At 44.1% G+C, this 72,089-nt stretch overlaps 1 protein-coding gene, 1 long non-coding RNA gene and 1 pseudogene across 2 annotated transcripts; 1 reads left to right on the top strand and 2 right to left on the bottom strand.

Annotated features, from left to right (window-relative positions):
- Positions 1–7,380: 7,380 nt before the first annotated feature.
- Positions 7,381–19,148, bottom strand: MTNR1B (melatonin receptor 1B). Its single transcript, XM_007107131.3, is given in 4 exon segments — positions 7,381–7,871; positions 7,874–8,087; positions 8,089–8,279; positions 18,885–19,148. Coding segments are annotated over 4 exon segments (1,119 nt in total). The 5' UTR covers positions 19,108–19,148.
- Positions 19,149–31,110: 11,962 nt separating this feature from the next.
- On the bottom strand, positions 31,111–37,837 carry LOC114487959 (uncharacterized). Its single transcript, XR_003683520.1, has 4 exons — positions 37,738–37,837; positions 32,963–33,129; positions 32,046–32,136; positions 31,111–31,298 (listed from the first exon to the last, which is right to left on the bottom strand). It is a non-coding gene; the product is annotated as an uncharacterized lncRNA (long non-coding RNA).
- Positions 37,838–58,754: 20,917 nt separating this feature from the next.
- LOC102974391 (elongation factor 1-alpha, oocyte form-like) lies at positions 58,755–61,519 on the top strand (annotated as a pseudogene).
- The last annotated feature ends 10,570 nt before the right edge of the window (positions 61,520–72,089 follow it).

The following is a 72,089-nucleotide window of genomic DNA, read 5'->3' on the forward strand; positions in this document are numbered from 1 at the left end:
ACATGTGTAGTTTCCTTTATCCACTATCACAGTTAAGAAGCAGAACAGCTTCATCATCACAAGGATCCCTTGTGTTGGTCTCTCATAACCATATCCACCTCCCTCCAACCGTTCTCACCCTGTCCCTAAACTCTGCAAGCACTAATCTGTTCTCCATTTATAAATTTTTGCCATTTAAAAAGTGCTATAGAAATGGAATCATACAGTATGTAACCTTCGAGGATTTTTTTTCACTTAGCAAAAATCTCTGGAGATATGTCCAAGTTCTTTGTATCAATAGTTTGTTCCTGTTTACTGTTAGTAAGTAGTATTACATGGTCTAGATGTACCACAGTGTGCTTAAGCATTTACTCACTGAGAGACGTTTGGTTTGTTTTCAGACTTTTCACTATTATGAATAAAGCTACTATGATCATTTGTGTACAGGCTTTTGTGTGACATTAGTTTGCATTTCTCTGGGATAAATGCCCAGGAGTGCAATTATTGGGTCATATGATAACAGCATGGTTAGTTTATAAGGATCTGCAAACTGTTTTCCAGAATGGTGGTACCATTTTACATTCCCACCAGCAATGTATACATGATCCAGTTTCTCTGCACACTCACCAACATTTGGTGTTAACTATTTTTTATTTTAACCATTCTAATAGGTATGTGGTGATATATCATTGTGGTTTTAATTTCATTTCTCTAACGGCTAATGATGTTGAACATCTTTTCATGTGCTTATTTGCCATCTATATATCCTCTTTGGTGAGATTTCTGGGGTTTTTTTCCATGTCCTAATTAAAATGTTTAGTGTTTTGCTGTTGAGTTTTGAAAATTCTTTATATATGCTCTAAATGCTAGTCCTTTGTCAGATATGTGGTTTGCAAATATTTTCTCCCAGTCTATAGCTTGTCCTTTTATCCTCTTAACAGGGTCTTTCATGGAGCAAAATTTTCATTTTGATGAGGTCTAATTTACCTATTTTTTTCTTTTATGTATTGTGCTTTTAGTGCCAAGTCTAAGAACTCTTAGCCTAGCCCCAAATCTCAAAGATTTTCTCCTATTTTTTCCTAAAAGTTTTATAGTTTTATATTTTACATTTAAATCTGTGATCAATTTTGACTTGATTTTTCTATAAAGAGTGAGATTTATGTTGATTCATTATTTTCTTTTGTCCATTTTTAATTTGGCTGTTTGTCTTTTTATGTTGAATAGTAGGTGTTCTTTATATATTATGTATACAATCTCTCTGTCAGGTATATGTATTTTAAATATTTTTCCCAATCTATTTATTTTCTTAATAGTATCTTTTGATAAGCAGACATTTTTAATTTTGATAAAGTCTGATGTATCATAATGAAGACTATATAGTTAGTTCTTTTATGTCTTGGCTAAGAAAATTTTGCCTACCCCAAAGGCATAAAGATACTCTCCTGTGTAGTGTTCTAGAATCTTTATCATTATATCTTTTACAGTTCAGGCTATAATCTATCTTGAATTATTTTTGTGTACTGAGTAAGGGAGGGATTGAAGTTTTGTTTGCTCTTTCCTTACTAATATCCAGTTGTTCCATCACCATTTGTTAAAAAGAGTCTACTTTCCTATTGAACAGACTTGGTGGTTTGGTTGAAAATCAATTGACCATGTATGGATGAGTTTATTTCTTGATTCTATTCTGTTCTGTTGATCTATTTGCTTATCCGTATGCCAAAACCACACTGAATTTATTAATGTTGCTTTATAACACAACTTGAAATCGGATAATGTTAGTTGATTGTTTTGGTTATTCTACATCATCTGCATTTAAATATAAATTTTAGAATCAGATTGCTAATATTTTCAAAAAATCTTGCTAGGATTTAGACTGGGATTTCATTGAATCGGTAGAAGAATTTTTTAAATAGGTATTTTAACAATATTTTTCTAATCCAAGAACATAGTATATCTCTCCATTGATTTAGGTCTTCCTTACTTTTGCTCTGCAGTATTCTGTAGTGCTCAGTATAGAGGCTTTGTACATACTTTGTTTGATTAATTCTGTGTTTATTTTTGTGTTATTGCAAATAGTATTGTTTTAAAATTTTATTTTAAATTTATCATTGGTAGTCTACAGAAAAACTATAGATTCAAAAAATATTTACCCTGTATCATGTGACCTTACTAAATTCACTTACTAATTTTGGTAGCTTTTTTTTTTTAAGTTTCCATAGGGTTTTTGACATATATAATTATGTAATCTGAGAATAAAGACAGTTTTACTTCTTTTTACAATATGTGTGACTTTTGTTTCTTTTTCTTGACTTATTGTAATGTTAGGACTTCCAGCAAAACAATGAAAGAGTAGATATTCTTGTTTTGTCTTAGGGGAAAAACATTCATGGTTTCACCACAAAGTATGCTATTAGTTGTAGGCTTTTCAAAGATACCCTTTACCAGATTGAGGAAATTCCCTTCTACTCCTAGTTTTCCAAAAGTTGTTATCATGAATAAAGGTTGAATGGTGTAAAATGAATTTTTGCATCTTTTGAGATAATTTTCTCTTTTGTTCTATTAATATTATAAATTATCAATACTTTGATTTTCAAATGTAAAAATCAACTTTATATTCCTGGAGAACCCCCCACCACCACCTTGATCATGATGTATTATCTTTTTTGTATATTTTTGGAATCAATTTGTTAATATATTATTATGGATTTTTGCATCTTTGTTTATGCAGGATATTATTTTTCTTTTCTGCACGTAATTTTTTCTCTTTTTCTAATGACATTGTGTGCTATAAGGGTTATGATGGTTTCACAAAATACATTGGGAAATGTTTTCTCTTCCACTATTTTATATGTGTGTAAGGTTAGTATTATTTCTTTCTTAAATGTTCGATAGAATTCACAAGTTAAATTATGCGGGCCAGTAGTTTTCTATGTGGGAAGATTTTTTTAATTGCAAATTCAATTTCTTTAATAGATGCAGAGATTTTCAAATTTTCTGTTTCACCATTTATCAGTTTTGATAATCTGTGGCTTTCATTGACTTTATCCGTTATTTCTAAGTTGTTAAATCTATTGGCATAATGTTATTCATAATTGTCTTATTATCTTTTAATGTCTTTAGAATCTATAGTAATTCTCCCTCTTTTGTTCCTGATATTTGTAACTTGTTTATTTATCTGTCCTCTTTCACTCTCTTTTTCTTAATAGGTCTCACTAAGGGTGAAAACTTAGATTATTGATTTCATATCTTTTTTTCTTTTATGATATAGGCCTTTAAAGTCACAATCACTCTAAGTGTTGCTTTAGCTTCATTCCACAAATTCTGATACATTACTTTCTACATTATCATTCAGTTCAAAATACTTTATTTCCCTTGTGATTTTTCTTTGGTCTATGGTTTTTTAGACGTATGTACTTAATTTGCAATTAGGGAATGTGCAGAAAAGAGTTAACATAGCAAGTCTGAGACTGCCATCCTTAGAAAGGTCTGTTTGTGAGGTTGGCCCTTGACTCCCATCTGGGAATTTGGATTTCAAGAGGGTTCTCACCATTTGATAATTGAAAGAGTGGCTCATTGTACTGAAATTGTTTATACAAATAATGCTTCTAGTGATGACCACCAGCTTCCTTTTGGGGAATCTGGAGTTTTGGTTCATGCTAAGCACAGGGTGTCTATGTGCCTGAGCTCCAATAAAAACCCTGAACACCTTAGCTCAGGCAAGGTTCCCTGGGAGACAGCGCTTCATGTGTATTATAATAAGGTGGTTTTTTTTGGCCATGTCATGTGGCATGCAGGATTTAGTTCCCCCACCAGGGATTGAACCTGTGCTCCCTGCAGTGGAAGCACAGAGTCTTAACCACTGGACCACCAGGGAAGTCCTGTGTTATAATAATTTGTTGCTGGAATAATTGTTTCCTGTGTGGTTCTACTAGGAGATGACTCTTGGAAGATGGCACCTGTTTTCCTCCAGATTTCCCCCAGGTCCCCTTTTTCTTTGCCAGTTTTGCTTTATTTCCTTTACTCTGCTCTGTCCAGTTTTCTGTTAAGCCCTTCAAGTAAACTTTTCGTACCTGTTATCACAGTATTTATTTCAACATTTCCATTTTTAAACATAATTTTCATTTCTGTGCTAAAATTCCCCTTCACACATGTTGTCCACCTTTTCTACTACATCCTTTAACATACTTTTTACAGTTATTTTCAAGTCTTTATCTTCCAATTCCAACATTTGCACCATCTCTGGGTCTCCTTCTATGGATGATTCTTCTCTTGTCCAGGGGTTGAATTTCCTTCCCTCTTTGCGTGTCTCATATTTTTTTGGTTTTTGGTATGCCAGCCATTTTGCGAAAAGAGCAGTTAAAACTGAAATAAAAACAACTTATCCCCAGAAAAGGGCACATCTGTTCTGTCAAGCTTCTGGTGTGTGTGTGCATGTGGCGGGGGCAGTGGCGGTGGGGGCGGTTCCTGCCTCAGTCTAACCCGTAGTTACCCAGGTCTATTCTTGCAGCTTTAGTTAGATTCTGTTCCACACTAGCCTCAAACATTCTGAAGGTAGGAACAGGGTTTTCTTGGGATTAAGCCACCTGCTCTGTGGTACTTTCTCACACTGGCCCCAGCAAACTAACACAGATGGGAAGGAAGGTTGCAAGGTGGTATCTTTGACCAGATTCTCCAGCATCAAAGAGGTAGAGGGTGAACAGAGTTCTCACACTATTGCAGCAAAATTGTCTTTATTTAAAATCAGAGTCCACAGTGTGAAGCCATTCCCCGTGAGCATGTACGTGCCTGATGCCATGGGTTTTCCATATGCCCCTTCATTCTCTCGGCTCCTGGACCACCGCCACTGAAACCTATGGAAACAAGAAAAGGTCCCAGTTAGTGGACTGTCAGTGCTGAGCCCTGGCAAACCAGGTGACAGCTGTGGGTCCGGCAAACTGAAGCGAGCTTTTGTTCCTTCAACTGTATTCATTGATCCTGTACCATACACTTAACCTGGAGCTAAAAGATAGGGCTAAGGGGAGCAGCTGGGGGTCACCCCATTGCCTCCATGTCAGGAGTGATGGGCCAACACCTATAGTTGGTGCCAGGGGGTAGGAGACTTGGAGAACAGAGAGCAAACCCATGCCAGACCCGGTCAGCACAGGCTCCACCCAGAGACAAGAATAGTGGCTGCAGCCCAGGGAGAAGACTTAGGCTCCTGGTTTTTCTCTCAGCCTGAGTTCTGGACTGGGAGGCCTCCTTGGACGGGACTCTCCACACCAGGTAGATGGATCCCAACCTGCAGGTAACCAGGGCTGGAACACCTACATTCCTAACAGTCTGGTTGAAGACCACCAGGGTCAGAATCAGATTCCCAGACCCTTCCCAAGATCTCCGCAGTCGACACATTTTGGGTGGAGCCCGGAGCGTATTCCTGTTTAACAAGCTCCTAGGTGGTGACCCAGTGACTAGGCACAGCCCCCATCCTAATTCCTCACATTATAAGGGGAGTGAGAACATCTAGCCTGACACTGAAGTCAGCATTCTGGGCTCTTCGTTCTGCAAAGCAGCGGCTGCCTGAGGCAACTTTTCTGTCTCCCTGGATACCCCAGTTACCTCCTGAATTTGGGTACTTTGCCCACTCTGCTTTGCTCCTGCCACACATTCCGAGGTGTGTGTCTTGGGGGCAGGCAGAAGGGGGTGCTACTGCCAGACAGACCGGGGCTCCACACCTACCTTTGAACTCAACAGCTCTGAACTCGGGAAGTCACGTCACTTCTTTAAGTTTCAGTTTCTTAGTATAAACGTGGATAATATCTTTTCAAAGAGTTTTGTAAGAACTAAATGAGATAATGCATATCCAGCACTTACTACCCCGCCTGATACAAGCAAACACCCCATGAATGTTCGCTGATCTGAAAACCTTAGCAGACACTGACCACCCAGAGGGCGGCCAACAGGCCTTTTGCTCCCCACTCTGGGCCCACCGGCAAAGGGCACTCAACTCATGTTTGTGGAATCGAAGAAGGAGGCTAAATCCATTGGTGCCAAATGAGGACCCGAGATGTCTACAGATAGAAAGCCTGATTGCTGAACACCTGAAACTAACACAACATTGTAAATCCACTATACTTCAATAAAAATAAGTAAGTAAATTAAAACAAAAAGAAGAATATGAAGAAAAGAAAGCGTTCGAAAAGATAAGCTATCACCCTCGCGATGTTTTGCTTCTCTACCAATCTCAGTTTTTCACTTGAAAAGTGAGCATCTACCTGGTATCCCAGATGTGTGTTTTACTGACTGCTAGAACAATCTAACAGCTACAATGAAGACTAACTGTCCCTCCTCTGAAATGTCAAGTGTTTAAATATGATTACCGAATGTTTAATAATAATATTCCAATGTTATTAAGTTTTGGAAAAAGAAAAAGAAAACCCGGGAATGTACACAGCCTGAGGAAGGAACTGAGATGCAGCTGTTCGCACCTCCACCCACACCTTCCCATCCTCTTCCCCCCCTCCCTGTCTTTGTGTGTCACTACTTCTCTCCTTCAAGGTTACCTTTCATTTTAAGTAGTTAGGATAATAATAAGAGGGAATGATAACTGACTGACAGCCACGGTCCTCAGCTCTTGAACAGTATCATCGCAGCAACTCCTCACACGACCCCGGGAGGCAGCCAGCAGCACGGTCTCCGTTTTAAGGGCTGTAAACTGAGGAAAACAGCGGTTAGGGGACCTATCCCAGTCACACAGCTTGAACAGGGTGGAACCAAGAAAGGGAGCCTGGCAGACTCCAGATGCCTGAGGAGTGTGTGTGTGTGTGTGTGTGTGTGTGTGTGTGTGTGTACAGTGTGATGTGGGTGGTGTGTACAGTGCATATAGGGTGGTATGTGCGCGTGTGTGTGTGTATACGCCTGCACACGCGCACACACGTATATGTACGGAAGGTCAGCGGCAGAGAGTGCAGGATGCTTACCCTCTGCACCACGCCAGCCCCCAGAGCCCTGCAGAGCTACCAGCACTGCAGAGCTTGATCTTCCGTCCTTGCTAACAGAGGAGATATCCACTCTCAGGGGAAAGAGCGAAAGCAGCAAGGAGGCCAAAGCAGGAGGACAAGAGGGCAGCCCGTGGGAAGGAACGGGCCTCTTCCACCCCAGGTCCCTCCACATTCTGTTCCTTTCTTGGCCCTTGTCTGCGCTAAGCCCCAGTGCACCCGGGAGAGCAGGTCTGTCAGGTCCATAGCTGTGCTTGCTGGGACGTGGCCCCCAGTGCCTGCAGGTGTCTCTGACCAACCTGAACCAAGGGTGTTGATGGGCTTCTTGCCCACAGGATGAAGTTCCGCAAGCCGTGTGCTGTCCCGTGAATGGCTGGCATGGTCCAGGAGGCCGCCTGATCTCACCGTTGGAGCAGATTCACTCCCATCATTTCATGAGTTTGTCGCCTGGCCGGGGATCAGGCAAGAGAGCATCTGCCTGGACAGGGGGCTGGATGTTAACCACTGGGGGAGCTTGGCTTTCTGGCCCTTCTGCCTGGCTGCCCTTGGAAGAGTCCTGCAGGTAGTGCCATGGGTTCCAGAGGGCAGAGACGATCCTCTTGTATCCCCTGCAGAAGTTCTGGTTCAGGATCCCATAGACGATGGCATTAAGGCAGCTGTTGAAGTAAACCAGGAAGTAGCTAGTGACAAAGAGGCCCTCTGGGACCTGGGGAGCCACTTCTGAGTCGATGGCCACAGCAAGGCCGATGCAGTTCAGCGGTGCCCAGCAGATGGTGAAGATCACAAACACCACGAACGTGGTCAGAAAACTCCGGATGTTACTGCACCACGGGCATGGATTGTCCTCCTACTTGACCTTCCTGCAGGCCTGGAGCACCAGCACCCAGATGCGCAGGTAACAGAAGCACACAACAGCCACGGAGGGAGGAAGTGGACGACCACCACTGCCACCGTGCACCGGGCACTGGCCGTCTGGATGAAGGTGCAGGAGTAGATGCGTGGGTCATACTCCAGGGACCCCATGAAGAAGCTGGGGACCAGGGCCAGCAAGGTGAGGAGCCAGACAAGGCAGATGTAGAGGGGGGTGTGCCAGTGGCAGTAGATGCGGTGTTAGGTCACGCTGTGGCAGACGTAAGCAGTAGCGGTTAATGGCGATGGCGGTGATGTCGAAGACGGAGCCGATGACGCTCAGGCCCATCACAAAGGCGTTGGCCTTGCAGCGCGCCTCCCCCAGGGCCCAGCTGTCTTGGAAGATGGCCAAGAGGATTAGCGGGTAGGGGTACAAGGCCAGGTCAGCCAATGCCAGACTCACCAAGAACAAATTACCTCGAGCAGGAAACAGGAAGCTAGAGTCAGGACGAAACCCCACGATCTCTATTCTGTAGAATATTCTAGACTTTGTCCTTCACAGGAGGGACTCTCCCAGGACATTGATGCGCCACCGCCACCATATGTCTGTGGGTACTCTGCGGAGGCTGCTGTGACTACCTCAGGGGTCCAAAGCATCAGGCAGAGGGAAAGGATCCAGAAGGCACAGCAACCAGAAAAGTCAGGCTGTGGTCTGGCTTCAAGGGGGTTTGGAAGAAGGGAGCTTCAGAGCCACTCAGCGGGGAGTTCCCCTGAGTCAGACCCTCAGGTGAAGCAGACTCTGTACTTGCAGCTACATGCAAACCCACAAGGTAGAGAAAGGGCGTTCCCAGCCCTCCCTGTCCTGACACACAGTCTCAACCCATCTCAGGGAAGACTCCATAGGATGTGCCCCTGGGAAGCTGCAAGACCCACAACAAGCAGCCTTCTTGAAGTGCCTATTTTGGCCTCAGATGCTTGGGGTAACTCCACTTAGAGCTGACCGAAAAGACATCTGTTAGCTCCCTGGGAGTAATATTCTGAGTAATATTCCAGTGTGTGTGTGTGTGTGTGTGTGTGTGTGTGTGTGTGTGTGTGTGTGTGTGTGTGTGTGTGTGTGTGTATACACCACATCTTTTTTATCCTTTCATCTGTTGATAGACACATAGGTTGCTTCCATACCTTGGTAACTGTAAATAATGCTGCTATGAACATTGGGGTGCATGTATCTTTTTAAAATAGTGTTTTCTTTCTGGGGGGATATATACCCAGCAGTGGAACTGCTGGATCTTACGGGCAGCCTACTGAATGGGAGAAAATTATTTGCAAATGATATGTCCGATAAGGGGTTAATACCCAAAATATAAATAGCTCATGCAACTCAATATCAAAAAAACAAACAACCTGATCAAAAAAATGGGCAGAAGACCTGAATAGACGTTTTTCCAAAGAAGACATCCAAATGGCCAACAGGCACATGAAAAGATGCTCAACATCACTAATCATCAGGGAAATGCAAATCAAAACCACAATGAGATATCACCTGACATTTGTCAGAATGGCTATGATTAAAAAGAACACAAATAACAAATGCTGGCAAGGGTGTGGAGAAAAGGGAACCCTCGTACACTGTTGGTGGGAATGTAAACTGATGCAGCCATTGTGGAAAACAGTATGGAGACTTCTCAAAAAAAAAAAAATAAATGTTGTTTTGACATTGGGAAGTGGCGCTGGAAGTTGGAGTGATCTGGGGTAATCTCAGTCCTGCCACTTTGAACTTGACCTAGTCACTGAACTTCTTTTCTCTGTGACTATTGTTTCTTCCGTTCCCTTCTTTTCTTTTGGAGCCCTCCTTCCCCCTCCTCCCACACATTCCACATGATTATTTCTGTGAAGAAAATCCCTTATTTCCCACATGGGAATACTGGTCTCTGCAGCGCCCACTGGCTTCCTGGCTGAGCGGCAAAGAAGCTTTTGGCCCTTGCAAGCACATGTGGAGAAAGTCAAGAGCGGCTGGGGGCGGGTGCCAGCTCAGCCAGCTGTTCCTGGGAAAGCAAGTCAAGCTCTTCCGTGTTAATGTGGCTCATCCCCTAATAATGCCTCAGAAGCTGGCAAACAGCTTGTAAATAGTGGGAAGAACACATTCAACTCCACGTGGAAAGTGTTTCAATTACTCTCCCCCATTACTCCTGGGGTTCCTATAAGGCTGAAATCAACCAGTTTCTGCTGTAGATCTATCTGCCCTCAGACGTCATACCGTCTCCTTTCTTGACACAATTCCAAGTTAGACGAATAAAATTCTTGCTTTGTTTCCCATCTGTAAGAAGCCAGACCCTGTCTAGATGACAGTTAAAGGGAGAGTGAGTTCTCTATTCATGTTTTCCCCAGGCAGGTGAGAAATCAACCAGGACACACAGCACTGCTCATCATCTGGTGCACAGCCTTCTAATGAATATTTATATCACGAGTCTTGGCGTGACTTACTTCCATCTGCCTCTATCGGACAGGGTGTATTAGTGGAGACAGACCTCAACAACAAGGTTTTGTACTAATATGGAACTCCCTTCCCTTTGCATTCATATACAAAGCACATCCCTCCACACATGCAGCCACCATAATCCCCTCCCCCCTGGCCTACTTTCTCCTTCTTTTTGGGAAATCTAGTCCTTAATGGGAATCTGGAAATCTGAGAAAGAGCCAGCAGATGTTCAGCTATCTAGTTTTCATCAGATAGGAGAATTCTGGAAGATAAAGCTACCTTTATCTTGCTCTTCCCTGTACCCAACCTATTTTCCTAGAGGAATTTCTTGGTTTTAAATTGTCTCTGGTCATTGAGCTCAAACTGGCAATGTAGAAATAGATAGTCATTGAGTCATTTGTTCAACAAATATTGCTGAGTATTTACTAGGTATTGGCTCTGGCCTATGCTGGGGCATGGTGAGCAAGAGAGACACATCCCCTCCTCTTACAAAGCTCGTGGTCTCATAGAGGAGACAATTCAATAAAATCAAGACATGATGAGTGTTACAATAGGGAAGTAAGCAGATAATCTATCATTTCTAACAGGGTTAAACTTTCCATGCCTTGAAGTCTTCTTCCATCCTCCACTTGCTCAAACGCGTAATATATTTATTGAGCACCTATCACACTTGGGTAGGGCGCAGTGATGGGTGAAAGACACGCCCCTGCCATTGAGATGCTAACAGTGCTGTTGGGGAAAGAGACACAGAAACAGTGGCTCTTCAGTGTGGTGAGAGCTGGGTTGGAGGCTAGCACGAGGTGGTGGGAGCAGTGGGGAAGAACTAAGTCGTCTTGGGGCTGAGGGCAGTACTGGAGGATGGGGCTGGTCAAGCAGGACAATTCAGCAAGGGGCAGGACAAAATCACAATGGCCCTTGTCACAGGCCTGCCTCCATCCCAGGATGGCTGTTCACCTCAAATAGGATCCTGCATGGGAAAAAATTTAAGACATAATAACAGTCTCCAAACGAATGTGAGATATACTTGTGAGTTATATTCTGGGATAAGCATTTGAAATACCTGAACAGATAATTTCTTAAACGTGTGACTTCCTCACAAATACTAAAACAATGCACTTTTATATTAACATAAGCTCCTAATTAGATTCCCAAATCCTTTGAGGGTGGAGATTGTTTTCTTCCCAAATCACATTGTTTGTGAAAACCCTGGAGCGTGTGGATGAATCATACAAGGGCTGAGTGGAAATCTAACATCACGTTAATTTAAAAAGAAAAGGATTACTAAGCAAGCTAATAATATAAAAAAAATATGATGGGGGTATTTTAACCACTTAAAAGAATAAAATATATTTAAGAGAATAAGCATCCATTTAAATAATTAACTGAGATGCTTATTACAAAATCATATTCCATAACCATCAAGGCATTGCTTGGAAACTCTTACGGAAGCATTTTATTACTTTAATTACACTTAGTTATAACAACAACAAAAAAAACAACCCACAATTGGTATAGTACCTTGATGTTTATAATGTGCATTCACGTAAAACTGACTCAATGGTTTCTCGCAAGAATCCTTTAAGGTTGATTGCATGATTTCCATTTTACAGATCAAGAAACCAACACTCAGAATATGTGAACAGAGAAAGAGGGAGAAAAGGCAAAAAGAGAAACAAGAGGAAACCAGGAAAAAGAAATGTCAAAGGGATTAAGGGTGTAGAGTTTTTGGTCATCCACAAGAATGAGAAAGGGCAGAAAAGTGCCCATGTCACCTGCCAGTTAGATCAGCAGTGATGTTAGTTAGCAAGGGCGAATTCTGTTGAGTGTTAGAGGAAAAACTTTTGCACTGGAGGCTGCCCTCCCAACCAGCTTTGCCTTCCAGAGAAATGGAGAGAAATGGACTGGTACTTGGAAAGGGCTATCCTTTGATGGAAAGATTGTGTAAGATATTTTTTTTTTCTTTTCTCTTTCTCTCTCTTTTAAATGAGAGAGGCTTGTATCTGACACATAATAAGCAAATAGCAATCTTTCCTTCATTGGAGTATAGTTGATTTACAATGTTGTGTTAATGTCTGCTCTACAGCAAAGCGATTCAGTTATACATAAGTATATACGTCCTTTTTTATATTCTTTTCTATTATGGTTTAATCACAGGATATTGAATATAGTTCCCTGTGCTATACAGTAGGCCCTTGTTGTTGATCCATTCTATATATAATAGTTTGCATCTGCTAACCTTACACATAACAATCTTAGCTATTATTATTGTAATTTTTATATTATCAGCTGCATTATTATTTATAGTATTATTAGTTTTTATATTATTATAATTATATACAATTATAACAGTTTTATATTATTATTACAAAGAACAAGAAAGAGGCTCATAAGGTTGGACTAAGCCCCCTGGGAGACAAGATGTGAGAAGTCCTATAGGGGGAGGGCGATGAAGAAATTAGGACATTGCATCTAGAGTGTAAACACCCTCAGAACTGCAACTTTACTTCCCAACTCCCTAACTTTCCCTCTTTCAGCCATAAGTATTTTAAACTGTAAGACCGAACAGCAGCATCAGGATCTTCTGAGTTTTGCTGCATATCATGCTGAATACAGACTCCGACTTTGTGCAGGGGAAGAAAAAGGCAGTCTAACGTGAAAGTGTTCACACGTGGGGCTGCTAAGGACTCTATGGGAGGAATTAACGAGGATTATGCGCTTTCCTGATTATTTGGCTAAAGACATAATTAAGAGATTTAAAATGCTTTCATTTTTGCCTGGTAAAGAGAAAGTAAGTATTTAGAGCCAAAATGTGAAGTTGGAAAGTTCAGGCAATATCAGGGAAGGAGTCCAATGTAGCCCAGTTTGGTTTTCAGCTGATAAGAAGCCCTCCGAAGCCCGAAAGCTCAAGCAGGTTAAAAGACGCCTGTCACCAAGGGGCATCTCCAGCAGTATTCAGTGGTAGGATAGAGCCTGGATGAAGTGGGCTCCACTTTACCTTGTAACACCTGAAGGGCAGGGGCTGTGGGTCTATTAAATATTTCCTCCAGGCCTTTCAAGAGCTTTTGCCTAGGGCCAGCCTGCTTATTCAATCATCATTTACCTCCTCGATCAACAAGTGGGAGGAAAAGGGGCCGCATGGCGGGCTCTGCTCTAATGTAACTGGGGATGCCAACATGTGCCAGGCTGAAAATCCCCATCAGGAAGCCTGCGATGCAGTCACCGGTTCTGGATAAGAGATGATGCAGACTCTAAGCATCGCTGGGCATCCAGAGGACAGAGTGGATTCCGGACAAGGACCTAGGTGTTCAGCAAGCAGATCCTCCATGTTTTCCTGTCAAATAGTCCACATCCTTCTTCCTTACAAATCACAGGGATGTCCTAGGTATGGATATGCATCCGCTCACTAAAAACACCTCTCCGACAGCCTCTTAATCCGTCTGCAGTACAAGAATCCATTGTCAGGCCATGGCTCCTGATCATCACCAGGGAAATTAGGGTCCCTGTGCTGATGGGCCAAGAACCATGAATGCTATTGTGCTTTCCCCTTGCTGATGGAGACTATCTCGATGTTACAGTAAGGACACGTTTCTCTCAGCTCTCTTCTGTATAGCTGACAGTCAGGATGGTGCAGGTAAGGGCAGGAGGCTCAATTTTACAGGCAGTTTAAAGCGGGCAGCCTCCAGCCAGACTGGCAAGAGGCATATACACACTACTATAAATAAAATAGATAACTAGTAAGAACCTGCTGTATAGCACAGGGAACTCTACTCAATACTCTGTAATGACCTATATGGGGAAAAAAATCTTAAAAAAAAAAGAGTGGATATATATATGCATAACTAATGCACTTTGCTCTATACCTGCAACTAACACAACATTGTCAATCAACTATACGGCAATAAAAATTTTTTAAAAAGACAAACTCCCTAAGGAGTCACTGGCGCACAATTTTAGGGAGCCCACTGGCCACACAGGAACAGCAGGGATCAAGATACACCCCTAGTGCAGGTGCCAGTCAGTGTCCGAGGACAAGATTGAGGTGAACTTTGGGCTTTCAGTGCTCAGAGCAATTCAGTTCCATGAGAATTGTACTGATGGCATGAGGGGTGCTGGGTAGACCTCACCTCATGAAGCAAAATTAATACCTTCTGTCTCACCGCTTTCCTGGTATCTTGTCCACTTCAGTTGGTTTCAGCAAATCTCTATTCAGTTTTAGAAATGGAATAAAAGTCTCTGCTCTCAAGGATCTCACAGTCCAGTGGGGAGAGGAAAAAAAAACTAAGAACAATACAGTGAGGGAGGTGTTGTATGGGGAGGGCATGCGGGAGCCTGGGCTGGGCCAGGGAGTGGGGGACGACAGCAACCACACCTTTTATGCTATGAATGATAAAAATCCACAACCCGCAGGGGAGCTGAGGAAGGGGTTTGAAAGAGATATTCGATAGCCGAAAAGAGGCAGGGAGCTTGCCAAGATGAGGATAGAGCATCAACCTAGATGGGTGGGATGGCAGGGGGCAGGGAGGTCCAAGAGGGAGGGGATATATGCGTAAATATAGCTGATTCACTTCATTGTACAGCAGAAACTGACAAGAACATTGTAAAACTATACCCCAATTTAAAAAGAAAAAAGAACACAGACCGTGTGGGAGCGACAGCAGACCGTGTCGCATTGAGTGGGAGAAGTGAGACAAGTCTGTGACATTGAGGGGGTTAGGCAGGTCCGGAGGCTTGTTCCAGCCGTGCTCTGGAGCTGGACACCGTTCTGTAGATGGAGGGTGGTCCCTGGAGGCAGGGGTGACCCTGGCCGTGGTAACAAGGAGGGTAGAGGAGTGGGGAAAGCTGTCTGGTGACCATGGACATGATTTGCTCAAGGGAGGTTGAGGGTGTAAATTGGGGTAGTAGGAGTAGGGGGGCAGGAAAAGGGGAAATGGAGAGACGCTATGAGACAAAAATCAGGAGGGCTTGGGGAATGAAGGAACCAAAGAAGACTCCCAGGGATCAGGTGTCTGAGAGAGGAAGAGAGGAAGGAGGTCCAAAAAGTAGCATCAGGTAAGCCGAGGGAATGGAAGGTCTCAAAGAGGGAGTGGCCCTCAGTGCCACACGCAGCACAGAGGGGCATTTCCCATGAGGGCAGACCCCAGGGGGCTGAGGGGGAAATGGGAAACAATGAGGTGATTAATGGATGTAAACTGTTATATTAAGATGTCTGGCTGAAAAGAGAAGGAGAGAGGTTCCCTGGTGGCGCAGTGGTTGAGAGTCCGCCTGCCGATGTAGGGGACGCGGGTTCGCGCCCCGGTCCGGGAAGATCCCACATGCCGCCGAGCGGCTGGGTCCGTGAGCCATGGCCGCAAAAAAAAAAAAAAAAAAAAAAAGAGAAGGAGAAAGGTAGCCCTGAAGTTAGAAGGAGACATAAGACCAAGGAAATTTTTCTCTTAAACGAAGGAGCCCCTTTGTGTGTGTGTGTGTGTGTGTGTGTGTGTGTGTGTGTGTGCGCGCGCGCGTGTGTGTGTAAGCTAAAGGGAAAGAGATAGAAATTGAAAATACGGAAGAGAGAGAAGGAACTTGATGGAGGAGAGTTCTGTGAGAGCAGGAGAGGGAGAGAGAGAAAATACAGGGATGAACATTGGTGAGGTCTGGGCTGGGGGTGAGTGACAGTGGCAGGCACAACGTCCTCAGACGCTGTCAGGAGAGCCTGAAGTGTGGCAGGCCCCAGAAAGCACACACCGAGAAATACGAAATGCCACCAGTGCCACACAATGTGTAAGGCTCTGGAAACATAGCAAAGAGTGTAACACACACCTGGCCTTACCTTCTAAGCTGGGGCAGTGCCCTGAATCTGCCCCCCATCTTCCCTCCATCCCTTCCTGTCTGCCTTGCTCTAGTGCCATCTCTGAAAAATTCAACCCAAAGCACAAGCAGCAGAACCTGAAGACAGGGGAGTCCCTCCCTCAAAAAGGACAGTTAATCTAACCACCTACCCCGCTATCAGGAACATCCCTGTTATGAATGATGAGAGTCTGCTGCACAGAGAAACTGGGTCTGTAATAGTCAAGGAGAGGATACTGACACCTGCTAAGAATGCTGCTGTGACTTCAATATGGGCTGTGTGCCTTAGTCATTGGAAATACACGTGTTCTCATTGCCACAGCCCTATCTTCTTAAGAGAGATGAATTAAGGAACCAGACTCAATTAGAGAAAGCTCTAAGATAAATGTTTCTTAAAGTAAGTCCATACTCTTCAGTAAGAGAAGACCTGATTAATAGTGGAATGGGTGCTAAGTATTCAAACTGCTGTAGGCTTTCAGGCATCTTTTGAAATCTCAATCTGCCAAAGTTATTTAGCTTACATTAATACTATGATTTTTCATAGTATGTATGACTATCATCAATAAAGCCACGGGTCAAATAAAAATTGGTTGTGTGACCGGAACAGCCTTTAATGAGTGTGTCAGGAATTAATATCATTTAGATAAAGTGTTAACATTTTTTCTGGTGCTGGGCTGTAGCAGACTCAAAGGGAGTTAGGAAGGATAGGACATACGGTGTGCCAGCAATTTAACCTGCTCATGACCCACCCAGGCCAAATCAATAAGGTTTCCATGAACTTGGCTAGGAGAGCAGAAGAGGCCAGCTCTCCTCGGGACGGAGGAGGGGAGAATAAGTTTGTCTCCTTCAGGCAAAAGGAAGAAGCACCCTCAACCTTCAGCCACCCCGCCCGTGGTAGGCAGCCCACCGGGTCTCCTCTAAACACCCTGCTAGTCAGGAAGAGAGGCCCTGCCTCCTCCTTGCCTCCCTGGGCAGGAAATGAATTCTTGTGGCTGCTACAAAAGGGCGATAGGTTGGAAACATTAAATACAGCTTTCTGATAGTAACCTGCTCTTTCCTAGTAGATAAGCCTCTACTCAAAGGACACAATAATATCTTGAAAAAGTTACTGCAGATAATACAAGAATCCACTACTGAAATGACTGAGTTAGAAAGCTTACTTTTTTTTCTTCCAGTTTTATTGAGATATAATTGACATCCAGCACTGTATAAGCTTAAGGTGTACAGCATGATGACTTGACTTACATACGCCATAAAATGATTACCGCAATAAGTTTAGTGAACATCCGTCATCTCATATAGATACAAAAAGAAATAGAAAAAAAGACATTTTTCCTTGTAATGAGAACTAGGGTCTACTCTCTTAACAACTTTCATATGTAACACACAGCAGAGTTAGTTATATGTAGCCTGTTGTACATTACACCCCTAGTACTTATTTATCTCGTAACTGGAAGTTTGCGCCTTTTGACTGCCTTCTCCCAGTTCTCTCTCTCCCCTCAGCTCCTGCCTCTGGTAACCACAAATCCACTCTTTGTCTATGAGTTTCCTTCTTTGTTTTTGAAATGTAATTAACCTATAACAATATCTAAGTTCCTAGGGCACAATACAGGGGACTTGATGCTTCTTAACATTTCAAAATGATCACTACGATAAGTCTAGCTACCATCTGTCACCATACAGTTACTTCTTCTTAATAATACGAAGTTTCCAATATTATGCACAGAAGCTCACATTTTTATTTTTTGTTTGTTCTTTAGATAAAAATCATGGAGTCACAGGGCCACATAAAATATATATAACAATTGGTTAAAAATAGCCTTTCTGAACGGTCAGCCTCCTTAGAAAAGCATGTTTAAGCTATATAATTGGCTTTCTGCTACCTTTTCATTTTAATTCACTCTAATATTTGAGTTGCCCCTAAGACCCAAACTGGGAAATGACAAATTGACAAACAGGTCATTGAGCTTCTCCCCAAGCTGGAATGGTCAGTGTGCTCCAGCGACCCTCAGGACCAGAGTTTAGAGACTCCCTCCCTCTGGTTTTGTTCCCTGGCACACCTGAGTATGGGAAAGTTGAAAAGAGAGTGGATTGAAAGGGGAAAAATATTCTCAGGATTGCAACACTATTTTGCCAAATCACTATTTTAATCTTCGTTGAGTCCTACGGATTCCCTGTCTTCATTAAAGACCACGGTTATCGCAAAACAATGTAGCTCCATCCAAGCGGAGGCTGCAGATGTCTGCTTTTACACTCTCTTGTTTGGAACCAAGATGAGGAGATAAGTCTAGGACGAAAATTCACTGGAGCGTTTCCGTTAATTCACTCATTGTCTCAGCAAATATTAAGCACCTACTGCGTGAACCACAGTGCTTGGCAGGCGAGGGAGGTGTTGAAGATGGTGAGATTTCTGTGGCCAGGGAGGGGGACCATGGGGACCCGCACACATTGGAGCGCCTTGGAGAGCTACAGCTTCCAGCCGCTTGGATTTCCACAGCGCCCCGGTCTGCCGAAAAGTGCGCAAGAAAACCTTTGCCCGATTCACGCTGGCACTGATGCGCCAGGTGCTTCCTGGTCCATTTGCTAGAGCCGCAAGTCGGGGAAAGGCAGCAACTCACCCTAACTTTTGAGTTCAAGACCAAACTCGGGGACTGGTGAGAGAGAAGGGAACGCGGCGCGGGGGCCTGACGAGGGACAAGGCGGCGGATTGCAGGATCAGGGTCAGGGGCAAGACCAGACACCAGAGAGGGGCCCGACGCAGCAGCGGGCGTGGCGCTCACCTGCGTTCCGGAGCTTGCGGTTCCCGAGCACCGAGAGGACGACCAGGAGGTTGCCCACGATGGCCACCGCGGTGGTGACGATGAGCTCGGCGGACAGCGCGGGCGCCACCCAGGGCGGCCGGGGGGTCCCGGAGGGCCGCGCGCCTCCTGCCCCAGTCCGGACCCGGCTCTCCGCTCGGCCGCCCGCCTCGCAGCAGTTGGCGAAGGAGCCGTTCTCGGGCATCGTGGACCCTCCCGCACCGCGCCAGCCACCACGCACCCGGTCTCTCCGCAGGCTGGGCGCGCAGTGCCGAGTCCGGCGCTCCTGCCGCCCCGTTCCCTACCCAGGTCGCGCGGGCCAGGGAGGAGGCCGGTGGGGAGGGACCTGGAAGAGATAAACATGGGCAAGGGACGGAGAAAAAACGTAGGAAGGGGAGGAGGATTTGGGGTGCAGGCGTTGCCCAAGGAGAGCGTCCCCCCCCCTCGGTAGCTCAGGAGGAGCTGCGACGGCGCCGCCCCGCGCTGCCACCCGGAGCCCAGCACGTGCCTGGCCCAGTTCGGGCCTCAGTGCCTGAGCGCACCGTCAGAGAAGCTGTGTCTAGGGACACCCAGATTTTCGGACTAGAAAAGGTGCAGTTCGTCGGGGACCTGCTGATTGGTTGTCAGAAGGGCAGGGTTTGAGGTCCCCATGGGGCTGTACAGCCCCAAAGAGGTGGTGACTCCAGGCTATGGGGACAGATCCCAGAGCAAAATAAGGGAGAGGGTTACACTCTAGGCAGCTGCAGGAGAAAGACGAACCTGCGCTATTTACTGAGCACTTGCTGTTTATGTGGGAAGCATTGGTGATGTCTCTGCCCTGTCCTCCTTAAAAAGCCATGACAATACTTAAATAGATTTAGGAGCATCTATTTAAACATGATAATACTTAAATAGATGTATGGTCAATACTGGGGGTTATTATAATGTGGTTTTTGGAGGGGTTCGAACAAGAAGAAGAGTGCACTATGCTTATAGAAAAGAAGGAACTTAGATGCCCTTCCTTTAAAATGTTTGAGCACTTTTACTCTGATAATAACAACTGCTCATCCCTCTTGAGGGTAAATTTATGCCAAGCACTGTCTGAAGCTCTGTTTGCATCACTAGAATCAAAATGACTGATTATCTATATGCTGAAGAAGTAAAGTACCTGGAACTCTCATACATCGCTTTTATGAGAATGCAAAATGGTACAGCCACTTTAAAGTGCCTGGTAGTTTGGTAGTTTCTTATAGAATTAAACATATACCATCCTAGGACCAGAAATGAAAAGAAAATGAAACATATGTCCACAAAAAGATCTGTGCAAGAATTATCCAGAGCAGCCTTACTTATAGTAGCTCAGACCTGGAAACAGCCCAAAGTTCCCTCGAGAGATGAACGGGTAAACAAATTGCGGTAATTGTGAATACCACCCAGCAATAGAAACTACTGATATACACAACAACATGGATTAATCTAAAAGAACATTATATTGAGCAAAAGAAGCCAGGTACGAAAGGGTACATTCTATACAATTCCAATTATAGAATGGCCAAAAGCAGGAAAATATCATCTATGGTGATAATAATTAGAGCAATGGTTGCCCATGCGGGTGAAGATTGACTGGAACAGAACATGAAATGAACTTCTGGGATGTTATTTGTATGTATGTTATTATATGTAAATTATACTCTCCCACCGCCCCCTCCCCCAAATAAAAACAAAACCAAAAAAGAATGCAGTGGAGAGGGAGGGACTAATGGCGTGATGATGCAGGAGAAGATAATAATTAAAGCAATAAACTCCTTGAGAGGTGAGCCCATCCAGAGCCCAAGGAAGGTAGATTATTGTTAGGAGAGAGAGGCTTTCTTCCCTACAGTAGAAATGAAGCAGAAGCCAGTACAAATTCAGAAGTGTTTCTAGATTGGCATGAGATGAGGGAGTTCCTCTCTGGCTGCTGTATTCTCAGGGTGTTCGACGCTACCTCATTAGCCAGGATTCAGGGGGAAAGAGTGTGGAAGATTTGAAGACAGGAGAAGGTCTGAAATGTCATTACAGAAAAGAGGAACTTCAACTAGGAAAGCATGGCAGGTGTGTCAGGAGAGCGTGGGCCACTGTACAGCTTAAGATGATGGTTTGCGATGAAGCCAGTCAGCCTTGTTGGTGGTTATTAAGCAGCAACTTGGAGCCGCTCAGGATAGACACAGAGAAGGCAGAGTGAATTTCGCTCAGGATTTCGATATGCCGGTCAGGAGTAACGAACGAAAGGAAGTGTGAGGGTGTGATGGGGAGATGGACCCTAGGAGGACATTAAACGAGAGAAGTTGAGAAAATGGGGGGGATGGGGAGGGGGCTGGTGGGTCATGGGAAAGAGGCGGGATCAAGGGATGGGAGGGGTTGAATTCAAAGAGTTGTGGTGGATGAATCGGAAAACATAAATTGTGGTATTGAGAGAGTGACTTGTTTGAAACTGAGATTTCTGAAGAGTGTGGATTTTATTGATATGAGGGCTCTGAGGTGATGATGGGAGTGGGTTGCTGGACGAAGCTTGTTCGAAATGAGAAGGTCGAGGACCTGAGAAGTCACGGGCTGAATATTATGGTGGCGAGAGAAAAGGAAACCCATGATTTGGGGGCGAATCCCCAATGAACAAGGAGGAATGAGCAGCCAGTCGGTAGACACAGCTGGATGGTGATCGTGTCTAGGGGCATTTTCAAAGAAGGGACAGCCATGCTTTCCCTGTTCTTACAAGTGCACTTGTAGCAAACATAGAGTAGCACTTCTCTGGCTGTCAGTGGCCCTCAGAGCAACAGGTAAGTTGAATACAATATACGTTGCCCCAGTTCAGACTCACCAATAACACACAATTGGTTAATTGTGTATGAAACACAGGGTATTTGCCCTGTGCTGCCCTGGTCTGGGATCATGCACATAGCCACAACAGATATCTCAAGACCTTTGGACATTGGAATTGGGGTACTTGCTGCCAAGAAATCCATGCTGTCTCCTGGCACAGCTGACCAGGCTGTGCCTTAAAAGGTCAGTAGAATGGTATAGCCACTTTGAAAGACAGTTTCGGACTTCCCTTGTGGTGCAGTGGTTAAGAATCCGCCTGCCAATGCAGGGGACACGGGTTTGATCCCTGGTCTGGGAAGATCCCACATGCCATGGCGCAACTAAGCCCGTGTGCCACAACTACTGAGCCTGCGCTCTACAGCCCGCGAGCCACAACTACTGAAGCCTGTGTGACTAGAGCCCATGCTCCACAAGAGAAGCCACTGCAATGAGAAGCTGGTGCACCACAACGAAGAGTAGCCCCACTTGACGCAACTAGAGAAAGCCCGCGCACAGCAACGAAGACTCAATGCAGCCAAAAAATAAATAAATAATAAATAAATTTTTTTTTAAAAAAGACTGTTTGGCCGTTTCTAACAAAACTAAACACACTCTTATTGCATGATCCATAAATTGTACTCCTTGACATTTCTCCAAAGAAGATGAAAACTCATCTCCACACAAAAGCCTCCACATGGATGTTTATAGCAGCTTTATTCATAATTTCCCAGAACTGGAAACTACCAAGATGTCCTTCAACAGGTAAATGGATAAATAAACTGTGGTACATTCATACCATGAAATATTTTCCAGCACTAACAAGAAATGAGATATTAAGTCATGAAAGGACATGGAAGAAACTTAAATGCCTATTACTAAGTGAAAGAAGCCAATCTGAGAAGGCTAGTATGATTTCAAATATATGATATTCTAGAAAAGGTAATACTATGCAGACACTAAAAAGATCAGTGGTTGCCAGGGGTTAGGGCAGAAAGAGAGATGAATAAACAGAGCACAGAGGATTTTTAGGGCAGTGAAACTACTCTGTGTGATACCACAATGGTGTATACATGTCATTACATTTGTCCAAACCCATAGAACGTACAACACCAAAAGTGAGCTCTAATGTAAACTATGGACTTTGGGTGATTCATACATCTTCAGGCGAAACAGAATCCACCCTACTATCAACAAGACAAACTAAAGCAAATCTAGGGAGAGAAGTCATGATGATGGGGAGATTGGAGCTATGACATCCAAGGTGATGGAGTGGAGTGCCCAGATTTAAGAGAGAGGGTATCGCATTCAATGAACTGAGAAGACATCCTGAAAGAAGTAAGTTCAGGCCTGAGAATCAGGCTAGAGAATAGGGCAGGAACTGGTCCAGGGAGGCCCCAAGGTCACCTTGAGGACTCTGGACTTGATCCCAAGCACAGTAGAATCGGTTGAAGGGTTTGCCAGGCATCTGCATCCTGTCCCACTCTGGCAGGTTTCCCTTCCAATGCAGAGAGGATGTCTGCCACAGAAAGCAATTCCCATGTTGACGTCCAAGTGTAGAACAGTGGTGATTGCTTCCAGTGTTCCAGGCTCATGGCCTCTTAACATAAGAGGATTCTTTTCATAATAGGTGAAACCAATAGTGGCTGCCAACAGTGAAATTAAATTATATGGGAAGAAAATTCAAACCCTAGAGAAGGGAAAGGAGAGAGCCAGAGGAGAGAGGTTCAAGATTCCTAGCTTGTTTCTTTAAAAAGTAAATCAACAGTTTGAACACCTATGGAGTGTCCTAGGGCTACAAAAATGAGCAGGACTGGCATTCTTTATGCCTGCCCCCAAGTTCAAATGCAAATCAAAATATGCTCACAGAAGCTCAGCTTCCCACATCCCAACAATAATATCTTTCACTCTGGATAGTACTTGAAACCTTTTCCAAACCACTTTTACCCAGGCCATCTTGTAGCTCCTTTCAACAGCTCTGTGAGGCCTGGGGGGCAGGTATGATTGGCCCAGATGGAAAAGAAAGGAACAGACTCTTGGAGATAAATAATGTGCCAAGGCTGGTGGCTGATGAATGGCCAAGATGAGTCTGTAACCCAGCTGTCTAACAGGATCCAATTCTTCTTCTTTATTTTAATAATTAATTAATTAGGTTGCACCAGGTCTTAGCTGCAGCAGGTGGGCTCCTTAGTTGCAGCTCACGGGCTGCTGAGTTGCAGCTTGCTGGCTCCTTAGTTGTGGCATGTGAACTCATAGTTGCAGCATGCATGCTGGCCCCATGCGTTGGGAGCACAGAGTCTTAACCACTGAGCCACCAGGGAAGTCCCAGAATCCAATTCTTTGATTGAATGTATAATGGCTTATATTCCCCCGTATGAAATATACAAAGCATATAATCAAAACTTTCTTTAGGTAATCAGTTTGCAACCTGGTTGAAAGAGCCACTTGCCCTTTTAGTAATACCAGAAGAAATAATCATAGCAGCCACAGCTAACACTGAGTGTTTTCTATGTGCTAGGAGACATATGGCTACTTTCATTTAACCCTCCCATCTCTATGGGATGGGTAGGATTACTGTCTACTGTGAAGAAACTGAGATTCAACTGGTAGGTCTCAGAGCTAGGATGATTCCAAAACCTGGTACAGTTTTTCCCTTGCATCGGGGAATATTAAAACCTCTGGGCTCTTTTTCACCTCAAGAGAAGGGAAGTTCGATGATGTTGGGCAGGTTGAACCCTGGAAGAAAAAGCTTGTGTGAGTTTTGAAAAAGATGACTTTTATTTAGATAACTTAGAAGATATGCCACTGCTTAGCATTGAGAAGCTGCCCTAATCTTTTCCTGAAGTGTGATCTAGAAAGAGCGATATTGTACAAGAAAGGAGTGAAAACAAGACAAAACAACAAAAACAACAAAAACCCCACCTCTGGACAGTCTTTGTCCTGTTACCCAACACATGCTCATGGCAGAGACCAGTAGGGTGATCCAGGGACCCAGCTGGGCCAGGCAAGGTCAGAGCAGCAAATTCTCTCCACTGACAGTTGCATTATCTTTACCTTTTCTGACTTTTCTTTCCCTTCAGAGGAAACATCAGCCTAAGAGTTACTGTCCTGGTTACTTCAGATTTGAATCAAATCTAACAGCTCAATGTTCAAGCAGAAGGGGTTGACCCTTGCCTTGGAATCCAGTGAACTCCAGATCAGTGTTTATTATCCCACACTATCTAGAATGAATTATTTAGCATATATATATCATTTATATATTTATATAAATAATTTAAATTGTTTAATTCTTGCTTTATTGGAAGATTTTTTTGTTTATAGTTTACAATTAACCAGAACAGTATATTTTCCTAGTAAAAATAAATTGAAGCAGAAAATCATAAGCAGCAAGATTCCAGTGAAAGGGCTACACCAAATTTGGGATGGTTCTGACTTCTGCAGAAGGAAATTTATCTTGGAATCTTAATGCTTTCTTTTAAAACCTGGGGACAAAGGGACCCAGTCACAGGGAAATTCATTCAGGGGACAAGCTGTTAGGGAAGAGAGGTCTCCAAGCTATTAGGGAAGTATGGTCCAGAGGCCAATGTGGATTCCATTTCCGGGGACAGAGGGTGCTGGTGTACCCTCCTGGAGCCTCAGCTGGGTGGGGTGTGTGACCACCCTCCTGTCTCGTGGGGGCATGTTTATTTTAGGAGAATACCCCTGTGCTCCTGCAGAGATGCTGTTAGCAGACCAGGCCTCTTCCCCAGAGACTGGCTGTTATCAGCCCTCAAGGGCCTCAGTGAGTAGTGTCGTACCTTTGCCTCCAAGGCCAGTGAATGGGATACTCAGCCAGGGGCAGAATTTTAAACATGAGTGACTTGCTCTGTGTTCTCCCTGTGATTGCTTAATTAATGCTATTATTTTCCAGCCAAGTTAATTTGCCAAGGCCTGGCCTGGTTCCCAAACTAATATCCACAGCCAGCTGAAGCCTTCTTGATTATAGAGAGTTGAGTCTGTTCCTGTACTTGGAGAAGCAGCCCTCCATAATGCATGGGAGTGTCTGTATCTTTGGCCTAAAAGTCACCTAGACCAGACAAGCCTGGTTGTCATTAAAGAAGATATGGATTAAACATGGAAAACCAGCTTGTTTGGAAGGGCCTGTCATCACCTGTGCTACCAGGCAGGGGGCAGAGTACTGCCAGCCACCACTTGATTAGTTGACTTCCTGTGATCTGTTGTTGAAGACATGAATGATTTGATCTGGAAAGTGACCTGTCCTAGGAGGAGACTGGATTCTTCATCCTGTGCCCAGGAACATCATGGGACTAGATGGGCACTTGGCTGAAGTTCCTGAGAATTCACTGTCCACTGTTCCACCCAGCACACACCTATCCCCACTTTTGGTCCCCGCCTCCACTCCCTATACACAGGATCCTCTGGCATTCAGGATGTACCTTCATCAATAGCAGAAAGCAAAATAAGGTTGGTCCTCTTGTGGGGTCTATATCCCCAGGCCTCTCGTTGTCACCCTTTACTCCTACACCTCTTCTTTTTATTTCTGCACCTACATTCCCTAGCCAGGGCTGCATCTAGCAATAATAGCTGTTTATGGAGCATATTTCTATAATGTGTTACCACTTCCTGTGCATTACTAAACAACAACTCTCTGACGTAGATAAGTTTATTATCCATGTTTTACAGATGAGGAAACCGAGGCACAGAGACATTCACTAATTTTCCCAAGGCCACGGAGCTAAGAACTGGCAGGCCCAGGATTGTCTGATTCCAAAGCCTCTTGTCTTCTCGGTTAATAATATCTCTGAGATATATAGTGTAGTAGTTAACCCTAGAGCCAGACCACTAGCTGTGTGACCCTGGACAAGCTGTTTAACCTCTCTGTGCCTTAGTTTCCTCATGTAAAATATAAAAATGTAAACTATATAAAATGTAAAATCTTCACATGCAGATCCAGAAATGTCCTCATTTGACATTGAGGTCCTGGAGGTTAGTAGGCCTGCCCAGGATTTTGCGGCTGGTGGGGAAGCCAGGCGAGAGGCAACTTCTGGACCCCTGCACTGGACCTCTCCTCGCTCACTCTGTAAGCATACTGAGACAGGTGGCCCAACCCGGGTTCGAAGACATCTCCTCAGGAGCCAACCTCGTGAGTTTGCTGTGTGCAGGCTCACACAGACAACTGACTCAGCAGAACTGGCTAGTTCTGAATGTCTAGACCCAGATTCTACAGGCAGGAAAAAAAATATAACCAGTGAAGTTACAAATGCCCATTGCACGCATACAAATGTTTCTAAGATCCGAACTTTGGAGTGACTATGTCTGACAGCCTGGTCTCTAAGGATGTGATGTTGAGGGTCTTACCTACAGTCCTTCGACACTCTGAGGGTAAGGGAGCAAAGCTTGGAGCCTTGACTAAATTAAAGCTAACCTACAGCTGATGATGACTCTGGCCCCACCCTCCTAACATGAATATGAGACATATTCTGGGCATAAAGCTTCTGTTTACCCCCATCCTCAGGATGTACCAGGCACCTCTTCACCTCCCCTGCCCTCTGCTTTCATATCTTCCCTTTTTAATGAGCCTTCTTTTTTGGCTACCATAGCCAATCCTAGAACCTCGACTCTTTATGACATTCGTTTATGGTCAAATATCTCATTCTGTTGTCAGACCTTGGGTTCCTGCCATTCTTGGTTGGAAAATGCAGGCAGCACACCTTTGTCACCTTTAGTCATTACCACTCTTTGTGGCACAGGCTTAGGTAACCCTGGCTGCGTTTCATTCTCATCTCAGAGAAAACACAAATAGGACTACAAACGCACTGAAGAGGACCATAGATTATTTTTTAAATGTCTTGGGTGTACAGGGGATTATGTACATACCACACGGCAAAATATGCTGAGGTCCCTTTTAGCTTTGCCTTCTCTTTTCCCTAAAGTTGCTTTCCCTTCATCAACTCAATCTCTTTGCTGCTGCTTATTGTCCCCCTTTGCCCCAGCCTTTCTCTTCCTCTCCAGATTCTCTGACCCTGAGTCCATTCTAGAGAAATATAGGTCTCTACTAACCTCCTTAACCCGTCACCCTCGTTAGCAAAACAAACTCTCAGTGTTTCTTTTCCTGCCCACTTTCCTTCTCCAACTGGAGGAAGGGATTTCACCCCTCTTAGAAAGGAGTAGGAAAGATATGGAAAAATATTGTTTCATAATGAGAAAGAGGAAGAGGTTGAACATATATCACGCAACCATTATATGCCAGAGATATTCTCATTTCCTGCCCAAGTTAGTATGTGTTATTCATCCAGGGATAAGGCAACTTGCTTAAGGACAGGGCTCATTTCTTCAGGGAATGAAACCAGGTTGGCTTGGCCACAGAATTATGGCTCCAAAGGTGTTTTCTAAATATTTTAATTAGATGCCAACTATTAGAAATAAGATCTGACCCCAAAATATTGACCTCTGGCTTCACTTGAAAAACTGGAGTTTTGGCATGTCTGGCCTGACTATAGTCAGAGCTTAATTGGAGCTGCCACTCCCACCTTTCTTAGATGGGGCCTGCATGCCACAGGGTACCACCATTCTCTACTGTGCTCTTCATACCAAAGGAGAATCCATTGCCATCTATCAACATGCTTGTACTATTTCCTTATGGTAAATAGAAAATTAAATTTAAACGTAGGTAAATAAGAGATCTCGGGGGCTTTGTGCTCCTTGCTCCTACCCACTAGTTCATTGATCTCACCTGCCTGGCCCCGGTAAGCACTCAAGGTTGTGAGCCTACATCACTGAGTGCGTCTTTCCTAGCTTCTTGTGGTTCTGGTGCCGATGTGTGGCAGACATCCCACAATTCCCGATGGATTGAATGACTAGATTAAATCCCACAGGCCAGGGGACAGCCTTGCTGTCTAATGTCTGCTCTCCTGCACTCTCCCTCCCTCTTTCCTGCTGCTGTCCAAGAGAAGTAGCCCCTCCTTGGTCCCTCGACAAACCTTGGAGTGCCCTTTTGGGCCAGCTAGTCCAAAATCTTCTGAAACACCTGTGACTATGTAAGCAGGAGAAATATTTCAAAAATATCTTAGCAGCACGATATCAATAAACCATGGTAGAGAGTTCCCAATTGCTGGGTTGTTATAAGCCAAGTCTAAGTTAGATATAAATAGCTCACAGTTTTGTGAATTAGCCAATTTAGTCCAGAGATTGATTTATAATCTTTTAAGTCACTCAGCTTAGGCCCCCTTTCTCAAAGAAAATTGGCCAAGTAGGGGTGGGGTGGGCAGGAGAGGCACTGACAAAGCAACAAATAATATTATAGGGCATCTGTTCTAGATTTTCCAGTACACTTAATTATGCCTTTTTAAATAAGGATAATTTATTAATTGGGCAATCAAATGTGATCTAATTCTTATGCCTTTATAAATATTTTCATTTAAATAATTTTAAGAATTAGGGAGAAAAATTCATTGTCACACTATCTGTCTAGATTTTATATGATAGCTAAACTATACAGCTCCTTTCCCAATAAAATTGATACTTGCTGGGGAAACCCAAAGAATCCTGAGGCTAAGGTGACTGGGTGATGTTAGGGCTGGGGAAATAAGATATGTATTCCTCAAGTATCCTTGGAAAAATGATGATTTTATTTCTTATCTGTGCCTACCTCTCTCTCTAGTCTACTTCACCTTTATTTTATACCCCATTTAACTCCCTACTGGTTTCTAATAAATGTACCCTCTCCCTCTCATTAGAACAGAACAGTTTGAGGATGGAGTGTACCTTCTTTTCCTTTTTTAGCCCCATTAGTTCCTCACGTGGTACCCAACATGCAATAAGCTGAAAATTGCTCTGTGAATGAATGAAAATATTTTTCTGCTGAGTAGAAACTCTCACACCTTCCATCACTGTCCCCTCTCACAGCTATTCCTCACTGCTCCCTCCTCATGTGGAGGGAGACCCTGAGTGGGGTGGGGACACTGGAAGAAAGAAGACAGAAACAAACCCACCTGCAGTTTTTCCCACTTCTGAAGGAAGTGGGGTATGGAGGAGCATCATTGCATCATGACTGTGATGCTGGTGTGAGCTGGGGGTGTGGGCTCACAGGAAGGAGTGGCCAGCTGGACACCTGGTCCCTCACTGCTGTGCACCCACTGTGAGGACTAACCCAGCTATTTTAATGGATGCCCTCAAATAGCCTCATGCCCTCCTAAAACTAGTCCACTGGCATCTTATCCTTAATGCTTTAAAAATGAAGTTATTACCACAGCCATCCCCAAACCTGCTGGTTCTCTTTCATCTCCTTGTAAGAAGACCTCCCATATTCATCCAATTCTTTCCGTTCGCTGCCACCATCCTATAGGTGTTACTGAACTCAGGTTCTGCTGCTCAACAATCTAATACTGAGAGACAAGTGTTGCGTAAAAGGAAATATAGCTTTATTGAGGAAGCCAGCAATCTTGGGAAGAAGGTGGACTCATGTCCCGAAGAACCAACTCCCCACTGCCCAGGTTTTGCTCAGAGATAATAGAGTAAGTCCTCTACATACAAACGATTTCTGTTGCAAGAGCGTGTTCGTAAGTCCAATTTGTTTGTGAGTCCAACAAAGTTGGCCTAGGTACCCAACTAACACAATCGGCTATATAGTACCGTACTGTAATAGGTTTATAATACTTTTCACACAAATAATACATAAAAAACAAACAAACACAAAAAATAAAGAAAACGTTTTTAATCTTACAGTAGAGTACCTTGAAAAGTACAGTAGTACACTACAACAGCTGGCATCCAGTGAACAGGCAAGAAGAGATACTGACTGGAGGAGGACAGGAGGTGGGAGATGGTAGAGCTGAAGGATCGTCAGCAACAGGAGACGGAGGCCAGGCTGCAATTTCACTCACGCCTGACGTGGATGGCACAGGTTCTGGTTCCTTGCTGGATTCAATTCTATCTCCCCTCTTGGAAAAGCGATCCAGCGATGTCTGGGTAGTAGCTCTTCTTTCCTCGTCATAGATGACACAGTAGCACTGGATTGCTTCTGAACGGCTGCTGCAACCTTTGTGTACCATTCTATGTTTGGGCCCTGTGCCTCAAAAACTAACAGTGTCTCCCCAAATAAAGAAAATCCCCTTGCCATTTCCCGTGTTGTGAATCTCTTCGGTTCTTCCCAGTACCAGCTACATCACTGCTGCTTTTACTCTTGCTTCCAGACATCCTGGACTTGAAATAAAGTTACTGTACTACTGTACTCTATACAGTACTGTACAGTACAGTACACAAAAGCACAACCACTTGTAGAGGATGCACGCACATGACAATGTACAGCAGACACGTGAACTAACTTATGTGATTAGACATGTGAACACATGTTTGCATCTTTGAAAGCTGGCAACTTGAAGGTTCATATGTAGGGGACTTACTGTATAGGGAAAAGAGGAAAAGGACTACTCACTGAGGAGAGGGTTGAGGGGTGAGTGATTGGCTTGTGGACATTCTTCTGATTGGTTGGTGGTGAGGTAACTGGGAGTCAACATCATCAACCTTTTGGTTCTAACTGGTCTGGGGTCTACGTGCATATAGTAGACTTGGTGGGAGTTTCAGAATCTGCAAAAGAGCTCAAAGGATGTGGCTCAGAATATTACCTAGAGGAGGAACCAAAGGTCCTTGACTTTGTTTAATGGCTAAACTATTATAATTTTTGTCTTGTCTGACTATTTTCCCATGTTTTTGCATTTTCTCACTTACTGATTAAATTTATTCTTTGGAACTCAGGAAAGGCCTAGGAGGCTAAAGTTTTTCTATAAACAAGAGGCAGGCAGAAGACATGAAGGGGATCTGTCCAGGGGAGGCCCCACTGGATCCTGCTCGGTGACAATAAGGATAGGGTGACAACTCAAGAGCCCCAGATTAGTCAGTCTCCCTACTCCTACCTTGCCTGTCTCCAACCTTTTTTCCATTTAGTAGGCAGGACTATTTTTTTTTTTAATGTAAATCAGCTAATTCCCCAGCTCAGTACCCTTCAACGGTTTCCTTTCACACTTAGAATGAAAACTCCAGGCTCCTTCCCCTGGTTGCATGATTTGACCTCATTTGCTACCAGTGTCCCCTTCTCCCCATCATTCTAGTCTCCTGGCCTCCTCATGGGCAGGGTCTCTGCTCTCTCTGCTCTCTCTGCACCCTCTCTCTGAAATGATTCCCTTTCACCATGTCTTTGGAGGTTCCTTCCTAAGAGAGGAAGCCCCCTTGCCACCCCCAAGCACCACCACACTGCCCTGCTTCATTTTCCTCCTGGCACTTAGTATTAACTGCAATTATCTATTCCACTTATTTCTTTACTTGTTTATTACTCACCTCCTCCATGTTGCGAGATGTAAACAGCACACAGATTTCCAAATACATCGTTTAGGGTCTTTCCTTGCCTTTGGTGAGAGGATTCCTGAAACTGTAGTTGCATACATAAACTCTTTAAAGATGAAATCAGCAACCTCAGAATAGTTCATTTTAGTTAGCAAAAAGATTAAAGAATTATTGTTAACTTTTTCAAGGAATGACAATGGTACTGTGATCATATATCTAAAAAGTCTTGATCTTTTAGAAATATATATTAAGGGCTTCCCCGGTGGCGCAGTGGTTGCGCGTCCGCCTGCCGATGCAGGGGACACGGGTTCGTGCCCCGGTCCGGGAAGATCCCACATGTCGCGGAGCGGCTGGGCCGGTGAGCCATGGCCGCTGAGCCTGTGCGTCCGCAGCCTGTGCTCCGCAACGGGAGAAGCCACAACAGTGAGAAGCCCACGTACCGCAAAAACAAAAACAAAAAAAATCAAACAAACAAACAAAAACAGAAGTAGTGTCATGGATGTAGAAAACAAACGGTTACCAGGGGATAAGAGCAGGGGGAGGAGATTAGGAGATTGGGATTGATATATACACACTACTATATATAAAATAGATAATTTATAAGAACCTGCTGTATAGCAAACTATTTAATACTTATATATTGACATGAGACAATATCTGAGAATTGCTTTAAAATAAATCAGAACAGGGCAATGGGGATGGAAATGGATAGGAGTGTTGATGAATTGGCTGTAAGTTGGTAATTATGAAAGTTGAGTAATACAGGCATGGGAGTTCATTACACTAGTCTTTCTACTTTTGTATATGTTTGAAATGTTTCAAAATAAAAAGTAAGAAAGAAAAAAATTCTTACAACATTTTCTGAAACCTGTCATGGACGTAAAGGCTCTTTCATTTAGACAGAGACTCACTGTCTGCGCTTCAGGTCATGCCAACTCAAGTTCATCCTTGGATTGGGCTATGCACATCTAATTTTAACAGCTGGCAGAGGTCCACGGTGCACTTCCAGAACGTAAGCCCTGAGAACAGGGAACTCACATGGTGCTCCTGGATGTACTCCAAGCCTCCAGACTGGTGCCTGGAAGAAAACAGGCACTCAGTAAACATTGCTGAACCCATAAATAAAGTACCCATTTCAGTTCATGTCATCCTTATCATCCCAGTCACTCAGACTACAACTTCGAGATCACCACTGCCCTCCTTCTCTGGACTGCCTCTCTCACATGGGGCCCTTTGGTGCATCCCAATGTCAATGTCCTTCATGACCACTCACCTCCACCATTGCAACAGTCCAAACTGGTCTCTTTATTCCAGCCCTTCCCCTCGCTAGAGCATGCTTTGAATGTTACCAGAGAGTTCTTTCTGAAGCACATTGAAAAATCTACTTGAAAACCTTCCCTGGTTCCCCAATCTGGCCCCTTACTAGTAATAAACATATATTATATTTTCACAATGTCTTATAGATGACAAAGCTCTCTCACATGTCTTTTGATTTAATCCTCATGGTCCTCTGAGGCAGAAATCTCTCTCCCCATTTTACAGATGAAGAAACTGAGACTCAAAGACTCAAAATTAAACAGTGATGGAGTATGGACAAGAATTCAGTGCTCTACAGAATAAGGAGTTAATGGGAAGGAATGTGACTTGGTTGTGGGCTGGAGTAGGATGTAGACAGGGTGTATTGTTAGGTTGTTCACATCTTTTGTGGATTCTTCTATGGTGTGTGTGTGTGTTTAATTATAATGAAGTAGAAATTTTCACTTGAGTTCACTTGCCTCTCAGGAGGGCTTGTTCTTTTAGCAAAGCTGCCAGGTAGGAGGTGAAGCACACTTTCCTATAGGTGGGCTGGCAGGGCTGAAAGAGGCTGGGAGGGAGGGCTTTCTAGCAGTGGCTGAGCGTGGACCTCTCTGCCGGGAGTTGTGTCTACACAGGCCCTCCAGAGGCTTGCTGTGTGGTATGCTAAGCTAAGGTAGTTCTCTCATGGCTCCTTCAAAGAACCTGCAGTGAAGACTAGCAGGTCACAAACTGGAGGCTGTGAGCCAGGTGCTATTGGCAGCTGTGATTTTTTAGAAGTGTAAAAAATTTCTGAGTCAACATTTACAAATGTCCAGAGTCTACGTGGCTTAAAAATCAGAAGATCTGGCGTCCAAGGCCCGTCTTCCAGCACAGCCCCCGCGGGGCTGAGCCACATGACAGCTGCCCTCTGAGAAAGGGCTGAGTCTCAAGCCCAGACTAAGCTGATCAACTTCTCCATCATGCCTTCTGGCTCCTGCAAGCATCTGAGTTTGGGACCCTAAAGCTTCATTAGCTTTAAGACGTTTGGAACAAACGCTACCCTCACATTAGGTGAGGCCAGAAGGTTGCAGAGGTCTTTGGGTTATTGAATCTTTTCAATGAGAGTATGTAAAATCCATGTAGATAGAGATGTAATCATGGAGTACTCTTCCTGCCAGTCCACAGCTGCCTAACTCATACTTCTACCTTATGATCCAGCACACTTCCCTGTGACTCAGGCATTCGGGGTGTGCCCATCTACCCGGGTCCCTGTCTCTGAGCTCATGCTGTCAACAGGAACATCCTTCTTGCGCACTGGAAGCCCATGTCAGATTCATTCATTCATTATAAACTTCAAGTCATTTTCTACTCATTTGCAAACATATCCATATATGATTCTTTTTAACCTAAATGAGGTCATACTTTAAACACTGAACTTCAACTAGAATGCAAACTCTTGAGGACAGGAATTTTGCCTGAATTGTTCATTGTTATATTTCATGTACCTATACCACTGCTTGACGTATAAGTGCTAAATAAATATTTGTTCCATGAGTAAAGTGAAAAAGTAAACTTGTTTTCTTGCTCATAATGTCTGAGAGATCTTTCCATGCCAGTAGATATACAGATCTATTGAATTCTTCTGAACAGCTGCATACCAGTCCATGTTATCAGTTACTGTAAATAAACACCTTGGTGGCATTTATATTCTTTCCGAATTTTCATTATTTTAAACAGCATTGGGAATGACTGTTTCTCCTTATGCATAATATGACTTGTGCAAGTAATTTTTGTAGAAATAATTCTTGGAAGTGAACTTTTGGGGTCAAATTGTAAACTTTTGGGGTCAAAATTTAAAATTTTTGAAATATAGCCACTTGGTGCTCTTAAAAGGCCAGGCCAATCTATAGTTCCAACAGCAGAGTATGAAAAGTGTCTGCTTCTCTATTGCCTTGCTAACGCTAAATATTACCTATCTGTTTTATTTGGCCAAATGGATTTTAGCACCTTTATTTTCCAGGGGAAGAAAAGGAGGGAAGACAGAAGGAAAGTGGGAAAAGGGGAAATGAGGCGGGTGCATGTGAAGGAAGTGAAAATGTGCCTTGTTGGATTCCATGGGGAAAAAATTGACAAGAGGTATTTCATTTTGGTTCTATAAATTTTATAAGATTAATACTAAATCTGGAATATATTATTGGCCATTGGTGCTTATCTTTGAAATACTTCTGGGAAAGTTGTCAGAACATAGGAAATTGTTGCCAAGAAAAAAAAAAGGAAAATTATAATTAGATCTCTATGAACATTGCAAGATTATCACCATACACGCGAGGAACAAAATTGTTTTCAAGGAAATTTTAGCTATTTTGTTGTATATGATATTCACAAGAACCTGTAGGTGTGTTTCTCCATTTTTATTGATTCTCTAAAGCACAGAAAATCCAAGTGATTAGCCAGCCTAGCATCACTCAGTCAAAGGCAAAGACAAGACTTAGAACGCTGCTTCTGACTCTCAGCCCAGTTCTCTTTCCTCTATGGTCTGCACAGTTATTAAACCACATTTCAGTCAAATGTGGTCCACAGAAGCACATCAGAGACTTTTTTCAGCTCTTGCAGCATGACACCTTCAACATATTGTTTAGAGCTGGTCAGTGCTGACATGATATCGTGGCTCTGAGAAGGAGAAAATGGTGAGTTACTAAGAGCTTCTGTGTGTGTGCTTAACTCAAATCCCAAATGGTGTAGAGCCTCTGGAATGATCATTGCTCTCAATAATATTAATACACGTAGCTTTCAGATGCAAGGACTCCTCAACTTGGGGTCCAGTTTTAAAACAAAAATATAAACAAACAAACAAACAAAATACTTGACTAGATTATGTTCTCGAGGGCAAAAATGATTTTATTCACCTTTGTCTTGCCAAGCATGTGCTTGGCATACAGAAGGAGTTCAAATGTCTGTTGGATAGTTACAATAATAGCATGCTCATATTTAAAAACATGAAAAGCAATAACTTCTCTGGAGTTGCTGAAGAGGAAGATAAACAGTTGCATAAAGATTCTTGCATATGTGCAGAGTCTCTGCATTCTCTGAGATGTGTGGATGTATTGATATAATAATTAAGAGCGGAGGCTTTAAAGCCCAGATTTCTACAAAAAGTCTGTTCAAGGCAATTTAGGATTTCTCTAACCATCTCCTCAAAATCCTTCCAGGCTCTTTCCACTGCCTGCACTCCTACATTTTTAGATATTTATTTCAGCCACACTTCATTTCCAGGTACCAAAATCTATATTAGTTACCTGTTGCTGCCTAATAATTGATCATAAAATTAGCATCTTAAAATAACAAATGTTTACTGTCTCACAGTTTCTGTGTGTCTGGAAACCAGTGTGATGAGCTGGGAGTCTCACACTCAGGGTTTCTCACAAGGATGCAGTCAAGATATTGGTTGGAGCTGCAGTCATGAAGGCTCACAGGGATGACCTGCTTCCAAGCTCACTCACTTAACTGTTGGCAGAAATCAGGTCTTCTCAAGTTGTTGGCCAGACATCAAGACCTTGCCACACCATCCTGTTGATGGAGCAGCTCACAACTTGGAAGCTGGCTTCCCTGAGAGCAAGTCAGAGAGCAAAAAGGATGCTCAAGACAGAAGTTACAGTCTTTTTGTTATCTAATCTTGGCAGTGACACTCTACCACACTTGCCGTATTCTGTTTATTAGAAGTGAGTCACTAGGACCAGCCCACACTCAGGGGAGGGTCACACAAGGGCACGGATACTGGAAGATGGAGTCTTCCATCTTCCACTGGGGGCCATCTACCACTTACACCAACTTAACATATGTACCTTCCATTCTTTCCTTCCTTCCTTTTCCCATCCCCCCTCATTTTCTCTCTACTTTCTTCCAGCACTTACTGTGAGTCTACTGCCACCAAGGAGCTACACCAGGCTCTGGGAACACAAAGCCTGAGAACACAGAGGTGCCCAGCCTAGAAAGAGCCAAGAAAATAACTATTTCCCAAGCTCAGTCACTCACTCATTTGGCCATACACATGGACTTCCTAAACCTTTTCTTGCTTTCTTTCTTTTTTCAAATTGAAGTATAGTTGAGTCACAATATTGTGTTAGTTTCAGATGTACAGCAAAGTTTTTCAGTTACATAATACATATTTTTTTCACATTATTTTCCATTATAGGTTATTACAAGATATTGAATATTGTTCTCTGTGTTATACAGTAAGTTCTTGTTGCTTATCTGTTTTACGTATAGTAGTTTGTATCTGTTAATCCCATACTCCTAATTTATCTCTCCCCTCCTTCTCTTTCCCCTTTGTGGAATCTAAAAAATATTACAAATGAATCTATGTACAAAACAGAAACAGACTCACAGACATAGAAAACAAACTTACGGTTACCTAAACATTTTCTTATTCAATGTTTTCTTTAAGTTGATTCGCCTCTAAACTCTGACCTCATCTTAAGCCAGTTCTTAACACTGGCTGTCCTTTAGCAGCGCATCAGGAGGCTATTTAGCTTATGGGTGAAGGAGATGTGGTCCACATGGGGCAGTTCTTCCCATCACCCCACAGTTGCTTTACCACCCACTTACTCCCACCCCGCCCCGAGGGGTCACCGGCAAGGAAGTGGCGGCTTCCCTGGGAGGAGCCCGCTCTCTTGCCCTGCAGCTCCAAGCTCCGTCCCCTCTTATTGCCCCTCCCCACCCGCGCTGTCCCCGCACTTGCCCCTTTGATCAGTGAAGGGGCAAAAGGACCTTGCTGCAGCCACACACAGCTCTCATTTACGAAAAAGAAACTCCTTTGCTTTCTTAGAAAGACATGGAGCATTATTACTGTGGGCGCTTGTGACCCCCGGTGGTAGAGAAGGGAAAATACAAGCAGTGGAGTCTAGGAGGCTGGAAGGTAGCATCTGTCACCTATGCCCTGGAGTCTCCACTGACACTCTGCACAACGGTGTCCACAGAGGGTGAAAGCAACACACACACAACGATGAAACACCCTGCCTTTCACCTCGTGTTAAGCAGCTTTATTCACTTCTAAGCAATCAGCACCTCCACTAGTACAAAAAAGTCCAGAAGATACAAATGCCCCTATTGTATCTGCATTTTTGTCCCCAGTATTTTGGAGTAAGAAGTTGGAGGAGCTTCTCAAACTTCCCAGGTACCCTACTGGCCAGGAGGACTAATTTATATCTCTGGGAGCCTGGGGGGCTAGTCCTAAGCTGCAGTAGCCAAAACAAAATTGTTTTGAAGTTTCATGATTTATTATTAAAGACTCATGTGAATGCTGCATTCCAATGCACTAATATATCACTATATTTAACATAAAATGATATTTTACCCAAATCTCTGAATAAAATCAACTCTGTAGAAGGATTCATCATCTTTATGCAAAGCACCTTACCCATGACCCCTGGGCCTAAGGGTCCTCAGTGTGAAGGGCATTGAGATCATGGTGACCTCAAGGAGCCAGGCTCCTCTGGGTCCAGTCCCAGCTCTCCTGTTTCCTGTCCATGTCACGCTGGCAAATTAACTCCCTGCTCTGAAACACAGTTTTCTTATCTGTAAGAGCAATGTGAAGCTCTGAGCTCTGGAGAGAGCCCGAACTGCCAAGAATGGTGATACCATTATCCATACAGTGTTTTACAAGTTACCAAGCATTTCCGTGTATTACCTTATTTGGATCAGGCACCTCGATGTGGAAGGAAGCCAGAAACCTAGGCTTGTGCCCGGAGGGACACTGTGTTCCCTGGCAAGTGATTTAACCTTTGAGAGCATCTATAGCCTCACGCATGAATGACCTGTGATAATGATGTTGCAGGTTATTGGGATAATTAAGTATAATTTCCCCCCTACCCTTCATAAGTTCTTTCAGCTGGCCTAATGATTAAACTGACTCAAGACAGCTTAACAGGAGAAAAGAAAAAAAATAAATTTAATTCATATGCACAGAGGTCTTATAGAAACAGGACAATAGGAAATGACCAAAGTATCATTTTTGGACAAAGAAACTATTTGTGAAGATTTGACAAAACAAAGGGGCTTGTGCTTGGGGCAGCAGACTAATGAAGAAGTAACAAAGTCTGTCTATACAGCTTTCTTAGCCTTGAATTCCCTGACTCTGGTGATAAGGATGCTTTTTATCTTCCTGGTATGGGGAGGACACCTTTACACGGGAGATTTATTTCCTGCATTGGGGGGAAAGAGAGGGGTCAGGTGTTTCGGGTTTTGTTTTTTTAATCTCATTTTTCCCCCACAGGCTCTTTCTCAAGTAACTTTAGTTCAAAATAATCAATATGACATTGAGGCATATTTGGGGGCAGCCTGCCCTGGGACCCAACAACGTCTGTAACGTGGGCAAATCTCAGTTAGCAGTCAGTTTCCCTGGTGCCTGGAAGCAGCTGCAGAGTGTGGGTAAGCACACCGGCTCTGCAGCCAGAATGGCTCAGCTCCTACTAGCTGGGTGACCTTGGGCAAGTTACTTAACATCTTTCTGCCTCAGTTTCCTCATCTGTCGGAGAAGTATGAAAACAGCATCCTCTCAGAGGGTTGCGAAGATAAATGACTTGATAGAAGATACACTCACAATAGTGGCTGGCCCATAGAATGTTAAGGATTCCAGTAGGTATTTGTGTGTAGTTGATTGGCCATAGGGAAACGGAGGCTCAGAGAGGTTCTCCTCAAAATCAACATGCCTTCCTTTCCCCTAGTGGAAGATCCAGGATTTGAATCCAGATAAAGATTCCAGCTTTAGTCATATTTTCGCTGTTCTCCAACAGGGTTTCCTGGGAGTAGGGGCTGTGCACTCTACATTAATTTATCCTCCACTGGAAGCCTCAACTCCCTGGAGTGGGCCCATGGAGGCCAGGGTTCACACAGTATTCCCTAATATAAACAGCAAATCTTCTCAGGCTAATTACTTCTAGTTCATGAAATCATGCATTATTGCTTCCTGGAGAGGTTGGAAGGTAGACAAAAGCCCTGTGTTTAATGGAATTTCTTTCTGAAACTAAGCAGCCCTCTCAGTTACCTTAAGGTACTATAGGGAGCCAACACCATTGTTCTGATACCTAATACCTGCCTGGGCTCCAAAGAGTTATAAAACTTAAAAGTAGAAAGAGATTGTAGGTCATTTCCTCCAAATATAGAAGGGGATTGAGGTCCACCGAGCTTAGAGCCCTGATCCACACTCATATCTGTTTTGATCTATTCTATGTAATAACCAGAGACTTCCTCATCTGGGCTCCACCAAACGCTTTCCCCCACCTATTAACGCTGCCTACACCCACCCTCTGTCATTCTGTGTCCAAATGTCTTCTCATAAATCTCCCACATCGCCCTCTGCTGGTTCCTTCCACAGTAAGTCCCCTACATATGAACGAGTTCTGTTCCGAGAGCGCGTTCGTAAATCCAATTTGTTCGTTAAGTCCAACAAAGTTAACCTAGGTACCCAACTAACACAATCGGCTATATAGTACTGTACTGTAATAAGTTTATAATACTTTTCACACAAATAATACCTACAAAACAAACACAAAAAATAAAGAAAACGTTTTTAATCTTACAGTACAGTACCTTGAAAAGTACAGTAGTACAGCACAACAGCTGGCATCCAGGGGCTGGCACCGAGTGAACAGGCAAGGAGAGTTACTGACTGCAGGAGGGAGAGGAGGTGGGAGATGGTAGAGCTGAAGGATCATCAGCAACAGGAGACGGAGGCCAGGCTGCAATTTCACTCACGCCTGACGTGGATGGCACAGGTTCTGGTTCCTTGCTGGATTCAATTCTATCTCCCCTCTTGAAAAAGCAAGCCAGTGATGTCTGGGTAGTAGCTCTTTTTTCCTCGTCATAGATGACACAGTAACACTGGATTGCATTCTGAATGGCTGCTGCAACCTTCGTGTACTAACTTATGTGATTGGACATGCAAACACACGTTCACATCTTTGGAAGTTCACAACTTGAAGATTCGTATGTAGGGGACTTACTGTAATCAAAATTTGCACATGGTCCTGCCTCTCCCATCTTTAAGAACCAATGAAAATCTTCATTGATCTCACATCTCCCTCCAGCCACTTCCTCATCCTTCTCTTCTCCAGGTTTCAGCCAGTTTTCTCCAGGTTATCCAAGCTCATGGCACTCCATTTCTTCACCTCTCATCCTTCACAACCCCCTCAGTCAGCCTCACACCCTCACTGCACAGCCAACAGGGCCATCACCAAGGTCACCAACAGATGACCGCTATGTCAATTTATTCATGAATTCAAGGTATGTATTTGAATATCTGCTGTGCTGCGGACACTGTCCCAGGCACTGAGAATACACTGTAAACAAATAGCAAAGATCCCTGTCCTCATGTGGCTCACCAGCTGGTCATGTAGGAGTGCAAAGGTAACATTTCAGTCTTCATTTTCTTACTGAAACTCAGGTCTGGCTGCTCACCACTCGAAAGCCCATACTCAAGAGGCAAGTATTGGTGGAAAGGAAAGTCTGTTTTATTTTGGAGGCCGGCAGCAGTGGGAGAGGCGGACTCATGTCCAGAGGCCAACTCCCCACTGCTGATCAGTGGGCAAGGGCTTTTAAAAGAGAGTTACAGGACCGTATAGGAAGAGTGAGGGGGCTACATGCCGAAACAGTAGAGTCAGCTCCCACAGTCATCTTGAAGTTAATCATACAGTGGTCTGGTCAGTGTCGTCTTGATTGTTTTAAGTACAGTTAATCTTCCGTTCCATTTCTTTGAGGCCAGTTCTCAGAATTGTGTCAGCTTATGTAATGGTTACAATCTGGTCATCATGTAGTTAACTTCTACCTGGTGGGGGTTTCAGTATCTACAAAACAGTTCAAAGGATATGGCTCAGAATATTATCTGTAGCGCTTGAGAGGAACTAAAGGTCGTTGACTTTGTTTAATGACTAAACTATTATTATTTTGTCCTGTTTGACTGCTTTTCTCTTGTTTCTGCATTTTCTCACTTCTCTGATTAAATTTATTCTTTGACTAAAGTTTTTCTACAGACAAAAGGCAGACGGAGGACATGCAGGGGTGGTTCCCTTCTGGGAAGGCCCCATAGGGTCCTGCTCTGTTTCAATTTTACTTCATCTTCAGTGGAATCTAATCACTCACTTATTTTTTTTTAATGTCTTGTGCTGGGCATCACTTCTCTTAAATGGCTGATATAGCCCAGATTCCTTATCATCCTATCTGATTTTAAATTCTTTCATTCAACAAACTTTTATTGACTACCAAGTATGTGCCACACACTCTTTCTGGTGCTGAGAAACAGCAATGAAAAATAGAAAGACAAAAATCTCAGCCTTCATGAGGCTTATGGTTTAGTGGGAAGGTAGATGGAGAGTGACAGGTGCAAGTGGGGTTAAACAGGGTGATCAGAGTCACTTCACTGATAAAGTGACATGGAACTAAGGAGGCAAGCTGTGCACCATCTGAGGGAAAAGCATTCCAGGCAGAGGGAAGAGCCAGTACAAATGCCCTAGTGCAGAGTAAGAGGGTGAAGAGTTGACAATAAGGTCAGAGAGGAAATCAGGTGGGGGAGTATGTGTGTTAAATTGTGCAGGGCCTTGTGGTCCGCCACCCTGAGTGAGCTGAGGGCTATTGGAGGGTTTTGAGTCAAGGAGAGAAATGATCTGACATGTGTTCTAAAAGGAACACCCTGACTGCCCTGTGGGGAACAGGGATGATGGTGGCTTGGACCAGGGTGATGGTGGTATAAGGGTGAGAAGTTATGGAATCCAATAGGGCACTGTGGAGCTCCGCAGGACTCTTCTCCCTGCTGAGAACCCTGACATCTTCTTCCCAAGGAGAAGAACTCTGACCTCTTCTCCCCGAGGAGAACCTGACCTCTTCTCCCTGAGGATAGGAATCACGACTTCTTCTCCCTGAGGAGAACCCTGACCTCTTCTCCCTGAGGAGAACCCTGACCTCTTCTCCCTAAGGAGAGAGCCCTGTAGTGAGATGCCACTTGGGTGACCCCATCTCCTCCCACAGCTCCAATTGCCTTCTGCTCAATGACAGGTCCTACCCAGGCATCTTCTCTGAGCTTCTTCTTTTCTGTTTCTATCTGGTTCTTAAAGTCACCTCCAAGTCTGCATGTCTTGTCCCTCTTAGACATGCCACCACCCACCCAGTTGCTAAGCCAGACATTTGGAAATTCACCTTTGATACCTCCCCCTGCTTCACCTCCACATTCACTTAGCTCCATGCCTTGGAGTCACCACTTCTCTCCACATCTTCTCTAGGCCACCATTGTGTTGGCACTAGCCTCCCAACTGGACTCACAATGTCCACGCCTGTGCCTCCAATCCCCACCCCTTCCCTAAGCTGAGGCAAAGAGAACTTTTAAAAATACAGGGGGCTTCCCTGGTGGCGCAGTGGTTGAGAGTCCGCCTGCCGATGCAGGGGACATGGGTTCGTGCCCCGGTCCCGGAAGATCACACATTCCGCGGAGCGGCTGGGCCCGTGAGCCACAACTACTGAGCCTGCGCGTCCGGAGCCTGTGCTCTGCAACGCGAGAGGCCGCGACTCTGCGCACCGCGATGAAGAGTGGCCCTCGCTCGCCGCAACTGGAGAAAGCCCTTGCACAGAAACGAAGACCCAATACAGCAAAAAATAAATAAAATAAATTTATTTTAAAAAAAAATACAGATTTCAACAGATCATACCCCTGCTTAAAATCCTTAAATGCCTTCCCATGGCTCCTAGATAAATCCTTACTAAACAAAATCCTCACAAAACAAAATTCTAATCATACCCTGAAGTACCTCACCCCTTCCTGTGTCTCCAATCTTTCCCCATACCCTCTCCATCTTTCTCTGTACTCCAGACATGTTAACCTTCTTCGGTTGCTTCCCACTTTAGGGCCTTTGCATGTGATGTTTCTTCTGCCTGGAAGACTCTCTGTCACCCTCTTTACTTTCTATATCCTCTAAGTCTCAGCTCATGTAGCTTTCCCAGGAAGACCTCCCACAAACTCTAGATGATGTCAGAGCCCTCTCTCCATATACTCACAACACCTTGGATTTCTCTTTCACAGCATCATCACAATTGGAGGAAACTATTTGTTTAAGTAGCTGTTTAATGCTTATCCATATGCTATGCTCTGCATCCTGTCTGTCTTCTCATCATGGTATCTCCCATGTCAGGGACAGCATGGGCAACAAAGAAAGGACCCTTAGACATAAACAAGAAGGTCCCTGCCTGGCTCACGCTCCTGCCCTGCTGCAGTGATACCTCTTCTCATGGCACAAGGAGTCTACAGGACCAAGGGAATTGTCTAGTAAAGGCTCTGTCCTCCTTCTGGATGCCCAGGACCCTGGAATTAGTTACCTCAAAGGCCCGGGATCTACTTAGATTGCCTGTAAACACTTCTTACCTGAGTTTCCCCTCACAAGGGTAGATGATGCCATCAGGGTGAGCCCCACCCCCCCAGGCCTGGGGTGGGTGAAGCTGCACAGTGCAGTTGGGACACGCAAGCTAGAGCATCCATATGCCTGTGTGCAAGGACACAGTGTGCAGACTGACCTGGGGTGGGAAGAGAAGGTGTCAGGCCATGGGCGGGGTCAAGGTCAGCAGTCCTGCCACATTTGGGCACTGAACTCTGAGAATTCCAAGAATTCTAAATTCAAACCAGGCTTTCCAGGTCAGCTTGAAAACAAATAAACCATTTTACGTAATGACTTGTTACCTTGACTTAGAATTGTTAAATGGACACATGCTATGTGGATCTCTATTTGTGTTCTAGCCCAGAGCCTGATAATAAGTTTTGTTAAATGAATAGATTTTATCCCTGGATCTCAGCTCAACTCATGGAGTGACTAGATGAAAAACGTATGGATGGTTCATGCAAATCAATCCCCTCAATAGCAAATGCATTTTATTTATTTAAAGTGAAGATCCGACTATAATCTGAGCTGCCAAGCATAATCTGTCTACAGTGGGTGAGATATTTTTCTCGGGGCAGCTCTGACTTGGACGTGTCCTTTCCATGATTCAATGACAAGCATAATTAATCACAATAGCTAACATTTATTTGGCCCTTATGTTCAGGCACTGTTTTAAGCTCTTTACATGAACTGATTCATTTAATAGTCACAATCCTATGAAACAGGTACTGTTTTTTTTTTTGTTTCTTGGTTTTTGTTTTTTTTGCGGTACACGGGCCTCTCACTGTTGTGGCCTCTCCCGTTGCGGAGTACAGGATCCTTTTAGCTCTTTACACGAACTGATTCATTTAATAGTCACAATCCTATGAAATAGGTACTGGTTTTTTTTTGTTGTTTTTTGTTTTTTGGTTTTTTTGCGGTACACGGGCCTCTCACTGTTGTGGCCTCTCCCGTTGCGGAGTACAGGCTCCGGACGCGCAGGCTCAGCGGCCATGGCTCAGGTGAAATAGGTACTGTTATCACTTATGTTCAGGCACTGTTTTAAGCTCTTTACATGAACTGATTCATTTAATAGTCACAATCCTATGAAACAGGTACTGTTTTTTTTTTTGTTTCTTGGTTTTTGTTTTTTTTGCGGTACACGGGCCTCTCACTGTTGTGGCCTCTCCCGTTGCGGAGTACAGGATCCGGACGCGCAGGCCCTGCGGCCATGGCTCAGGTGAAATAGGTACTGTTATCATCCTCTTTTTACAGATGAAAAATTGAGATTCAGAAATGTTAAGTGACTTGCCTAAGGTCACACAGCTAGTAAGTAGCAAAGCTAGAGTTAAGTTCCCAGCAGCCTGGGCTACGTATGTGCAGAAACCCAAGTCTTCCTGTGCCTCTCCCTTGTTATCAATCCCTGGGAGCTCTTGGGGTCTAAGCCCGAATCTAAAGGTGTTAGGGCCGTACTCCCTAATGCTGAGTTGCCTTTGCAATGCTTGAGAAATAATAAGGGATTAAATATGGAGTTTAATTAGCCAGATGACTAATACCACCCCCACAAGGGAAGCATTCCACCCAATCTCTACATTCAGTCTCCTCTTGTAGCCTTATAGGAATGCAGAGATAGGACAAAGAGCATCTCATTTATTTTCAATAAAGTTATTGGATTTTCATTTAATAATCGTGACATCAAGGGGCCTGGATGGGGGAAAAAAATCATAGTTCCTTAAAGGTGAATTTTTTACAGGCTGTAGACTTTAATTAGCAAATATACTGACTCCCTGAAAATGCTCTAGTCTCACCTGAGTAGATATTTATTGTTAGGCTGGGAAAACCCAAATCCCAAAGTGAAAACAGAGAAGCCCCTTCCTGTTCTCAGGCGATAGGATCACTGGTAGTAGCTCCAAGGACCCCGAGGGGCAGTCTAAGCTTCAGGGCTGGTGTAAGAGAACTAGGATGGGGGAAAGAGAAGGGAGGCAGAACATAGACTCAGAGCTGTGGATCCTTCAGAGAATTATGTCTCCAGCTACATATTTTCAAAAGATGCTCACATTCTCTCCTGTGTGTTGGGGGAGTAGGGGAGAATGAGGCCATTACCAAGGTCAGGCTCAGTATCAGATTGATATACGCCCTGCCCTCAGGGACATTAAGAAGTCCCTAGAGGAATATAGGGTAGCTCAGACAATGTCAATATTAATCAACAATTTAGATATTTTGCATGACAAAAAATGTTTTTATTTTAATGGTATCCTCTGCAGCATTATTCATAACAGCAAAAAATGCAAACACATTTTGAACTCTGATTCGTGCTCAACGAATATCAATTCTCTTCTCCTCTTCACCTCTCATCCTGATCTCCCACTTCCAATTTTACAAACCTGTGTTTCACAGAGTCCATCGTTATGAGAATGAAATGAAACAAAACCTTTCTCCGCTCAACACAATTGCCATTTACTAGTAACCATGATTTGTTGAAATGACGTAATGTAAAATTTCCTAACACATGGTAAACATTTAACACATTTGCTAAACAAAACAAAAACAGTTGGAAAATGGCTAAACTTAAAAAGACAAGGCTCTCCCCTTCCAAGCTTCTGTGGATATGTCCCAAACCAGAGTGATGGAAATAAACCAGACTGCAAGCTTGGGATAGTCCCAGTGATTTCAAAGCAGGTAACAAAATCCAGGCTTTGGCAGCTGTGTTCCTGAAATAAACTGCACACAGTTCTCAGAGGAGAGTTACTTCTGGTCCAGAAACTGGCTACCTTCTCAAATGGTCATTCAGAAGGTACATTTGTCCTGCACCAGCAAGCACTGGCTGTCTCCATGACTGAATCTGATCTACTCCTTGACAGTCACCTCATCTTCCCTTCTCCTTGGTCTCCCACCCTGCTACACAGATGGTTCTCCCCTTCTTGTCACACAGCCTGCTTTGGTAGGTAGATCACATGGGCCTGGACTTGGGAAGCCTGGAAGTAGATTCTGGCCTTGTCTTGACCCTGCTTTAGCAATTGACCCTCAGCAAGCTGTTGGCCTCTCTGTGCTTCAGTGTCTACATCTGCAAAATAGTAATGGTCTGGGACTTCCCTGACGGTCCAGTGGTTAAGACTCCGCACTTCCATTGCAGGGAGTGCAGGTTCTACTTCTGGTCTGGGAACTAAGGTCCCACATGCCACATGCCATGCACAGCGCATCCAAAAAAAGAGTAACAGTCTGGTCACTGTGTGACTGTCATGTTTGAGAATCTCTTTCCTGAAACGTTTACTGAACCCTCCCACTCTCTTGCCTCCAGTTCGCACTACCCTAGCTGTGTATTACCTCTCTATTAAAGCACTATGGATGCTTTGGTTTCATCTTTCTTTTTCTGCATCCCTGGATCTCAGTCTCCTTAGTGCCTGGACAGAGCGATGCTCAAGAACGTTTGATGAATGGATGAATGAATGAATGGGAAAACACTAAAAAGCACAATGCTCTAAATCAGGCAAACTTATCTATAAAAGCCCAGACTTAATAGTTCAGGCTCTGTGGGTCTGTTGCAACCACTCGGTCGGCTGGTGTGTCCCAAAGCAGCCATTGACGTAGGTAAATGAATGAATGTGACTGTGCTCCAATTAAATTTTATTTATGGACACTGAAATTGGAATGTCTGTCACCTGATTTTCACATACCATAAATCATCCTTTTTTTCTTTGATTTTACTCAATCATTTTAAAATGTAAAAGTCATTCTTTACACACGGCCCACACAAAAGCTGGTGCAGGCCAGATTTGGCCCACGGGTCATAGTTGGTCAAGTTCTGCTCTAAAGTAATAGTAGATGTTGTTTTTATTACAGGTGATGCTGAGACTGTCCATGGGTCCCTTTCCTTTCATGTGGATAGATACTGAGATCCGCCGAGTGTGTGATATCAGGCCTGTGTCTCCCCACCATCAGTAGGGAGGATCCTCCTGTCACCTGCTGCCTTTTCATCCTGAGGGTCTGACCAGCTACCTTTCTCCCTTCACTCTGTCCCTTCAAAGGATCTGTGACCCTCCTACCCCTGGGGTGCCTGGGCTGGTTTTCAGCACACAAGTCATCTTCCCAGCAGTGCATCATATGTGAGCAGAACGAGGGTTATGGGGGTTCTGACATTCTTTGAACATGTAATTTGGTTAAGAATTGGGATGAATTTGCCTCTATTCTTTCTTATTCATTGTGCAATAATAAATAATGATTCATATTATAATTATAAATAATGATTCATATTACTTTCTTATTCATTGTGCAATTATAAATAATGATTCATATTACAACACCTTTTATTTATTCAGCACTTACTATGTGCTCAATCAACACTGTGCTAAGGGATTTTTCACGTCGTACCTCATTTAAAAAATGATTTCAAAGTAGAATTGGTTTCTTCATCACCATGATGGGCTTCTCTCTCTTTGAAGACCTATTTAACAGAGGAAGGTTGATAGGAACCAGCTTTGGAAGTGTAACAGATTTGTTGAGAAGGGAGGCATAATAAAACCGTCAGTTACTGAGAGTTTAATATATACCAGGCACCATTCTACAGATCCTTCCATGAGAGGATCAAAGCAAATGTAAGAGGGTAGATAATATCGTTATTTCAATTTTATGGTGCGAACCAAGGCTTAAGAAGGTTTAACTGGTTGACAGTCATTTATCTATAGGAAGTAGTAGAGTGAGGTTTGGCCCAAGTGGTCTGACTCCAGATCCTCCTCCTAACTTCTAACAATTCTGCCCACAACCTTAAAGTCGTAAGTGTATTTCATCATTTTCCACCATCAGCATAAAGTATTGGCAAAGTCCCCTCATCTCCTTCCTTTATGTTATTTTTATATCATTCCATATTCTTTTAAAAATTCCTGTTTCTTCCACCATCACCATTGTTTTCCCTATCTCTCGTTATGACCTTGAACTTGAAATCATTCTATCCCTTCGGTGCCACAACTTGAAAAAGGTATTGGAGGGAAGAGGACCCTTCAGAAGCTTTCAAAAGATGACCTAGTGACCTTTATTTCAAGCTCAAAGGATCATTTAAATCTCCTTTCGATTAGGGTCCCAGCCTATTCATTATGATTGAAAATATCCACTGTGCTCCCATAGGCCTACATGAAATGCCACTTCTACCATAAAGACCTGAGAATAACAAAATATACTTGCATTATATCAGGAAAGCAATATTCTAACGGGTTTTCTGTATCTCAGCAGCTGCAGCTGTAAAATAGGGATTGTAATAGTGTCCAGCTCATAGGGTTATAGTGAGAATGAGATGACGCAATGCATGAAGAGCGCTCAAAACCGTGTCAGAAGGTCAATACATACTCTTTTTTAAAAAATTTATTTATTTTATTTATTTATTTTTTGCTGTGTTGGGTCTTCTCATTGTGGTGGCTTCTCTTGTTGCAGAGCACGGCCTCTAGGCGCGTGGCCTTCAGTAGTTGTGGCTCACGGGCTCTAGAGCGCAGGCTCAGTAGTTGTGGCGCATGGGCTTAGTTGCTCTGCGACATGTGGGATCTTCCCAGACCAGGGATCAAACCCGTGTCCCCTGCATTGGCAGGTGGATTCCCAACCACTAGGAAGGCCAGTACATACTCTTAACGATTCTTGTTATTTTACAGGTAACCCAGTCTTTGGGGTGACAAGTCTAGTGGTGATCTTTGCAGTTTACAGTCAGGCTCTTGCTTTGTTTAACAATCATCAAAACAGGCTGGAGGTATGAGTCTTTTATCTTCCCAGTCCAGACCCAAGATGGGGATCTACATGGATCCAATGGTCAGAGGCAGGGCACTGTTTTGTGTTTTAACGATGTGAAAAAAGGACAGCAATAGCTTACATTAAAAAAAAACTTTATTCTCACGTTTACAGAATCAATAGTGTTTGAAGGGGTCATTTCAATGTCCCAGTTATATTCATACTACATTGCACAGAGGAAATGATAAGCATATATCCTATACGTACATACATTATATGTAGTATTCAGAAGTCTGGGGATTCAAGGTTTGGGGACATCTCTTGTGATTGTTAAGTGCCAAAGTTGAACAGGAATGTGATTTGTTTCTTTATAAAAGAAATATGACCTCCATGGGGACTGCTCTTCTGTAGTATTTTTCTAGGCTCTAAACCATTATTTTCCAAACTGTATTCCCTAGTACATTAGTTCCATGAGTGGTTAATTGTGTACCCCTAAAAAAGGGTTCCCCAGTCAAATACATGGAGTGAACTCTAAGATGAGTTTTCTTTCTATGAAACAGGGTTCCTATAGAATCTAAAGCATGGATTGCTCCGTTCTCATCACTGATGAGGCTGCTGCTCTACCCTGTGCTAATGAAGACACAGTTCTCCCGCGACTACATTTTTATTGGCTTCCAGGTACTTAAATTGTACAGATTATTGTTCAGCTGGGGCACTTCTCCAGAACATTGACTTCACCAATTACTAATGAATTTTCTCATTGTTTCTTCTTTTTCAGTTTCATTTTCTGAGGGTTAGAAAAATAGATTTCCTCCATATGCTGACAATAGCCTCAACTCACCTGCCTAACCTTACCCTCATTCTTTCTGTTTTCATTCCTTCTGTTCTTGCCAAGTCTTTTGACTACTTCAGTGCTTCACCAGAGGTGGCAACCTTGACCTTTTCTACTTCATGACATCCCCCTCTGCACCCTCATTCTTTGCATGAAGGCTACAAATGTTTATGGCCTAGTTAAAGTAACTCCTCATTCATTCGTTCACTTGTTAAATATTAAGGACCTACTATGGGCTGGGCACTGTTGTAGGATCTGATTGAAAGGATCAATAAATGAATGGATTTCCTCCTGCTGGAATTTGGAAAGTTCTGTTGAGTAATGCATGGCTAGGTATGTTTATCTTTTCGGGAGAAAAGTGTTCTATAAATCAGGGAACTATTATAACATTTACATATTGGTCCCATGAAAAATGATTTAAGCAGTTTCCCTATAATACGAATCCTGATAATTTGCATTTATATAGCACATTATTGGCAAAACAACAACTTTGTCCCTCTGAGTAGCTTCACTTAAAGTGGCTTTCCTTTAATTATCTCTCACAGAGCAACTATAAAATGATTGTAAAACAATTTGCAAGTATGTGTGTTATCCATAAAGGCTAAATAACAGCTAATATAAACACTATGCAGTGAATCTGACATTCCTCAGGATAATATTTTAGTTGTTCGCCTGATGTACTGTCAACTCTGGAGCATTATAACATCTGGATTAGGACAGATGTGCATCTGGGGAGGTAAGGAAGAGAGTGTGCTTGCCTTAGGAGCAACCCAGAGGAAGGAGAACCTTGCTTTACTCTCTAATTTTTTTGTCTGTATCTTACTGTCTCTCACTAGACCGAATGAAATGATTTCCAAAGGAGACCAAGGTAGTCATAAAACATGTATGTGTTCAAGGGCTAACAGCATGATTTCAGATTTATAAGATGCTTTAAATATTAACTAATGAATCGACACAATAGCTAACTGAGTACTTCCTTTGATCCTTCATTAGTGGACTCTATGCAAATCACTGTGAATGGCATCTTGGAGACAGCAATGAATAAGTTCGTCATGATCCCTGAGCATCCATCAAAAAAAGGAAGCTCCTGATGATATTTACAGAATCACTTTTCTCCTCCAGTGCTCTGGAGGTAACATCTATTTTTGCCAGCATAGCAGAATTAAGTTTAACGTTCTCAATCTCTACTCACTTTGAGTACAGTTGCTCTGTGGATCCCTCATGGACCCTACAGTTTCACTTCCAACCCATTGGTTGATTCTCTTAAGGACTGGTGAAGGGAAAAGCAGGAATGTTTATCAGTCCTATTCTACAGGTGAAGAGCCTGCGATTCAGAGTGTCAATAGCTTATGCAAATTCACACTGATAAATGAGAGAAAGAACCTGAACTTAGATTTCTAGAATCAAGGGAGGGAAGGGTGCTCACATATATGGTATATCCACAAAATGATTTTCCCTATAGCATATGCTTCACAATGAAGAAAGTTAGAATTGGAAACATGTACTTTCACATTGCTACATGAATGGATGAAAGAATGAACGAATGGGCAGTTCTATGCTGACATCCTCCACCGACTTCTCAGACTCTTGCTGGCTTCAAAAGGAAATCCCCCAGGACATTAACTTTACCTGTGTCTGTAGCATCTCTCTTCTAGCCATGCCACCACCACCCTACCTCATCCTATTTCCTTCTCCATCCCTGTTGAACCACAGATGAAAGGAGCCCCTCCTTTGTCCCAGTTCTTCCTCTGGGACACTTCTCTGAGCAGGGCGTGGGGCTGGAGAAGGGGAAGCCTTGACAGTTTCAGCCTCCATCCTGTGCTGCCTCTGGGCTGAAGTTCAGAATTCACTTGCTTTTGGATTTATACTTCTATCTGGCCTATGATCCAAAGTGAGTAGAGATTGGGAGACTCCAAATTAACCGCAGTCTTGGCAGAGAGATGTCACCCCTAGAACACTGGGGAAGAAAAGCAATTATGTAAATAAATATGATGGGGAGCTTCCTTTGTTGGATGAATGCTCAGTAGAGGCACCTGTGATCAAGTCGGTCAGCAGGGTCTACTGAAGGCTTCTGCTCCCATTTTGCCTGTGTACAGACCTCTGTATTGCGATAGCCTACTGTGTGTGGGTGTGAGTGCGTCACCCTAGCTGCCTGGGACTGTGAATGTGTCACATTAGCTGGCCTGGGAATTCCTAGAGGTGTGGATCCTTCTTGAACCATGCTTGACATGTAAATGTTTACTTATTCAAATCAGATTGAATAGGACTTGCCAGAGACTCAGTTTTTACATCTAGGATGAGGTGCTGCACTAGAATGATGCCTAGGGGACTTCCAGGAGGTAGCATGTCCTGGCTGTGGTAAATATGTTGTTTTCAGAAAGGAACATGTCTTGATTTAAAATTCCACCCCTGCTCCTGCCTACATGCTGGTTGTGTGGTCTGGACAACTCATTTTACTTTTCTGAGCCATATGTGAAATGGAGGTTAGGCAAAAACAGCTTTGGGGTGGGGATGCAGTAACACAAAGTGCTCCAGAAATATTTGTCGAATGACTAATGCTCAGAGAGTTCATAGGAAAAGCTTTCCATTTTAATAGGACTTGACCAGATCTTCCCACACTGCCCTTTCCCCTTAAAGTTGTCAAGCTCTGGAACTTGAAGGAAAGGGCCCTCTCCCTTTGTCTCTGTGCAAGCAGTTGGTTGAGTAGAAAATCACTAATTTAGAGTCACTCCAATATCCAGTTCTTTGTCTCCTCCGGTGCTTGGACTCCAGCTCCTGGGGTGTGGGCTGGATGAGCCTGGTCTTGCTTCCCCCTTGCGCTGTTGAGTCAGGGAGAGCAGATATCCTAGTCCGCCTCATGCTTCAAGACCACCACGGGAAAGATGCTCTGTAAGTATTTGTGCAAAGAAATAACTCCTTCTTTCTTAGGATTTGATTTCCTGTTTTTGCAGATCTGCAAACTGGATATCTCCATATTCAGGTGATCTGACCCTGGAAAAGTCAGCTTTCCCTTCTTCTCATGCACACACTTGAAATTGGACTGAACTAAATCAAAACAATTCTTTTTAAAAATTAATTAATTAAAATATAATTTGTTTACAATGTTGTATTAACTTCTGCTGTACAGCAAAGCGATTTCAGTTATACATGTATATACATTCTTTTTCATAGTCTTTTCCACTATAGTTTATCACAGGATATTGAATATTGTTCCCTGTGCTATACAGTGGGACCTTGTTCTTTATCCATTCTATATATAATAGTTTGCATCTGCTAACCCCAAACTCCCACTCCATCCCTCCTCCACCTCTTCTCCCTGTTGGCAACCCTCAAGTCTGTTCTCTATGTCTGTGCATCTGTTTCTGTTTCATAGATAAGTTTACTTGTGTTGTATTTTAGAGTCCACATATAAGTTTCAGGTGTACAGCACAGTGATTCAGATATACATATATATATATATATAACTGAAATATATATATTCTTTTTCAGATTCTTTTCCCTTTTAGGTTATTACAAAATGTTGAGTTCAGTTCCCTGTGCTATACAGTAGGTCTTGTTGCTTATCTTATATATAGTAGTGTGGATCTGTTAATCTCAAACTTGTAATTTATCCCCCCCCTTTCCCCTTTAGTAACCATAAGTTTGTTTTCTATGTCTGTGGGTCTATTTCTGTTTCATAAATAAGATCATTTGTATCTTTTTTTTTAGATTCCACATATAAGCAATATCATATAATATTTGTCTTTGGCTGGCTTACTTCACTTAGTATGATAATTTCTAGGTCCATCTATGTTGTTGCAAATGGCATTATTTCATTCTTTTTTATGGCTGAGTAATATTCTATTGTATATATATATACCACATCTTCTTTATCCATTCCTCTGTCAATGGACATTTAGGTTGCTTCTGTGTCCTGGCTATTGTATCGGTATTAGGTGTTGAACATTTACCTTTAAAGTTCCCCATGACAAACTCCAGTTTGTTTCACTTTGTGGATTTCTTCTAAAATTTACTGGTACTGTTGTGCAGACTTAGTCTATGTCTGTGATGGGTTCTGTCTCTAGAAACCTGAATAAACTGGGGAGATCTCATAGCTACACCTCTGCTCACTAACTCTAAAGACTGAGGGGCTTTGGTTAATAGTTACATACATAGATAAATTAATTAATAGGTATATTTAGTTCATATGCCAATAGTGGTCACATTGTCTAGTTTTTTATGAATCGAACCTCTCTGGAGTAACTTTTCACTACAAAGTCACCTCTTCTTGTATTTACGCAGTTGCCCAACAAGCACATCTTGATCATATAACTTCATTTGTCTCAGTGAATTCTCATTGCATTGTGCTTGTCATTCTAAATGATTTTATTTCATCCTAACTCCTCTGAAGCCTGCATTCCAATCACTATAGATTCACTTCTAATTCTTAACTGTCCCAGTCCAGAAACCCTGATGACTTTATGTTTATACATTGTAAATACTATTTCCTAATAAAATGATAATGAATCGCCAGGGCCCTTCGAATTTGTAAATAATGGGAATATTTCCCTAGTGACAGCCAATTACACTAGGCTGGGAAAGTCATTCTATCAGGAGCACTTACCCTTTAGCTGATTTCAATGTCAGAAAACCTCTTCATTCTGATTATTCTTTCAGTTCTGAGTCAGCCAAGCCATAGAGATACTATGTAAATGGCTTAAATCGAAGAAGTATAATAATAATAATTCTTAATGAGGAGACAGTCTGGCTCAGCAGAAGCCTGGAACCCCAGAGACTGAGGGGTATCCTCCTGTTTCTTCATTTATGTGTTCCGTGACCTTGGGCAAATTGTTTGGTCTGTATATGAGCACTTCACCTCTCAGTGAGTTGAGTCTGGCAACACCAGACAGGGAGAGGAAGACAAGACCATAGTAGATACTGGTTATGGATCACTTGCCATGTGCCAGGCACTGTGCAAGATGATCAAGTTCAACCTCAAGCAAAGCTGGAGGTAAGTATTATCCCCATTTTACAGATGAGGAAACAGAAGCTCAGAGATAGAAAATTCACATAACTGGGAAGTAGAAGAAGCAGGATTTAGACTCAGGTCTACCTGATTCCGAAGTGCAATTGACTTGCGTTCTTAATTTGCCTTTGTGCTGTTTCAAAGACGCCCAAACGAGATGGTACTATAGTCTCATTCTAAGACTAGGGAATTTCAGATCCAGCCCAGGGAGCGATCAGCTCAACTGCACCAGGTGGAAGGGCTGCAGAGTCAAGAAAGAGTCTAGACTCTGACCCTTTAGAATTCACTGCACTGGGTACTGTTTCAGGGGCTTGAGCTTGACTTTGGGATGAGGGAGAAGATGTTGACAAAGTCGTGTGTTCCCCATCTTGATGGCATGTGGTCCCCCCTCTCTTTTCTGACCCCCCCTCTATTTATGTGGCATACACATCAGCTGCACCCCTTGGCTGAGGCCCCATTCCCCACTGCCAGGACTCATGTGGTGGCCTCCTAAGGGGCTCCCTGCCTACAGCCTCAGTCTCTTGGAGCCTCTCATCACTGAAGGAGCAGAGTCATTTTTCCCCCTGAGGGCAATAAAGAGTAATCAGGAGATTGAAGCAGGGGGATTACATAATTAGACTTACAGTTTAGGAAAACTAAACTCTGAGGAATTAATGCATAATGATATTCCCCCTTCATCTCTTTAGCCATTGTTTTCTCCCATCCACTTCCTGTCCTCCAGGCAAATTGAGTACAGAATTGTGTTCAACTGATTATTCTGCCTGACCAGCCCCTCCCTTGTTTATGGGCCTTGAGATGCCATGGTCTTGGAGACCTGTTAAAACTTCTCTGTGAAGAGGTCCTCATCACCCCACACACTTGGGAACTCTCCAAAAGAGCCTCATTCTCAGCCCTCATGATGCACTCATTACATGGAAATAGTTTCTTTGTGGTCTGTCTCCCTTACGAAAGTGTGAACCCCTCGAAGACAGGCGCTGCATCACTCACATTGAATCCACAGCTCCCAAGGCAGAGCTAAGCAGTGGTCCCTCTTACGTGTCAGTGGAATGATTCAGTGGGCTCCATGGTTCTGCTTCTTCTCTTCTAAAAAGTGACTGGGTGAGAGAAAGTTGCTAATGGTGGGGGACCAAGGAGTTGCAGAACCTTTGGATAATCCTTTGAACATCTTAGACCTTGATTCTTCTATAAAATTGGGAAAGGGAAGGGAAGGGACAGATGTTTCCTGAGGACCCCACCTCTCTGACGTTCTAGCTTTTTGGTTCTTTAGGGGTAAAAGTGGGGAAGACGATTTAAGAATGAGAAATGGGCAGTGCTCAAGGAGGTGGGCCTCAATGGGATGGGGAACACCGAAAGTCTAGAGTATTGGCCTCTTGCCATCCTGGACCCAAGCTTGGGCTGGAGAAAGTCAGAATTGACCGTGTGTGAGTGATTGAGCTCTGCTGAGAACTTTCCCCGGGAGGGGTGAAGACATGCTCAGCCTCGAAGAAAACCCCAAATATCCACAGCCAGCCTCAAAGCAGTCCCACAAGCTCTCCCTCAGCAATCCCAGACTGCTGACTTGAAGGAGTCCCCGCTGGGATTGCTGTCCCTCATGGAGCCTGAGAGCTTTCCCAAAGTCAGGCCATGACTGCTTCCTAATTTGGAAGCCTCAGCCTCCGGCACAGTGTTGAGCACTGTATTTCTCAATAAACTGCTCAATGAATGAATGAATGGCCACAACCTCTCAGCACCTTAGTCTTGGGAAGTCGCATGCAAAGTCTGGTGCCATGCAGCATTCATTCCCGCCAAAATTATTTATTTCTCTTTCTTTCTATTTTTTTCCTATTTCCAAAATCTTCCCTTCCCCCACTCCACCCACACACCTTCTCACCCACCCTCTCTTCATCCATATATTCAATCAGTCAGAGAAGAAGTCTGTGCAACTGGGCTTGGGGGTAAGGAGTGGCATTACTTAACCAGTTCCAGCTCTGGTATCAGATTTGGGTGGAACCAGAGGAGGGTCCAGTGCTAGGTTTATAAAAGCAGGAGGCACAGCTGCTGCAGCTCTTGCTGGATTAACTTGGTTTCTTTTTCTCTGGAGGTAGGGACTTGCATGGGGCAGGAGAGAAGCTGCAAACTATGGCGTGTTGGGGTTTCTTGTACAGGAAGTGTGCTGGGGGTGAGGGTTGGATGGGGGGATTGGAAGGATGGGAGAAAGGGTGGGGGGAAGGCCCACACGGGAGAAAGGATGGCTGGGCCAGGACTGCTTGGAAGTACCAGCTATGACCCTGGGATCGTGACTCTTGCCGGGGCGTGAGCCTGGCAAGTCTTTTACTTTTCAGTTGACGCTACCATGTTCCAGGCTCCGGGCTAGGCTGTGAAGTGGGGAGGGGGGTGCTGGGCAGGAGCAGAGTGGAGGGGAGGGGAGGACAGAGGCAGGCCTGGAACGCTGTGGCCTCACCCGCCCCGTGCTCCCCTCTAGCAGTGACCGAAGGAAGGATCCTGCCGCCGTGGGCAAAGAGAAGACCCATATCAATATCGTTGTCATCGGCCACGTGGACTCTGGCAAGTCCACCACCGCTGGGCATCTCATCTACGAGTGTGGGGGGATCGACAAGAGGACCATCGAGAAGTCTGAGAAGGAGGGAGCGGAGGTAAGGCACCCGCGCGCGGTGGTGGCCTCTAGGAGCTGGGGTGGGGGGATGGATGTCCTGCTTCTCGGTGGGTCCAACGCAGACAGCAGGGTGCGCTGTGAGGTCTAAGGCGCCACTGAATTCCCTGGGATAGGTCAGTCTGCTCGCCATCAGTGCACTCTACTCACTCCCCACCCCTCCCCAGATGGGTAGGGGCTCCTTCAAGTACGCCCGGGTGTTGGACAAACTGAAGGCAGAGAGAGAGCGTGGCATCACCATCCACATCTCCCTGTGGAAGTTTGAAACCAGCAAGTACTACATCACCATCATCGAAGCCCCGGGCCACAGGGACTTCATCAAGAACATGATCACGGGCACCTCCCAGGTAAAGCAGCCCATGTTCCCAGGGCCCTCCCTCTCGGATGGGGGCGGGGCAGGCGCAGAGGAAGGGAGGAAACTCAGGCTTTATTTCCGGGACTCTGGGAAGGAGGGTATCATAAGCCTTAGAAGGTTTTCCTCATCCATGCCAATCATCAATTCTGAAAGAACCAGAGGAGGACAGACTCTGTGAGGCTCAGATACGGGCCCCCTTTCAGGCTGGGGCAGGGACCAGGTTTTCTGACGCCCAGACAAGTAGATCACTTGGGGTCCGTCTGGGAGGAAGGAACTAAAAGCTCATTTATGGGACTAGGTGAGAGTTTAACTGGGAGGCGGGACCTCTGCGCACAGCAGCAACCAAGGGACCCACGAATTTATCAACTTCTGGGGAGCATCCCGTCCCCGAGCTTTCCCAAGGGGCCCGGGGCTGCCCGAAACTCTAGCAGGCTTCCCAGCCCGGCCGGCGCCCCCTCCCCTAACTAAGCCCTTGACCCCGTGGTGTCTGTGTCCTGCAGGCCGACTGTGCAGTGCTTATCGTGGCCGGCGGCGTGGGCGAGTTCGAGGCGGGCATCTCCGAGAACGGGCAGACCCGCGAGCACACGCTTCTGGCCTTCACCTTGGGCGTGAAGCAGCTGATCGTGGCCATCAACAAGATGGACTCGACCGAGCCCGCCTGCAGCGCCGCGCGCTTCCAGGAGAGCACGGAGGAAGTGAGCGCCTACATCAAGAAGATCAGCCTCCGTGGCCTTCGTGCCCATCTCGGGCTGGCACAGCGACAACATGCTGGAGCCCAGCAGCGACGTGAGCGCGGGCCGGGTCTGCAGGTGCGCGTCGCGGGTCTTGGTCCCGGTCCTGGTCCTGCTACTGGGGTGGGCGCACCGGGAGCCATGCCCCAGGCTCACCTCCGGTCCGCATCCCCATCCCCCTTCCCCGTACGTGCCCTGGTTCAAGGGCTGGAAGGTTGAGCGAAAGGAGGGAAGCACCACTGGGGTGACTGTGCTGGAAGCTCTGGATTCCATCCTCCCGCCCACTTGCCGTGTCAACAAGCCCCTGAGGCTGCCTCTGCAAGACGTGTACAAGATTGGAGGTGAGGTGACAGGGCTTCTTGAGGAATGAAGGAGTTGAGAATGAGGTCTGGTGTCTGACTTGCCAGGTTTCAGATCCTGACTTTTAAAGTAGGATAAAGTGCCAAAGCCCCCAGCATTTCCAGTTTATCTGATAGATACATAGCATAAATAAGCCAGTCATGGGTCCTGGTGCTTCCTACTAGTCCTGTAGGTGGCCTTGGTCCTTGCGTCCCAGGACAAGGGACTTCCCCAGAAGGCAGTTGTCACTGGGTGGGTCTAGAATCTTTCTGACTGCCCTTCCCATTGCACAGGCATCGACACTGTGCCCTTGGGCCGTGTGGAGACCGGCCTCCTGAAACCTGGCATGGTGGTCACCGTTGCCCCCAGCAACGTCACCACTGAGGTCAAGTCTATGGAGATGCACCACGAGGCCCTGCCCGAGGCCCTGCCTGGCGACAATGTGGGCTTCAACGTGAAGAACGTGTCTGTGAAGGACATCCGTTGTGGCAATGTGGCCGGAGACAGCAAGAACGACCCCCCTACCTGCCTCCCATGGGGGCCAGCAGCTTTGTGGCACAGGTAAGCTGCCTGGGAGGCCACGGGCCTTGGTGCTTGGTGGTGATGGAAGTGCTTCTTAGACATTAGCCCCGACTTCTACAGAAGGCACACGTTGGCCGAGAGTTGGCCCCAGATCACAGGTGCCATCTGATCTCTTCTAATTCCATCCTCCTCCCCTCACCAGGGGATCATCTTGAATCACTCGCGACAGATCCATGCCGGTGCTGGACTGCCACACGGCCCACGTCTCCTGCAAGTTTGCTGAACTGAGGGAAAAGATTGACCGGCCCTCAGGCAAGAAGCTGGAGGACAACCCCAAGGCCCTGATGCAGCCATAGTGCAGATGGTTCCCAGCGAGGCCATGTGTGTGGAGACCTTCTCTGAGTTCCCACCTCTAGGTGAGCCAGGGACTGATGGCTGCTGAATCCTGGGAAGGAAAGCACCTCTGACTGAGGCCAAGGAGCCTTTCCTTCTGTGCCTCTTTCTAGAAATTTCACTCTTTCTTCTTCCTTCCTTCCTCCTCCAGGCTGTTTTGCTGTGCATGACATGAGGCAAACACTGGCCACTGATGTCATCGAGGCCATGGTGAAGACAGCATTTGTGGCCAGGGTCACCAAGTCAGCAGTGAAGGCCAGCAAGAAATGAAGCATGTCTTTCTCCCTGCAGTTTAGTTTCCTCAGCAACCTCCACTATGCAGATTAGATACTTCTGTGTATTGACTGAATAAAATTAATAAAATTTAGGCTAGCTGTCATGGTTTCTTCCAAGGAAGAAAGCGTGAGGTCAATGAGGAACCTCTGGGTAGATGAACAACTAACTTAAGGCTCATAAGCTTCAAAGCAGTTTTATGCTCTGGCTGGTGAACACCCCATTCAGGTCTTAACAGCCTTCTCCTACCCAGGGCTCTATCCTATCCTTCTCCTGTTTCCCACAAGGAAGAATTGTTTGGGGATGTGATAAAGTATAGTCACAATGGCATAGGGTGGGATCTCAGTGCCAATAAGTTAGTCCAACACTACCATGTCCTCGATTCCTGGTACTAGGTGCTTTAGCAGTCAGAATCCTGAAAGAGTAAATGAGAATTTCTCTTAGGCAGAAGGGAGGTACTATATATGGATGTTTGGGTTCAACATGCTGCCCACCATGTTCATTTAGGTTAGGTTACTATGCCTAGAGGGTGAGGAATGAATGGAGCTCTGTAACCTTTTGTTCCCTAATTTCTGTTTTCCATTTTTCAGATGCAGCAGAGTATCACCTCATGGCACTTAGTAAGCTAAATTACATGCTCATTCATCATATACTGGGAATCAGGCCCCTGAGGTCTGCCTGTGGTGTATTCATCCATCCATCAAATATTGGCAGAATTTGTGCCAGATGTTAGTCTGACCCCTTAGACTTACTTAGTGTGTAGAGACAAGTAAATATCAGGTGGTGATAAATGCATAAAGCAAGGGAGCAGTGAGAATGGTAGAGGTGGAAAGTAGACCATGAAAGATGCAAGGCAGTGAAGATTTCCAATCACCCAAGCAAGATGGCAACTTGGACCAGGAGGATAGTCATGATGGAGGTAAGCAGTGAGAAGTTCTGACTATATTTAGAAACTGACAAATATCTAAAAATTGGATGTGAGATGTAAGGAAAGGGGGTTAAAGGTGACATTTATGTTCTTGGCCTGAGGAATTAGAAGGATGGAGCTTCTATGATGAGAGGTGAGGGTGGATCGCTAACTAAAAGAGATGCCGTTCTGGAGAGGGGAGAGGTCCAGCTGAGATAATCAGGGGCGTAATTGAAACATGGAAGTTTGATCCCTTGCCCAGAAGCATCTGCTAGGAGGTGCTAGGACATGCACATACACCCAGCCTTCCTGTAAGTAAATTAATCAGCTGCATGATAATTGCAATCAGTTCTCTATTGGAAAAGTCATTAATCTTCAAACATTGAGAATGCTATTAAAAAGTATCAAGGCCTAAGAGGGCTGTTGGAGTCCTTTCTGTAGCCATGTTGGGGATAGGCAGGAAGTGACATTCCTAATCACTTTGGGACTTTGATGTCCAAGATTTAGACCAAATGTGCAGTGATCTATTTTTTTTTCACTGATCAATAACATTACCTGTTCCTGCCTGTCAAGTTGGCTTCCTTTCATGTGCAAATCCCCAGGGAAACCCCACACCCAGCACAAACCTAGAAATAATAGTGGGATGACACATCAGAGCTGTCACTGTGCCAGGTAGCAAAAAGCTCACCTGTCTCCAGTGCTGGGAAGCCTGTCAGATTCCAGCTGCTGTCAGCATGACTCTGCCTAATGGAAGCTGGACCAGCTTTGGAGCACCTCAAGCCTGTCAATGTCAAAGGCTACCCAGACCTAGGCCAGTGCAGGAGCGGTGGCTGGGATAGAGTGCAAATTGCTCACCTGTTGGATTCCTCATGCCTCCTGGGGTCTGTGGAAAATGGCTAGTCCTTATTGTCCTCAGAACACTTTATTTAAAATTCTCAAAATCATGACCACAGCTTTGCTTAAAATGATTGAAGAACTAAACTTCCAACTTAGATGTGTCCTTAAGATGTACTTGAGGGCTTCCCTGGTGGCGCAGTGGTTGAGAATCCGCCTGCCGATGCAGGGGACATGGGTTCGTGCCCTGGTCCGGAAGGATCCCACGTGCCGCGGAGCGGCTGGGCCCGTGACCCATGGCCGCTGAGCCTGCGCGTCCGGAGCCTGTGCTCCGCAACGGGAGAGGCCGCAACAGAGGGAGGCCCGCATACCACAAAAAAAAAAAAAAAAAAGATGTACTTGAAAAACATTTGTTGATTCGTTAGTGAATGTCAACCTACTTTTGTTGAAATAAGTGAATATTTGAGTGCCAATTTACTCAATTTTCAAGAGCTCTCACGGTCTTGACCTCATTTCTTAAAGATTCCTTAAATTCAATTTGAAAAAGTTTAAAAGTGTCACGGTTAATCCTCTAAGTACCATATTCTCTACTGAGTAATTCCACACTGGGTGGGAGTAATTCCACTGCTGGTAAGTGAGAGAATCTCATCTCATTAGAAACTCCAAGAGACTATCTGTGCAGCACTGCAAAGAGCCACCAGAATTGGCTGAGCCACCAGAGTTTGGCACCAAACTATGGCTATGGCAGTTCAGGTTTGTAGTGAGAGCTCTGGCATTTTACCTGAGAAGTCATTTCTGCTGGCCCAGGCCCCCTCCTTTAATTCTTAACATATGTTGCAAATGGACCTAAGGCACCCTGTTCGTTCACAGTGATTAGGTTCTTGGTTGGCAGGTATTGGAGGCCTCTACTTGTTAGATATCACACCCACCCCTGAGACCAGTCGGTACAGTGAACCAAGTCTCAGAAAATTCCTTCACATATGCTTCTGTTAGCAGGCATAAAACAATCACATGTCTGTTGTAGAGTTCGATGAAGTCTCTGAGCTACCAGAGACCTTTCAGTCTCTGATGAGGACCTGGTATGCAGGTGGCTGACATCCCAGCAGTAGGTTTCAGCTAGCCTTCTAGTGGGGGACAGAACCCCCTGAAAATCACTCAACACAGGATAGAATCCTTAGGCTCTGGCTGCCACTTCAAAGGGTCAAGGCCCCTGAGTTCACCTGTTCATCCAGGAAGATGCCCGTACAATAGTTCTAGTCAACCAATGCGTCAGCTCTGCTCACTTCACCAGTGAACACCCTTTACTAATACCCATTACAACAAACAACACACCCGCTGGTGCTGATTGGAGATAAATACGGTTGAGACTTGTGATTATGCTGTCCCCTACACTTCTGAGGTCAGAGGGGCTTCTGATTACTCTTTCAAATGCTAAATAACCATCTCTAGAGTCTGTTGTCCCACTTAGGGAACTTCAAATATTAAACAACCACCCCTCCTGTACAGAATAAAATCACCCTACAGACCACATATCCCATCACAACACTCCACTTTGGGCCCACTCTTTCCTAAGAGGTCATGTTGCCCCAACCCAGCCTCCTCCCTCCCTTCCTGGCAGCCTTGACTCACTTTCCTGGCAGCTGCTTCCCTTCCAATCATGGATGGATGCTGGGGGAGCTTCCCTGCTGTCACTGGATCACCCAAAAGCCTCAGACCCAAAAGGAAGCACCCTGGCTCTGCAATTTCAGTCTGTGCCTGTGTCAGACTCCAGGGCTCTAAAAAGCTTCCTGTCAGGTCATCTGTAAGCCCATCTCCTCAGGCCAAATAAGGAGGCTCTGCAGCTCCCAACTCACTCCTTGGGGTGCTCTGTGCTTTCGTGAAGGGAGCTCGTTCTGTGCTGACACACAGCTCTCACCAGGTCCCAGCCACTCAGCACACCAGGCTGCAGCTGATAGCCCCCGATTCTGAAGACTCACTGTGGATGCCCTGCTTCCTCCACCTGAGTGAGGCCAGGAAGACACAAAGTCACTTATTCTTTCTTTCATTCATCCCCTCTTTCACCAGATGTTCATTGATGGCAAATGGGGTTGAACTGGATTGTACACTTCATCCTGCTCACTTAGATCCCACCATCTGGCAAGGGAGACAGACAAGTGAATAGAAAAGTATAACATGATGTAAGAAATGCTGTGACAGGGCTAACTTCAGGATGCTATGGAGAACACAGGAGGAGCAACAACAAAGCTTGAGGAATCAGAGAAAACTTATTGGAAATACTGACCTCTTAAAAAAATACATGTACAAAGGCCCAGAGGGAGCTGAAGCCCAGAGGGCAGGATGGTGGGCCTGCAGATTGGAAATGTCAAGAATGGGCAGGTCTTTGAAGGGCTGTGATGTCAAGCTGGGATGTCTGGACTTGGTGGTGAGGGCAGTGAGAAGCCAAGCTCAGGTGAATAGTCTTTCTCTGCATGAGAAGTGTAGGCTTTGAGCTGCCTCGGAAACTTATCCTGGGCTCTAATGCAAAGAGAATGTGGTGACTAGATCTGACTTGACACTCCCCTCTTCTGCTAGGTGGTCAGGGTACCCCTCCGCCCACTTTCCTCAGGCTTGAGAGGGCCTAGTAGTGAGGGCATCCATGTCATTGGCATGGAAATAAAGGAGCAAGTCTACCAGACTGAGATGGTCCCTTCTCAGGGTAGAAGCTATAAATTGGACTTCTAAAATGACTCTCTTGTCATTTGTCTGAATACAATGGATTTCTTCTTGTTATACTAAACCAAGTCCCAGACTCCAGAAACACAAATCCAAGCTGCCATTGCCCATTCATATAAACAATTGGTATTTTGGCCATGTAGGGAGATGCACCAGCTCATGTTTACAGAGTTGTTTGCATTTAATGATGACAACGTAACACAACTAAGAAAAGCCACCCTATGGATAATCTGTTTTCCTTCTGTTCTGAAAAGAAAAATCCCACCACATCAAACAGAACAAACATGTCCAGCATTCACAGATAGCAGTAGACGAAGACCCTCAAAGAGAAATCTGCCCCCCTCCTCTTTACTTATAGGTCAATTGGAAGTTGGAAATATTTCCAGAGAAAAACTTCAAACCTTACTCACTCACATTCCCATAATTAGCCAAGCCCTAATTATTCCCTGTATTGTCTTTGGCGCATTCCTTTTATGAGACAATGGCGTGTAAGACAATGGTTCATAACTCAAACACAATCTAAATGAGAATCTGGGGGAGGGCTCACGGGACGATTACATTATTCACGAAAAGACATCAGAACAATTGGAGGATAACATTAGATTTTAAATCACAGCGACAATTACAAGACAATTATCCAAAATGGTGTAATTGCCACAGCTACAGGGTGTGTGGCAGAACCTACACAGCTTTTGTGCCACTTTCTTTTAATACCATGATTAAAACTGGTCTGTTTATTGTAAGAGGAAATTCTACAGAAGAAAACATTTGTATTGCCTCCTTCTATGCCCCATAGAGCTGGCAACCTGAGCCTAAGTGAAAAATGGAACCAGAGGCCACGCTCAAGTCTTTCAGGCCTCCCTGCCTTGCTTACTCCAAAATGTGCTGCTCTCAGTTACTCTACTTTGTCCTTGAATTTCAATCCAAGTATAAAACCTGAATTCCACTTTTTCTAGATGATTTCCCTCAGCCAAGGACACCCCACGTGGAGCAGTGGGAAGTCACTTGCTTAGCAGGCAGCCAACTGGGGTGTACTCACTGACAACCCAATTTAGTATCTGCTACTATAAAGGCAGCTACCATGTACTGAGTGCATACAACATTCAATATGCTTTTCGTATCTTTTTATTTATTTATATTGAGGTATAGTTGATTTACAATGTTGTGTTAGCTTCAGTTGTACAGCAAAGTGATTCACTTATATATACATACACACACACATGAATATATTCTTTTTCAGATTCTTTTACATTATATGTTATTATAAGATGTTGAATAGAGTTTTCTGTGCTATACAGTAGGTCCTTGTTTTTTATCTATAGCAGCACTATTTACAATAGCCAAGACATGGAAGCTACCTAAGTGTCCATCAACAGATGAATGGATAAAGAAGATGTGAGATACACACACACACACACACACACACACACACACACACACACACACACAATGGAATATTACTCAGCCATATAAAAGGATGAAATAATGTCATTTGCAGCAACATGGATGGACCTAGAGATTATCATACTAAGTGAAATAAGACAGACAGAGAAAGATAAATATTATATGACATCACTTATATGTGGAATCTAAAAAAAAATACAAATGAACTTATTTACAAAACAGAAACAGACTCACAGATGTAGAAAACAAACTTATGGTTACCAAGGGGGAAAAGGAAGGGATAAATTAGGAGTTTGGGATTAACAGATACACACTACTACATATCTTTTCTTATTTAACTTAACCTCCATGGGTCTTGGTTTTCTTTGTATTATTTATTCAACAAGTATTTCTCTATCTAACTTCTTTTTTTTTTTTTGTGTGTGTGTGTGTGTGTGTGTGTGTGTGGTACGTGGGCCTCTCACAGTTGTGGCCTCTCCCGTTGCGGAGTACAGGCTCCGGACGCACAGGCTCAACGGCCATGGCTCACGGGCCCAGCCGCTCCGTGGCATGTGGGATCTTCCCGGACCGGGGCACGAACCCGTGTCCCCTGCATCGGCAGGCGGACTCTCAACCACTGTGCCACCAGGGAAGCCCTAGCCTCTTCTTTTTAATCAGGCTCTGTTTGAACAGCTTGGGTTGCATCAATGACAAAACAAAGCCCTGCCTTCTTGGAACTTACCTCATGGGAGTCATTTTGCACAACCTCATGGATACAAAGTACTGTCTGCAGCATGGGCAGAGCCAAATGCTGATTGGTTGCCAAACATTGTCCACCTCTTTCCTAATCTCCCTCTTTCCTTCCCTTTCCAATTCTCTCTCCTTTCCTTCCAGGCTGGATTTGCTTCAGAACTCTGTGTCTTTTCAGATCAACTCAACAAACACTCCTTAAGCACCTGTTAATTTGATAAGGAAAGTCTAGCAATATTTAAAATGAGTATATCTTTGATCTTATAATTTTGCTATTAGATCTTTACTATTAGATCTTTATTGTACAATATTCTTGCACAGGATTGCTAAAATGTGTTCAATGTCCCAAACTGGAAACAAAAATATCCATCAACAAGGGAACTGTTAAATAAACTAGGGTGCATCCATGCAGCAGGATATTATGCAGCTGCTGAAAGAATGTACTGATTATAGGAAGATGTCCAGGGACTCCCACAAAGTGAAAAGGGCATGTTTCAGAACAGTGTGTACCATTGGGTCCCATATTTGTAAAACAAATTTCACACATTTACATTTCATTATTTTAAAAAGACCAGAGAATATGAATCAAATTATTATATGGGGGTGCCTTTGGGGAATAAGTTGAAGATAGGAAAGATTTTAGCTTTCTTCTCTACTTGTCTTCTGATTTTAAATGTGTGTAGATAAATTTTATAGTTAAAATAAAAACATATGAAGAATTCAGAGATGACTAAGAGGGCATGGCTTTCTGCCCTGGAGGAAGTTAACATTATGTGCCAATTTGGCTGGTCTATGGTGCCCAGATATTTGGTCAAACATTATTTATAGTGTTTTGCTAAACAATATTTTGGTCAAACAGTATTCTCTGAAGGTGTTTTTTTGGATGAGACTAACATTTAAATCAGTGGACTTCAAGTCAAGCAGATTATCCTCCATTATATGGGTGGGTCTCACCTAATCAGTTGAAGGCCTTAACAGAGCAAAGACTGATCTCTCCAGAGCAAGAAGAAATTCTGTCAGCAGACTGCCTTTGGACTTGAACTATAACTCTTCCCTGAGTCTCCATACTGCTCGCCTACCCTATCAGATTTTGGACCCACTAAATCACCACAATCACATGAGCTGATTCCTTAAAATAAATCTCTCTCTTACCCCTCCTGTTGGTTCTGTTTTTCTGGGTAACCCTGACTAATACGAGAAGCATATGGTTTAGTGGACTAATGACTCTCCCAGGGGAGGTGTGGATCCTCCAGGCAGTCCTTGAGGCTAAACATGTGATCAGTGAGAACACCAACATGGTGACCTGGGGGGTGTTTAGAGCTCCATAATTTTCAGCCACCTCAAATAAATGTGAAACCTAAGAGTGTGCTTGGCCTGCAAAAATAGCTTCAAGAAAGTCTTCATAGGACCTTGTGGAGATTGCCTCTGGAAGACAAGGCATGGAGTTTTAGAAAGCACCCATACCCATTCCTCATGACCAGCAGGGCCCTGGGCTTTGGTCTCTAGGTCTTCCAAGGCCTCACGGAAGCATCCATGTCTCCAAGGGGGCTCAATCTCAAACACAAGACCCTCCCAACCCAGTGGACAGGCTCATGATCCTGGAATGTCCAGAGAGAAGGGGGCCTCCTTCTTTCTGATACCAGCCTCAGAAGATTCAAGATTCTTCTCATTCTCCCCTCCTCTCAGCTTTCCCAGCTTGGAAGCTTCGTTTTCCATGAATTCATCCATGACCCTCAAATATAAAGAAGGTAAATTATTAACACTTAATTATGATGTCTTTGTAGAAGCAAGAAAAATATTTAAATATAACAGAGGGAAAAAATAGAAGATGAAATGATGGCTATACTGTGATTACAATTATGAAACATTATGCAAATGAATGAAAGATTGTAAAGTAATCATAGAAAATGAAAACAGAAATTGTTAGGGCAGTAGTAGTGTGGTGAGTTCTCCTCTCCTGCAACAAAAGCTTATTTCATATTGCTCTTGTTGCTTGTCAATCAAAAATTTTCAATCAAAATGAAAGAACAGTCATTTTGCCTGAGGAGGACAGGGTTGGTTATCTCTACTGGGTTTGTTTCTTACCTCTAGGCCTCCTGGAACTAGAAACTAGAATCTTAGTGTGTGCCAAGCACCTATCGTGTTTGTACCTGTAAGCAGCATCTCATCCCAATTTTGTAAGGTAGATATGGTTTTTTAACACCAGATTTCAAAATCCATGTGTCAGCTGGGTTCGTTCCTTCTGGAATTTCTGAGGGAAAATCTGTTCTGAGTCTCTCTCCTAGTTTCTGGCGGTTGACAAAAATCCTTGGTGTCCCCTGGCTTGTAGTCACGCCACTTCAATCTCTGTCTCCGTTTTCATACGGCATTCTCCTTGTGTGTGTGCGCTCTCTTCTTATAAGGAAAATAGCCATACTGGCTTAGGGGCCACCCTAACCCAGTGTGACCTCATTTTAACTTGCTGACATCTGCAATAACCCTATTTCCAAATGAGGTCACATTCACAGGCACTAGGGCTAGGACTTCAACATCTTTTCAGGGGACAAAATTCTGAGTGGGATCTTCTGAAAGCTTGATAGTACAGTTAGAGATTTTATAGGTACAAAATGAGGTAACAGATATTGGAACATCATTGTAACTCTCTTGAAAATGCATGTCGGATAATTGATGTATTAAAAAGCATCTCAAGTACCCTTGGAAATATTTAAATAAGCAATGCCTGAAAGAATGTGAAAAATGGGTAATTTAAGCACGGTAGATTGTAGCACATCTTCTGTGAATGCTGGGTTCATCAAAAAGTGAATTTTTTTAAAAGTGAATTTAATTTTTAACTCTATGAGTACTAATTGGGGTCTAAAAACTGTTGACAGCCTCTTCCTGTCAAGGAAAGAGAGTTTAATTTGGTGGTAACTCAACATAACCTCCATTATATATTAGAATAATTTATTCATCCCCTTTGTCCCAGGGCAAGTAATGAAATAGATTCACACACACACACACACACACGCACATAGTAATTACAAAGAGAGCAACATGGGCAACTTAGTGTTAGAGAAAACGAGAGTCAATTGTAATTTGTACATTTTTCTCTCAAGTACTTTTCAGCTCTGACAATCATTTCCATGATTTAGATTCAATCATTTGATCCTAATTTTTGCTGGAAAATCAAAATCAAAAGAAATAATTTAATTTGCTCACTGCACTGTCTGAACATTGCTCTTTACATTATCCAAATTCAAACTCTATGCCACATGACAGGAAAATTAAATTTTCTCATTGTTAAAAATGATCAGAATAATTCAGAAGCATGCCTCCAGGTTATGGTTTCTCTAATTACCTTGTATCTTGAATTCTTAATTAATTATATTCTGAGACATGAAAAAGTCCCTTTGTGCTCAGAGCCCATACTAAGCTTTTTTCTGTGCTAGGCGAATTATTTACACAGTAAATCTTATCACTGCATTTCAGTTTTGTCCCTGAAGTTGCTGCCCTTTTGGTCATTTTAATCTCATTCCTCTCAATTTCCTACCATTTAGAACAAGCATCCAGACCATTAGCCTCCCCACACACCAAGATCTCGTCACCTGTCACTGAATTCCTTTGTGACCTAGTTAAATGACATTTATGGGGGGGAGGGGTCACAGGAATGATACAGCCTTAAAAACCTCTGCCTGGAGAAGGAGCTCCTGAAATCGATCAGGGGCTCGGCTTCATTAGAAAATAACTGGGTGAGAGAAAGGATGAGCCTCAACACGGATGTGCAGCCGCATCAAGGCCCCGTACCTCTTATCTGTGCAAAACACATTTATTTAAATAAGAGGCTGGATAATGCTCCAAAGAGTTTTCTGGCAAAGCATGACTCCAGAGAACACCAGAGCATTAACTCAAAGGATTTGTCTTTTTTATTAATAGCTTTAATCTTTATGAACTGAACTGTTCCTCCAGCAGCCAGACTAGTTGGGGCTCTTGGAAATGATGAAA

Source organism: Physeter macrocephalus, chromosome 16 (assembly GCF_002837175.3).
Source record: "Physeter macrocephalus isolate SW-GA chromosome 16, ASM283717v5, whole genome shotgun sequence".
NCBI lineage: Eukaryota > Metazoa > Chordata > Mammalia > Artiodactyla > Physeteridae > Physeter > Physeter macrocephalus.